Below are 72,089 nucleotides of genomic sequence, written 5' to 3' on the forward strand. Positions count from 1 at the left end.
GCGTTGGCATTTCTTTACGTCCTTGATAAAACTAAAACATTACGTCTGAATTTATACATGCAAATACATTTAAAATTATGAAATCTTACTTACAGGTTGTGGCCCAGCAACTGCTGCCTCTGGTTTTAAAGTTGGAACTGCTCCATGTTTTAGTAATAGTTTCTGTGTGAATCCGGCATTGAACTCTGAACTCTCTTGATTCTGGAAGCTGTCTTCCGTAAAATGCGCAGCACAGAGAGCTGAATTACGATTGTAATTGTCAGCAACATAATCAAACATAAATTTTAACCATTGTTGATGAACTACAGCGTCCGTAGGAAGCCCGAACACAGAAGACCTGACAGCTGGGTGAAAATAACACCATTTCGACGGCATGGCTACAACTCTCCACTATAACTCTTCCTCTTCGACAAAGCCGCAGAACATGGCCTTGCCCCCTTCCGGAGGGAGGGGTTGATGCAAATTTATGGGTTTTTTACGTATGCAACCCGGGAAGTATCTCGTTGTAGTCCCATATGAGTCGTTTTTGTAGGCATTAAACTTCCTGATTTTTAAAATATCTCCGCTTATGTTGAACTTTCAGCGCAGCAACTTTGCAGATACTGTTCATGCACCAACAGCAACATTACACACTATTTAAAATGAAAAAAGTGAAATCGCAGTAAACCACCCCTTTAAATTCTATTTAAGAGTGAATGTTATACAGAACAAGTATGTTGATATCCCTGTATTGTCTACACAAGACATTTACATTTAACTGATCAAAAGTAACAGTGCATTCAACCTATTTTTTTTATCAGCATGCATATTCCCTGGGAATCAAGCCCATGACCTTTTAGCAACATTTGAACTACTAGAACATGCCTACTTTCCTTTCTCCTAGGACTTTTTTCTCCTCAACTCAACAAATATTTTCACGAGCATAAAAGTGACACCAGGTTCACATTGGGTGCTGGATCTGTGTGGTGAGGATGGTTGGGGACTGTAGGTGTGAAAGAGCCATATCTCTGTGTCACAAAAAAACAAATAGACAGCGAGCGAGTAAGCCAGCGAATGATGCTATTGACTTGAGCGTGAGTGGAAGGCTGCTTCCATATGTGTGGAGTGCGCTTTGTCTCCTGTAGATAGACACAGTGCTTTGAAGTGCGGATTGGCCCAGTGGGGTGCTAGCTTCTGTTGAGAGGAGATGCTAAACACAGAGAATGTGAGGGACACGCGACTACGTGCTACACTATTACCCATACAGGAGCAAAGAGGCGAAAACGCAAATCCAAAGATAATGTACATCTGTTCCAGAGTATTTAGAGGCTTTGAACGTTTTTTTTTTATTTTTTATGCGGGATAAGTGGAGCCCTTTTTCTTACAGTATCTCACAACTTCAAAGCAGATTCTCTGGATAATGCAAATGATTGGAATATAGCGCTTTCTGCAGGCTTGAAAGCATGAAAAGAAAAGAGAGAAGAGAAAAAAAGCGAATTAAAGCTAATTGGTGTGGCAAGCTTTTATGTATGAGAAGATGGGCGAAAATAAAGCACTTTATTAACTGTCAAGTTCATTGAATTAGGCGAGACGCTGGCAGAGTGCTAAAGTTCACATTCCCTCTATCTGTCTTTGAGGTTTGTATGTAGCACTCAAGGTCTTGGTGCCCTGTTGACTTTTGCTCCACAGCGACTTCTGTTAAGGGTATGATGAGATAACAGTCATTGAGATTAAGAGTATCCCTTTGTAATCACAAGGGCATGTTTGATGGCTGAGAGGGAAGTGGTAATGGAGGTATGAATATGACTGGCTGCATAGGTCTACGAGTATACAATGCAATAGAAGTCTTGGATTGTCTGTGAATACATTTTATTTGATCAGTTTAAATTGATTTCAGTATTTTAACATTTTCAAAGAAATGGTATTAACATGAATGAAAATAAAGTAGTGATGAATGAAAATTAAAAATAGCTGATGATTAGTGTTATTGATTTTACAACCCGAATTCCGGAAATGTTGGGATGTTTTTTAAATTTGAATAAAATGAAAACTAAAAGACTTTCAAATCACATGAGCCAATATTTTATTCACAACAGAACATAGTGAACATAAATATTTAAACTGAGAAATTTTACACTTTTATCCACTAAATGAGCTCATTTCAAATTTGATGCTTGCTACAGGTCTCAAAAAAGTTGGCACAGGGGCAACAAAGGGCTGAAAAAGCAAGAAATTTTGAAAAGATTCAGCTGGGAGAACATCTAGCAACTAATTAAGTTAATTGACATCAGGTCTAGCTATAAAAATCTCTCAGAAGTAAAGATGGGCAGAGACTCTCCAATCTGTGAAAGAGTGCGTAAAAAGATTGTGGAATACTTTAAAAACAATGTTCCTCTATGTCAAATTGCAAAGGCTTTGCAAATCTCATCATCTACAGTGCATAACATCATCAAAAGATTCAGAGAAACTGGAGAAATCTCTGTGCGTAAGGGACAAGGCCGAAGACCCTCAGACGACACTGCATCACTCATCGGCATGATTCTGGAATACTTCCAGAAACCACTGTCGGTAAACACAATCCACTGTGCCAACATACCAACTAAAGCTCTATCATGCAAAAAGGAAACGATATATGAACATGGTCCAGAAGCGCCGTCGTGTCCTGTGGGCCAAGGCTCATTTAAAATGTACTGTTTCAAAGTGGAAAAGTGTTCTATGGTCAGACGAGTCCAAATTTGACTTTTTTGTTGGAAATCATGGACGCCGTGTCCTCCAGGCTAAAGAGGAGGGAGACGTTCCAGCGTGTTATCAGCGTTCAGTTCAAAAGCCAGCATCTCTGATGGTATGGGGGTGCATAAGTGCATACGGTATGGGCAGCTTGCATGTTTTGGAAGGCACTATGAATGCTGAAAGGTATATAAAGGTTTTAGAGCAACATATGCTCCCCTCCAGACGACGTCTATTTCAGTAGGACAATGCAAAACCACATACTGCAGCTATTACAACAGCATGACCTCGTAGTAGAAGAGTTCGGGTGCTGAATTGGCCTGCCTGCAGTCCAGATCTTTCACCTATAGAGAACATTTGGCGCATCATTAAACGAAAAATACGTCAAAGACGACCACGAACTCTTCAGCAGCTGGAAACCTATATCAGGCAAGAATGGGACCAAATTCCAACACCAAAACTCCAGAAACTCGATGCCAGACGTCTTCAAACTGTTTTGAAAAGAAGAGGAGATGCTACACCATGGTAAACATGCCCCCGTCACAACTATTTTGAGACCTGTAGCAAGCATCAAATCTGAAATTAGCTCATTTTGTGCTTAAAATTTTAAAATTTCTCAGTTTAAACATTTATGTTATATGCTCTATTGTGAATAAAATATTGGCTCATGTGATTTGAAAGTCTTTTAGTTTTCATTTTATTCAAATTTAAAAAACATCCCAACATTTCCGGAATTCGGGTTGTATTATTTTATTGTTATTACAATACCAGTTTTGTTGGTGAGACCAGTGTTGTGTGTTAAAAATGGCTGCTTAAACAAAAACTGAAATCAAAGCTGAAATAAAGTAAAATATATTACATATGAGATGAAGAACTTAAACTTAAAAAAAACAAACAAACAAAAACAACAACCATGGCCTTGTGTGGCAACCAAGTGCTGTAGAAACACTTTGATACAACTGAAGAATGTACTACAGTTAACAAATCATAAGAATTGAATAAAAAATCATGCATGTTTAATGCTGATTTCTAACTCTCCAGAAATACATCAGGAAAATTATTCAGATAATGACCTCCAACTATTTGTAATATTGTTTTCAGATGGATTGCTCCATCATAACTATCTCCACATCAGCCCTAACTGGAATGTGAGGGTGTGGAAACATAGAGACATGTTTAAAGCCAGGAACCCAAGGGCTAATGAACTGTAGTGAATTATTCAGAAGGAGAGAGAGGGGGAAAAGAAAGAGAAAATGCTTGAGGGCAATTTTTTACAAGAACCCTGTAATTATAGCATTTAAATGGTAAATTAAGACTGATAAGAGAAACAAAATATGACATGATGTCGTTAATAGATTAGTTACTTTGCTGAGACCAGGCTCTAGTCTTCATAAGAATTAAACTCCACTGTCACAGCATAACCACGCCTTTATGTATATTAAAGCCTATTTTCGTTTGACTTGAACCAATGAGTTACAAATACTGGACAAGAGCAAGTGCCCCAGTAGATCAGATCTGGACTCAATGTACAAACCTTAACTCTCAGCTCAGTTTATTGGATTTAAATGAACCCCTGCTTCAGATAATGTTTCATCTGCCCTTTTGTTTCTTCTGTTATTTCCATGCCACTTACTTTCTCAAAAGTCTGCAGGATCTTTTATGAGTCACTTGCATATCCTAGTCTTGAGTGTTTCCTCCTGTGATCCCTCTATAGAGCCACATCCTTCACTTGTAACTTCAGTGTTTCCTCCTGAGTCACCTGCTCTTCTGGAGACTTTTCATGGTGAATCAGTCTGAGATAAGCAAGAAAGTGTTGACTTGCACCTTTTCAGCCTTAACTGATCCAAAAACTGCATGAGTCCACCTGAATTGGTTGTCCCCGATGTGTATATTTTTACATGACACTATATGCAAGTCTTTTTAGAGTGTTTTTTTTTTGTTTGTTTTTGAAGTGTGTTGAATTTCTGTGGTTATAGGCTCTAGAGAAGTAAATAAGAAATACAGAATGTTTCCACTGGCATTCATTCTGTTGGACATTTTGAATGCTTGCTATGAATATTTTGAACAACCATGATTCTCCACAGTAAACCAATGATTCATTGAATTAAATCTGCTGTGGTTGCTTATTTCCTCTTTGGGGTATTTGGGTATTATAACATGCTCACACTGCACTGGGCAGGGGAGGCTTTCATTTAACAAATTCCAAAAATGTTGGTGTGTATTTTCTTATTTTGAGGTGCAAAGGCTTTTTGAAACCACGCATGAGAAATGCATTCACCTTACTTACAATGTAAGAGCAGGTGCAGCCATTTTTAGCTTGAATGTGCTGTCTGCGTCCATTTATTTGAACTGTTCAAAAACAGTCCGTTATGATGTTGCAAACTTATTTATAATATTATTTTATAATGTAATCATAAACATAAATAGTTTAACAGTTTACAGCATTTTGTTCTTCCATTCTTACTGTATAGCGGCTAACAAATCAGCTGTAGTTGGGATGGGCGCATGGCATTTTCACAGTGTGAGTCTAATTTAATTACATTCCAATTATTCTGCTTATCTGCATCTGACATTACATATAGCCCTTGATATGTTAATTCCATGCATACACGCTGTTCACACTTTTTCAAAGGAGTAAACGGGCCGTTGCTATCATAGTTGGCCCTGGTTATCTTCCTCAAACTCCGATGCAAAATGAGAAAGAGAGAGAGATAGTGCGCGAGAGTGTATGGGAGAGAGAGGCACCAAAAAGTTCCATTGGTTTTGAGTAGATCATTGGGGCTCTTTATTTTTGCAACATCAAAGGGCTTGTGTCTGCTTTGATGTGGCAGCATGCTGTTTAAGGTACAGAGTGAATGGAAAGATGTCAAGCTGCAAGGTGCCTCTGTAGTTTGCGAGGAGGGCTCTGCAGAGCAGCAGATGAAAGGACCAAACAGGGTTTGATAATGAATGTCCAACAAGTAGCCCATCTCAGGCAGTGCTCACGCAGCGGGAGCCAGAGCTAACCTTCAACGACGCACACAACGCCCCACACTCCTCCTCTAACTACTATCGCTCACTCCCTCGCTCTCTCTTTTTAGCCGTCCGCTGAAAACTCCCGAGAAGTGAGCTTTAATCTTCGTGTCAATTAAAACTCAATACAAAGCAACCGCACAAACACACAGATAAAGGCGCGTGCCTGCGACTGCGGTCGCAGATGCGCTGCAACACGCGCTGGCACTTCTTCTGTTCCATTCTCTATATCTGAAAGACATTTGATCTCTTTCTTTTTGACAGAGCATGTCTCTCTACGCTCCGCACTAATTGGCTTCCAATTTCACCAAGACTCGACTCAATTAGGACATCGCTTACCGGCTTGCCTCCCAGGTCTGTTTGAAGCCATTGTCCACCGCGCTGCTGACAGAGTTTTACATCAGACTCTCAAACAGTGTCAACTCACCTATTTCTTTGATGTGCTATTTCAGAAAAAAAGTGCGAACTGACAATGTCCTGCGATGCATGTGTGATGAAGTGTTGTTAGGCTGAACGCAGCTGAAGTCTGATCAAACGGAAGAACAAACTTGTTTGAATGAGACTACGTTTCTTAATTGATGGTTTTTATAAAACCAGATGATGTATAAATTGTGTTGTCATGAAGGCGTGCCGGACAGAAATACGAATTTATGGCTGTTTTTATGGGATGAAAGAGATGTGCAGCAGACCTCTTCTTTAATAATGTAAATATTTCAAGCAGGAGAACACAGTCCAACACTTAGTGCAGACCAGGCTCTAGCTTTAAAGATCCTCTATACAGAGAGTATGAGGGCTATTTTAGACTTGTGAAGAGTGGATATTCATTTCATGTTCTCTGGGGTAAATGTGGTATGAACCCCCTGGTGTGCTGCCCTTCCAAGCAGCCGTGACCACTCTGTGACAAGTGAAGCTCACCTGTGGTAAAATGAGAACCTTAATGAAAATTAAGCTAGAATACGGAACCTTCAAATTAAGTATTAACTAAATTATTTGTAATTAGAGTACTATAAACCTGCCAGAGACATTACATGCAGCCTACCACTAGTTCTTTTAATGAATCCAAAACATAGTGTGACCAGTGTAGTCTGATACCAGAACAAATTACTCTTATCAACCAGTTCTTTTCAGTGAATCAAAAACATAAAGCAAGACTAGTGTTGTCTGATTCCCGAACAAATGATTTCTACGAACTGGTTCTTTTTAGTGAATCAAAAACATTGAGCATGACCAGTGTATTCTGATTCCCAAGCAATTTGCTATTTTGAGCCAGTTCAAAAAGATACGATTGGGCCGAGAAAATCACTCTCATGTTGTTCCAAACCTGTCAGCATTTCTTTCTTCTGCGGAACACAAAAGAAGATGTTTTGAAGTTTCAGTTCCAACTTCCATGTAATTTTTTGTTCATACAATGGATGCCAATGGGAAAAAAAGTGTTTGGTTACCAATATTATTCAAAATGTCTTGTATTATATTCCACCGTAGAGAGGAAGTCATACAAGTTTGGAATGACATGAGGGGGAGTAAATGATGACAAAACTATAGACACATTTTAGGTTGCTGTACAATAAATGAAGGACAAATCTTGTTAGCTATGTATAGTTGTATTTGTGACTATACACATGTCTGCGTCCACTCCACATGTATAGTCTACTAACGTTAGCCTATCATATGGTCACACCATCATGCTGAGGGGACAGTAAAATCCTGCATCTCTTCCTGCATCTCTTATTTACAATTAGTGTCACAGTTTTACAAAATGTGAAATGACAAGAAATGACAAAAACAATTGTGCTAAGGGAGTTCAATTCACGGTACTGCTCTGATTAGGATATTAGCATTTCTGTCAGAACTCTCCTCTCTGTACCCCAACAGTCTTTGTGGAAAATCAACGTGACAACCCACACCTCACTGTTTGTCATTATATCTGTCATTGTCGGACTCATCAGAGCTTTTTATTCTACACAGATAAGATGACAAACTAATCATGGCACATGAGGAAATATGAGATAAAGCAATCATGACAAAACAACAGGCAATAAAGGAACAAAACAACTCTATTTCCCACGTTTTTATTGTGTAGATCAAAGACAAAGACAGACTGGAGAGGCCACATATCTCTGACACACACACTTTAGGTATAAAGAATATTTTTGCATTTCTTTCAACTGTTTGAGTATTATGCCAATAAGCCTGATTTGACCAGGGTGTCTAATTTCGTTTTCATGGCTCTATAAAATCCTTAATATGTTTTCTAGTTCTGAAGAATTTCTTTCTTTTTTTTTTTTAACAAGAGTTTTGGGTGTACAATAGTGCAACTTCTAAAAAAAAAAAAAAAAAACCAGATAAAAACTAAAGTAAGAAAGCTGTAGCACACTGAAAGTAATCTGTTTATAACATCTGTCTGCACACTACTGCTCTGTTTCTGAGTCACTGGCTAATTGTGTTGTCACTGTCAGCACATGTCAGCTGGTCACTGCAAGACTGTTCTTCTGTGTCCAATGCAATGCCAGAAATGCACAACATTCAGCATGATAGACAAGTTCATTGAGAGATAATAAAGAGAGTGAGTTAGTTAATTTGGTTGTCTCTCCTTAATGGAAGAAAATGACCATTGCTGTTGTGCAGAATTGTTTATCATGGTCTCCATGCTGCCAACCAGGGTTGTGTACCTTTCAGAATTGAATTGAAAATATTCCTGAACTTGAATTAAATTGAAAACATAAATTGAGGAAGCAAACAGGATGTAAAGTTGCATTTAAAATTAGAATGTATGGAGATAAATAAACTGAAATTCATGTAACTGTATTTCTTTTAACTACAAACAAAGTTTGTGTAAATGTCTTTTACACTGTGGATGACAGAGCTACAGAGAGATGAAGACATCATGCTGATCAGCTCTGGTCTCATCAAAGCCAAACAGCCCCCACACAGGATCAACACCAAACCCTCACAGCACCTTCCACTGCCCACTCTGCCATAAATGCCATATATTCCTCAGCATCAGAAGATATCACAATATATTGCTTTATTTCAGCAATTAAAACTCCAGAACTGACAATTTAGGATTGTAGACTAAAACAAATAAATGCAATAACTGCTCAATATTTGCTTATGGTATGAGTCTACAGAACAGTATAGGCCTACAGAACAGAATCATTTCCTTGAGTGTTTTAAGGCCCTAAACAGTCAAGGCCACTAAGTAATCAAACAAACAAACAAATAAATAAAATTAAATAATTTGTTGAAATTGGCTGACAATATTTCTTTAACATTAATAAATGATAGAAAATGTGCACAGACAGTAGTATTAGCAAGAACTAAAAAATACATAGGCTGAACACAAGAATTTAACATAAGACTATGAACTATAAATATTAAATATTTATTTAATCTCATTACTTTATTTTTTCTCATGAGTTACTAGTGTTACTACTTGTGTTTCTTATTTAAGTTAATATTTATTGTAATTCATGGGCTTATTATGCAAAAATTCCAAGAGTTACTTTCCAGACATCTTCTCTATTCATTAAAATCTAAGTGAAATCATCTTCTGTTAAAATATGTGAATTTAAATATTTGTATATTCATACACCTGTACACAGAATAAATTTACCTTTCAAATGAATCTCTTTTACTGGAATTCTGCCTTGTCTGTTATTGGTTATTCAATTGTTCATCTAATCTAAACTGTCAAAACTCAATTTAAATAGACTAGTTGATTTTGTGTTTTTCATTAATATAAATTATATCAAAAGATTTATACATTATATGTAGCCTAATAGTTTACCCATGGTAAACATCTTGTTTTACCCTCCAGGTAGAAATGGCCTCTTTGAATAATTGTACATTTTGTGAGGCCTGTTTTCTATTTAATTTATATTAATAACACATTGGCTGATGCACCATCAACCTCTAAATTCAAAAATTGCTTCTAAATATTTTGCAATTTAACAGCAAATGCACATTGTTCTTGTGGGCATCTTCCCCAATGTTTCACATGATGTTAGACTTCCCTCTGGTGTTTGAAGGGTGGTTCTGCACGCTTCTTTAAAACTGTGAAAGTGACGGATCTTGTTCACAGCCGAGAGACGCCTAAAAGGTCGCTGTCGTTTATTATTTTGTCAGTCATCAAGAGAGAACTCGTTTAACTACAGTATTCACTTCCGCATTTAAACTCTCCCGAAATTTTGCCTGCAAGACCAGTGTAGGGGAGTCTCGGGAAGCACCTCCTGATGTGACAGAAGTTGTATAGCTTTATTTTGGTTAAAAACTAGGGTTTACAGGACGAGAAGTAATTAATAACAAAACTCTTTGACACTAACTTTACGCAGTATCAGTGATAAGAAGCCTGTTTTCAAAACCGTGGCAGATAGTTGTGTGAATATTAAATCAAAGTTTTTGACACATTGTGCAAAACAACAATCACTTACTGACGTGTAAACAAAGCGTCACAACACCCCGTCTTCTGTGTAACAACTTTAAACAAAGTCTGGTTTATGTGCAACCGACTTAACAGTAAGGACTTCCTGAAGACTCGGACAGCAGCGCGTCCTCTTTCTCTTTCAGTTCGGACGATCATTACCATAAAGTGGATAAACGGTCTGTACGGACAGATAAGCATGCGCTTGTGGTGTTTTCATATTTTGGGGGTATGTATCACAGTTATGGCATATCTAGTAAATTTACGTTTGTAATCGTGTTTCGTTCGCGAAATATTTTGGAAAATTTCAAATAGCACGCTTTTGTTCTTGATAGCCTTCAGGTACGACCATGAATGAAACATTTACTTTACCTTCATAGTGGGGAGCAATGACGTTCAGGAGATATTTTAGTGCTTGTCTGGTAAGTGTTTCTTAAAATTACGTTTCCTGATGTCTGCGAAGTATATTTATCAAAAGCCATTTTGATAATGTGCCATTTAACTACAAGTACAATCATCTCGCCCTAATCTAGACATAGGCTAAGTTTAGGAAAAATAAACAAAGTGAACACAGTTAGGGTCCGCTTTTGGGAAAAATGAGGAAATGAGTGCCCAAATGTAAATGTAGCTGTTTAGATAATGCAGTGTATGCCATCTCTTTGATATCTAATAAATGCCACAATATACATTTACAAAAGAAGTCGTGATGTTATTGATCTTCACTATCTCATCTCTTTAGCAGGGTTCTGATTGTGGCTGTTGGCTTTGAGACAAGGCTGAGCTCCACAATGACTGCTCACCAGTTGATCCTAAAACAACGTGCAGAGCTTCTGGCAGTCCTGTGTGGTGGAGGCAGCGTCGAACCTCTGGACTGTGTTCTGGACCTGCTCCTGGCTTGGGAGATTCTTGTCTGGGAGGATTACCTAAGCATACGAGTGGCGGAGAAACCTCTATGTTCCAACGTCAGGCAACTTTTAGATGTGGTGTATGATAAAGGAGAAGTTGCATGCAGCCTATTCTTGGCTGCGATGAACCAGGTCTTACCTGAGGAGCAGAAGGCTGGGCTGTGTTTTGGGAAAGAATGTGCTGTGGTGGGCAAGAACAGGCCAGACACTGCAACTTTAACGTTACTGACTGACAGGCCAGTGTTAGTGAGACAGCTCAGAGATAATATTGACGGAGCATTGAATGCTTTACTGACAACTGGCTGCTTCACCATTAAAGATTGTGATGCGGTGCAACTACCTGTATACACACCCTCACAACAGGTAACTTGTTTGAATACTACTTTAATCCCTTATGAAATCCCTGAAATTTAGTGTGCCCCATGACTAACCGTGATGTAATTTTCCCCATGACTATTCCTTGGTACTGACTGTTGAATTGCTGAACAATTTTCAAACAAATGCCAAATGAAATTTGTCACATTGTGATATATATATCATACAAATATATCTCTGAATATGTAATTGTTTTCCTCTAGTAAGTGCAATTCAGTTTGGCATGTAATTATTTTAAGCTTGGAAATAGTGCTGGGCGGTATACCGGTTCATACCGAATGTTTATTTTTCTTATGATATGAATTTTTAAAATACCGCAATACCGGTGTTATTTAAATAACGTTCGGAACGCGACACTGTTTGAGAGGGGTCTCTTTTCACTATTGCATTGTGGCAAGAACACAGCTGTATGTGTTACTAAGCGTGTTCTGAAGCTGTAGAACGTGATGATACAGAAGAACTCATCCATAATATCCACCGCGCGCCGCCACCAGCTCCCGCGTCTCACACACACGAGTGTGACTTTAGCACTATATTTAGCAACTTTCAGACCCTTTTAGCGGCTTTTTTCCCATAGAATATACAAACTGACAAACCTAGAATGTTTTGGATAAACCTTAGCTATGGTTCAGTTTGGAAGATGTTGCCAGTGCTGCCCCGCGAGCGCGAGACATGACTCCCAGCGCAGCGTCGCGTCTGTTCTGTGCAGCGAGCGGCAGAGAAGCACCGCATTCATTTGGCCGTACCGCGACTGTTTGGAATTATAAATATGAGCATAGTTCGTCTGTTAATATTATGCACTTTTTTTTTAGTTTACTCAGACGCAGGCAGTGCGCTGCATGAGACAAAAAAGTAATATAGCCAAAACCACCGCATAGCCGCGCTTTAGTATAACGTTAGATGCATGTTGATTTTATCAGACGATGTCACGATTATAAATGAGAATGACTCCTGGTTAACATGTATTAATGGGTCGTGTTTAGTCACTATTTAGTGTGGAACTTTTCTACAATATTCGCTCATCATGACAGTAAAATAGGGCATTCTAAGTCAATCTACTGCAGTTTTTCCTCTCTCAATCAGTAGAAAATGTGGTTAACACCCGATCATGCATGAAAAAAATAAATACCGTCAAATACCGTGAAACCGGAATAATTGTGAAAAATACCGTGATATACATTTTTGGTCATACCGCCCAGCACTACTTGGAAATGTCCATTACTTGTGGACAGACAGTGATCTTGTTGGATTGTGACAGGTTCGGAGGCTGTTAGACCAAGCAAGGTTTAAAGGGGAAACTGCTGCAAAGACCTTACTACAATATCTAGAGCAAACTGAGACAACCAGACCAAACCCTGAAGATGAAGAAAATCACTTTTCTGCCAGTATGAGACATTTTTCAGTTGTGTGGACAGGGTATCTTTTCATGTCTTTGTCTTCGTTGTCTGTCAACTGCACAAAGATGGGCATAGTTATGTTGCCACTCATAATTATGTCATCACTGTATTAAATATAATTATGAAATAAGTAATATAATAAATACACTTTTTAAATAATTTTTACATTGTTATTTTCTTTATTTCTCATAGTTACATACTCAAAAGCATAAACGTAAACGTACTGAATACAAACTATATACTTGTCAATACAATTTGTCTTTTACTTACATTGTTTCTCCAGATTGTCTGCTCTATCAGAAGAAGCTGCGAAGCTCTGTTGCTGCCCAGTCCCATTCCCTTAGCACCTATGGTGGGACAGGACGTTTCTCCTTGGATGACATTTACACCGACGGACTTCTTGAAGTGACGGATGGCTCTAGTGAAACTCTTACGCTAGGGCTGGAGGATGTGGTGGGTCCCTTGGGGACTCTTAATGAAGATGCTGACACCGTTCTTGTGTCTGGGGAGGCAGGAAGTGGCAAAAGCACACTGCTTCAGCGACTGCACTTGCTCTGGGCAAGAGAAGCTTTGCTCACAAACACTTTCCTGCTGTTCCCCTTCAGTTGCCGCAAGCTGAATGCAGAGCACAGAGAACTGTCTCTGAAAGAGCTCCTCTTCCTGCATTGCTGCTGGCCTGATCGAGGTCAGGATGAGGTTTTCCAGTTCATCCTAGACCATCCTAATTTGGTCCTCTTTACCTTTGATGGGCTCGATGAGTTTAAACAGGGTTTCACAGATGAAGAACGCCACTGCTGCCCCACAAAGCAAGTGCCTATACCTATTTTGCTTTTCAATCTGTTGCAGGGTACGCTAATGAAGGGCGTTACGAAGGTGGTCACTAGCAGGCCACAGGCTGTGGGCCCATCGCTGAAGCGCTATCTCCACAAAGAAGTGCTCCTGAAGGGTTTTTCTCCTGGAGGCATTGACTGCTTTGTTAAGAAACATCACAGCGACCCTGCTATGGCTAGACGTGTCATAGAGTCCCTCCAGGCTAACATGGTGTTATTAAGTCTTTGCCACATCCCAGTCTTCTGCTGGATTGTGACCAAGTGCCACCAGGAGCTTTTGGGTGGTCAAGATGGTATTCCCCAGACTATCACTGATGTCTACCTCCTGGTCTTACAGCACTTCTTCCTGCGAAAGTCACCTCAGCCCCAAGGAGTCCTGGGAAAGGCCTGGTTGGAGGAACATTTGGACACAGTGTTAAAACTTGGACAGCTGGCGCTGGAAGGTCTGGAAGCCTCTTGTTATGTGTTCTCAGGATATGAGCTGCAAAGAAATGGGCTGACAGAACAGGATGTCAGCCTGGGTTTCCTCATTTACTGCAATGACCTATCTGTTACAGATTGTAAACGCTATGAATTTCTGCACATCACCTTACAATGCCTCTTCGCTGCTTTCTATGTCGTTCTGAATCGTAACAGTGACCGTTCTGCTGTCTCCAGACTCTTTCAGCCCCAGTACAGGCAGTTGTCGGGCCTGTCTCAAAGATGTCTGGGACACTGTATTGACAGTTCTGTAGAGGAGGTGGAGTCCCGTGTGATAGAGACACTGAACCTCCAGATTACAGCTCAGTTTGTGTCAGGACTTTTATCCCAGCGGCACCATAATCTCTTGCTGGAATGCTGTCCTACTGCTGTGCGGGAACGCAAGGTAAAGCAGGTAGTGAAGTCTTTGTCTAAAGGTATGCAGAGACATTTCAAGTCCATTCCTCGTCCTGTAGAGGGTGAAAAGAAGAGCATGCATGCCATGCCAAGTTTTGTTTGGCTAATTAAGTGCATCTATGAAATGCAAGACAACAGTATTGCTCAAGATACCATGGCTAAGTTGGACGTTGAGCACCTGAAGCTCACCTACTGTAACATTGGTCCTGTGGAATGTACTGCGCTGGCGTATGTGCTGAAGTACCTGCGGAATCCTGTTGGGCTCCAGTTGGACAACAATTCAGTGGGAGATGTGGGCGCGGAGCAGCTTCTTCCATGTCTACATATTTGTCACTCCCTTTAGTAAGATGAGAGGTTAACTCGTTGTGGTTTTGTTTGAAATGTTGCTTAAAGGAATAGTTCACCCAAAAATGTAAATGTCATCATCTACTTGTTTTCAATTACTCTGCCTCTTGTCATTCCAAATCTGTATGCATTTCTGTGGAACATGATAGAAGATATTTTGATATATAGAGATATATTTTTTTTGTCCATACAATGCAAGTCAATGAAGTACAATGTTGTCTGGAGCCCAACAATTTAATTTTAAATATCTTACAGTATGTTCTGCAGAAGAAGGAGGTAATATAGGTTTGGAGTGATGTGCGGAAAAGTACATAGTGACAGAATTTTCATTTATGGGTATTTTTTTTCCTGAAAACTGTTTTGCAAATTGATTTATAAGAATATAAATCTTTCAGTTTAAGGAACAATAACATATCAGATGAAGGAATCCGGAAACTTCTGGAAAAGGGAATGAAGTGTGAAAGCTTCCAAAAAATAGCGTGAGAATATTGAACATCTTAACTCTAAATTTTATGAATAACTTATATTTTATTGTTGTACTTAGAATAATCGAGTTTCATTATTACCTCAATATTTCTGCAGGCTTTTCAACAACAACCTCACAGATGCTTGCACCCAACACTTTGCTTTGCTGTTAAAATCTAAGCAGAACTTCCTGTCTTTGAGGTCAGTGCTTTTTTCAGGTCAGGTTATTATGTGCTTTTTCTGGCCTGTGGGATGCTAATGATTCCAATAAGATTTTTTCAGGTTGTACTGCACATGTAGAAACACATTTATCATGCAAAATATATAATTGCTTTGTAGGCTTGGAAATAATAACATCACGTCGCAGGGAGCAGAACAGCTGGCAGAAGGACTAAGCTACAACCAGTCTTTGCAGTTTCTTGGGTGAGATCAATAATGTGAGGAATTCATTTTTGTATTTTCTAATACTGTGCCTGTATTGAATTGTATTCTGACTTTTCATTTCCAGATTATGGGGTAATAAAATTGGGGACAGGGGAGCTGAGGCATTGGCAGCTGCGCTGAAAAACAGCACACCGCTAATATGGCTGAGGTAATCTTGTGTAGCCCCATATTACCGTAATTCTGCATTCCATATAGAAATATGAAAAACAAAAAAATCCTGTTCAGAAACTTTCAGCTAGTTTATTCTAAATAGTGAAAAAATGTTGCCCAATCAGATCAAAGTAAATTTTAGCGCTGAGCTACGCTATGCAGCATGTGTTCATTTTTGCGGGTAATAATAATGATAATGTTGGTTTGTTTCAGTCTGGTGGATAATGCTGTGGGCAGTGCAGGTGCTTGCGCTCTGGCTGAACTCATCAGTCAGAGCAAAACTCTGGAGGAGTTATGGTGAGTAATCCACTTTGTTTCTTTTTTTATTTTTATTTGTTTATTCATTTAGAGATTTACATGCCTGTATATGCCTGAGATTTACATGCCCTCTCTCTCTTTCACTTACAGGCTAAACAAAAACTGTATCAGCAGAGATGGGGTTGAGTGTCTAATAGAGGCACTAAAAATGAACTCTAGTGTTAAGGAAGTCTGGTAAGGTCATTTTTTTAGTATTTTAGCTGACTCTGTGTGCTTGGTTTTACTCAATAAATTAATTAATTTCACTCAAGCATTCAATTGAGTCAAAAGTCCAATCAGAAAAATTTGTGTTTTCTCTAAGAGTGGTATTGTATGTTGGTTTTACATACCCAGTTCAAACCCTCTTAAGTTATAATAATATTTATAAATTCTGTCTGCCAAACTAAATTCACAATCTTATATTTTTTTCTCATCACTGTATAAACAGGTGAACACAATAAAAGCACAACAGCATACATTCAGTCAAAACTCAACAGGAGTGTTAACAGACAAGTTAAACTGTGTACTCAAGTTGTTACATGTGAAAGTTACACATTTGTATAATATATATATTCATTACAATATTTCTGGCCAAAACTTTAGTTAGACATTTTGACATTTTTGTATGTATTTTGCTTTTTAAAGAATTATTCATAGTTGTTTAACTATTTACATTTTGCTGAAAGGACTATAGCCGGGTGTTTAACAGCGGGTTCCATTGTGACAACTTACCCCATTCAATTTCAATAGAAATTAAATGCTTTATTACATTAATACCCATGCCCGATGAATGGTTTGTTTTGTGAATAATGCCCTTAATACAAAGGCTTTTTGCTTTGTGCTCTTAAAGGCTGAGAGGAAATAATCTGAGCCCAGAGGAAGAGGAGGAGCTGAGCAAGCAAGAAAGCAGATTGACCTTCTGAGAGCAAGACGGCTCTGTAATGTCTGCCATCCAAATCCAAAAAAAAAAGAAAATAAAAAAGACTGGACCTTAGCTGAGGCAGACACATGCAGGAATCCATAGCTAGTCAAAACTGCTTGTCTTGTAGCTAAAATGCTTATATGGAGTTGAGGTATAGCTTAAAAGCTAAATATCCACGATATCAGGGCAGCGTTTCCCAAAAGCATCATAAGCCTAAGTTGATCGTAGATCCATTGGTGGCAATGGGTCTATGATGTACTTAGGCTTAAGATGCTTTTGGGAAACGCAGCCCAGAACATCACATGGGGCTGGACAATGACTATCAGATCCTGTGTTAGCATTGTGTCTTGAATCTGTTCTATGTTGCTCCATTGAGATAAAAACACTGTAAAAGTTTTTTTGTAGAAGAAAACCTCACAAAATGAATAAGTAACATTCAAACTGTCAAGAAGCCATGGTACACAAACTGAACTTCTAAAGGTGGGACAAATAGCACACAATACCTTGCATGCATTCTCAGTTTACATTTATTGTACATAGATTTATTTTAATATGAGTTTTTTTTTTTTTCGTTTTCGTATTGTATTTGCATAATCTATTTAAGGTCTGTTACTTGCACCATTTCTTATGATGGTTGTGAATCCCTTTACTTTAATTTCCCTTTTCCTTTGCTTTACACATTCTATGGCTTAAATTAAGCTGCATAATACCCATAGATGAATTTGTTTTCACACAAAATTCATTAAACATTTGTTTACTTATACAGGAGCTTCCATCTAGGATCTATGTAAAACATGCTGTAAAAAGTACAAAATGAATAATAATAAAAAAAGGTTACATTTTAATTCTATATGCATTTATATTTGCCGTATGCATTTAGACTTAAATGCTTGGAAGAACTGAAAGGAAATAAACTGTAATGTACAACCTGTCACATTGCCAGTTCCTTAAACTCGTCGGCCAAATCACTGGAAAACCCCAAGAGGCGGGGCAAAATATAAGACATCCGAAATGACCAATGAAAGCTGTAGCTGTCACTCATTGGCCAATAGGAGAGCATGTTTCTCTCCACTAATGTAGCATGTTTGTTTGAACCGTCAGATACACGTTCACACACTGTAAATAATACTCACGCTGATTCCAAATGAAAACGGCCTCGGCTCTACCAATATTACCGGATTTTTTTCTTGCTTCCCTCAAAGTCTCGCCGATATTTTTTCCAGCGGTTTTAAAGTGCACGGAGGAGGCGGCTGTCCCTCCATTAACCGGTAGTAATGCGGAGTGTAGCCAGCGCTGGCTTCAGCTAAACCCACCCGACAATGTCACATAAACACCATCATCACTAGCAGCGCCACGAGAGCTTCTCTGGAATAATCTTTTTCCAAATGCCATCGAAGACAGACGGGTGAATACCGGGATATTTAAACGTCAGGTAAGCGGAGACTGATCGGCTCGTGCTGATGTCACCTGTTTACCTTTAGAGTCTGACTCTGATACATGATCAGCTTTAGATCTGTTACTGTAACAGGATCCACTGATTATACATGACAACACGGCGTTATCCAGCGATGACATTATAGCTAAACCGAGCTCTAGCACTAGGAATAACAGCTAAATAGGAAGCTGTGAGTTTGCATCCTGTACTTGATCATTGTCATTTAGTTAGGCCTGTCCATCTCTTCTGCATCGTCTTCACCCAGCAGCCACAGTCACTGTCTACAGAAAGTGCATAACGCTGATGTGATGTTTACATTGCTGTATTACATAATGCATTCAGTAATTGCACTTCTAAAAGCCTGTTCGTATTCCTAATGTATTGGTATTACAGGTGGGTGTTCCCAGCTCTGCATGGTTTTTATTTGATTTTTTATGTTGATATGGCATCAACTTCTCAGATCACTGTCTGTTTAATATTAAATGATGGATGATGCAGATGGAAAACAGTCAACATCAACATTTTCACAGTGATGTAGTAGTTGTTAACACTGTTTTCTTAGGGGGCCCTGTTTTACATGTCATGCGCTTCACTGCTCAGATGATTGACTTTAAAAACAGGCGAACAAGTGCCATTGAGATGTATGGCTTGACTTGACTTGAAACCCCTTGATACGTTTGCCCAGATCCCTTATATTTACCAGCATGGATAGGATGAAGAGTTATGTTTTTCAAAACCGTGTTGGCCTTTTTAGGATGGCACAAATCACTGCCAGACGACCTGAACTGCTGGGTTTTTCTTACATTTCAGACAGAAGATAACGTGCAATATCAGTAAAAGGTCATGCAGTAAAGCATTCTTTGTCTCCTCTTGTATTCTCGATATTAGTCATTATGCAGTAGTGGTATTTGTGCACCATTATTGTGCATACAGGAAGCTCTGAGTGAGATTTAATTTGCTGCATGAATTCCCCTGCTGCTGGGGAAAAACCAAACAGTCACACAGTCTGTGTGTTCATACTAGTGTGTTTGGCTGGTTATTGTAGTGTCGTGGTCATTGATGAAGTATGCCATTTAGCCTAGTCGGTGGCTGTCATGTGATGTTGCTTAAAGGAATAGTTCACCAATAGGTTCTTTCATCATGTACTAACCCCCATGTCGTGCCAAAACTGCACGACTTACTTTCTTCCATCGCATACAAAAGAAAAAATTTAAAAGATGCTGAACAGCTGTTCTTTATCAATACCTTTCATTGTGCAAAAACACTGAGACATCTTCAAAATACTTTTTTTAGTGTTTTCCAAATATTTTTGTTACAGTTTGGAATTATTTGAGGGTGAATAAATAATGACAGAATTAAAATTTTGCGTAAACCTATAAAACACTGTTTTAAAATATGATGTGTCGAATTCTTCTTAAAAAGTTTAATGGGGGGGAAAAAAACAGCAGAGGTAGAGTGATAATGCTTAAGTCTTGCGGTGTATAAGAGGGTGAAACAGACAGCTCTCAGTGTCCTGTAGCAGAATGTCTGACGCCATGGTGTTTCCATTCAGATCACTTCACTCATGCATTGCTGTTTAGTACAACTTTGTGTTGGTTAAGAACAGAACCGCATTCAACATGCTCTGAATGTGCATTTTACACGGTTCATTTAATTCATTTGCATAAATTATATTGAAAATAGTTATCATAAGTCACAGTCTGTTTTTATTTGCTTTATTTTATTAAAAAAATTGATGACACAGTATTTAACAGTACTATTCTGATAGGTGTTGACAGCACTAAAATACTGAAACATTCTTACAGTATATTTATTAACTTCGTGTCATGTTTAGGCATATCTGCAGCAGTTGAGTCTGTATGCATCCTTGCACAATGTTCCCAGCCATGGCCCTGCAGTTTCTAATTATGGTAATAATATGGCAAATGCTAGTGGGTCACTGCTAGCTCCCTGGAGGAGAGCAGGAAGGATTGGTCAGAGCTAGTAATTTTAGGTGGCAACACACTGGGTACCAAATTCCCTTTAAGGCTAATCAGTTCACTCGGCAGCCATAATTGTAACACCCCCAGACAGCTATTTCCAGCCATGCAAGTACAGCTCCTATTTATCCCCCTTGAATGGAAAGGTATAAAATCTACGTAACTGTTTGTCGTCATTGTATATAAATTACTTATTTGAAACCAGGAATACACTCCGACAATAATTATGTAAATTGTATTTCTTTATCAGATTTTTCAAAAAAAAAAAAAAAAGAAAAAAAAGCGAATGCACATGCATGTTCTAGAATAAACAAAGGGCCTATTAAAATTTTTCGCATTTTCTCTAATAGTGTAAGGCCAGGTGTAAATGCCCTTCCGAAACAGTTGCTTTTGGTAACGTGAATAAGTATATAGCACAGGAATTTACGATTTAATTAGCATGTATGTGGCCAATTGTAAACGGTTTTAACATATCGCATAACTGTCTGATTGGTTAAAACTGCATGAAGTGGCCAAGTGTAAATAAGCCCAAACAGGTGACTGGCTCGGTAAAGCAGGACTTTCATTCCTACATTTATGATTTCCCCTAGGGCTGACACAATTTCAGATTTTCACGAAACGATTATCACAAGAATTCATGAATATGATACTATTTTTCAAAACACTATCAGTCAAATTGGCCAATGAATCGCAATCAAAATTGCTCACAAAAAGATCTTACTGATGATCGGCACATCCTGTAGACTGGGGTGTCTATAAAGGCCCCGATATACTCACTGTGAAGTTCTTTTTTCCTTTTTCGCTTTGGGGTAAAAAGAAGTTTGAAAAATTCTGCTGGAAGCACTTTACACAATAGATTGCTTTAAAGCAAGCAGCTTTACAGTATTAAACATGAAATAACAGTGTCATTATAGCCCTCAGTTAGAATTACAATGTTAGATATAAAGCATCTCTTCGATGTGTTCATGTTTTTACACGCTTCTGACCTTGACGGACTGAACAGAAAAAATGGAGAAGATTTCTACGTCAAAGAAAGCAGAGCCCCAAAGAACACCTACCCACTGCATAATCGCCACAGACCAGTTGTAGTTTGAAGATGTGTACCAGCTGGAGTAAACTTTTTCGGAATGTTTCCTTTGGCAAGCTGTTTCGAATTCCCGAATGGAACTCAAAACAAACTTCGTTTTGGCCTGAATTTGTAAGAAATGACATCACACCAGTTAGTTCTTCAGTTTCGCTTGAAATATATTGGATCCTTGACACCCTGTCTTTTAAAAAATTTTTTTATCAGAATCCAAAGAATCTCCCACACTGGCAAGCTAACTTTTTTGGGGTACGGGTTAGAGTGTCTCGCTTTTGTCTGTCATGTACTTTGACATGATTTTATGCAGCAGTAGGAGTCTTTTTCTTCTTTTTTATGTAATGATGGGTGTCAACCAAAACATATGTGCAGTGCAGCCACCTATTATGTTGGAGTGTGAACCGGATAGTTTCTGGCACTGGATTACTACAATATGTAGAATTCTGTTAAATTTTTTAAATATCACAGTTTGCCTCAATACAGGTATATTGCGACCCCTACGATTTTCACCATATTATGTAGGAGTGGCTCAGGTTTTCTCTGTTGCCGACTGTTTGACAAAATCATGAGCTAAAAGACACTAGACAAACAAAAACTAGACTAACTTTGTTCTTAAATCTTTATACTCTCTCTGTTTTTTAATTATTTCCTGTCTCTCTTTTTCCAGCTCTTTTTGTCCAATCAGTCCATCCATCCCATTGAAAAGGTCATGAAAGCTCCCTCTTCCTAGTCCCACTGACCTTTGACGTGTGTTCCTGCCATCTTCAACCCTCTCATGCTATGCAGCCATGAGCTCTGCGCTATGGAGCCAGGAAAAGCCAGCAGGCAGTTTCCGGGACGACTGGCGCTTCTACATTGTGGTGAAGGAGTGCACTGTGGAAAAACCGGGCCAGAAGACTCTGCGCATCCCACGCGGCAGCCTCGGCCAGGCCTGCCAGGAACGCAACAGCCTGGGTCGCACAATCCCACCCAGCAAGGGTAAGCGCAGCCTGCGCATCCTGGACCAGACCAATGTGGTGGTGAGCGTGGATGAACGGGATGTTATGGAGCTTGAGGAGAAGCTGGCGGAGCTGCTGTTCCCAATCACCAACTGCGAAGAGCGTTACAGCCTGCTGTGCAACAGAGCGCGTCTGGACAGGGCCCGTGACATCAACTGTGGATCAAAAGTTCGAGTGCAGCTGAGGTCTGGCGACGAGCCCCTTCCAGGTGTGGTCCGCTTTAAAGGAGCATTGCTGCCCGACCGAGCACTGAGCGGTATCTGGTTTGGTGTTGAATTGCTGGTGAGCAACACTGTTTGTCTTGTTTGACGTTGTTTGTCTGGTTTTGGGTTAACCTGGTCCTTGAGCATGTGATCATTACAGAACAAAGCTGTATTTGTCTCCAGGGCTGAGCTGGGAGATTTGGACAAACATAATTTAAGCCTGTAGGCTGCTCGTGTGGGTGAAGACCAGTCCCAAACCTACCATCACACATCAACAATGTCTTTTGTTTATATGACACATACAGTCATGGCCAAAAATATCGGCACCCTTGGTAAATATGATCAAAGAAGGCAGTGAAAATTAATCTGCATTGTTAATTATTTTGATCTTTTATTAAAAAAATGCACAAAAATCTAACCTTTCATTGGATAATAAGAATTTAAAATGGGGGGAAATATCATTATGAAATAAATGTTTTTTTCTCTAATACACATTGGCCACAATTATCGGCACCCTTTTATTCAATACTTTTTGAAACCTCCATTTGCCAGTTTAACAGCTCAAAATTTTCTCCTATAATGCCTGATGAGGTAAGAGAACACCTGACAAGAGATCAGAGACCATTCCTTCATCCAGAATCACTACAGACCCTTTAGATTCCCAATTTAACAATGCAGATTAATTTTCACAGCCGCCTTTGATCATATTTACCAAGGGTGCCGATATTTTTGGCCATGACTGTACGTGATGTTATTTATGTGAGTTCTGATGTCTGTGTTGGTGTATGTAATGTCCTTTTCTCCTCTGTCTTGCAGGAGGAGGGCCGGGGTCAAGGTTTCACCGAGGGCTCTTATCAGGGTCAGCAGCTGTTTCGCTGTGAAGAAGAATGCGGTGTCTTTGTTGCACTAGATAAACTTGAGCTCTGGGAAGACGAGGTGGAACGTGTGACGCTAGAGGATAATGACCCGGAAGTGGAAGGCGAAGGACCGCCACTGGAGATCAACTCTCGAGTGCTGGTGCAGACACGGGACGGCCCAGAACGGGGCACTGTTATTTTCTGTGACTTACTGCCTGGCAATGAGAGTCTTGGATACTACGTTGGTGTTGATATGGTAAATGAATTAGATGGTGGTGGTGAATAGCTGTAAGTTATAGTTGCATGCTCTGTATGTTTAATATTACAGTTTTCATTAAGAAATTATCCAGGATGCACCAATATATAAATTCTGGCTGATGCGATGAAACTGTAATCATGTTTCATGTTTTGGCTGCTAATTCATTAAAATGTTAGTTCACCCAAAAATGAAAATTCTTTCATTAATTACTCACCCTCATGTTGTGCCAAACCCATAATACCTTCGTTCAACTTCAGCAAGGCAACTACCACATTCAAGGCCCAGAAAGGTAGTAAGGACATTGTTAAAATAGCCCATGTGACATCAGTGGTTCAACCTTAATTTTATGAAGGTACAAGAATACTTTTTGCATGCAAAGAAAACGAAAATAACGACTTTATTCAATGATTTCTTCTCTTCTGGGTCAGTCTCCGCTGCCATTCATGATGCATGCTACTATCGTAGCTTCATAAAATTAAGGTTGAACCGCTGATGTTACATGGACTATTTTAAGGATGTCCTTAGTATGTTTCTGGGCCTTGAACGTGTCCGTTTTGTTGCTGTCTATGCAGGGTCAGAAAGCTCTCGGATTTCATCAAAAAATATCTTAATTTGTGTTCCAAAGATGAATGAAGGTCTTACAGGTTTGGAATGACATGAGTATGAGTAATTAATGACAGAATTTCCATTTTTGTGTGAACCAACCCTTTAATTCTATGTTATTTTGTCTAAATAACATATTTTTGAGACTTGATAAAGATTAAATTTAACAGTGTTATTAAATTTATGAGTGTTTTTAAGGATTAACTTTAAGTGATGGGACCAATATATTGTACATCTCTTTAAAATACACTACCATTCAAATGTTTAGGGTCATTAAGATTTTTAAAGATATATTACTTCTATTTAGAATAGGCATATTAACTTTATAATGACATTTATAATGTTATGAAAGATTTAAAAAAAAAAATGCTGTTCTAAGAATCCCGGGAAAAAAGAAAAAAGCACCAAATCAGTATACTAGAATGATTTCTGTAGGATCATGTGACACTGAAGAGTGTAAAGGAGAGTAATGGCTGCTGAAAATTCAGCTGTCATCACAGGAATAAATTACATTTTAAAATGTATTGCAATAGAAAATGATTAAATCGTAATAATATTTCACAATATTACTTTTGCAGACTTATGCAAGCTTAACTTCATAACATTAAAAACATTAGTCGGCGCCAATGGCCTCGTGGGCAGCCTGCCAACATGTAGCAACGTTTCGCTTCGGGTATCCCGGGTTCGAGTCCTGGCTTGAGGACCTTTCCCAATCCCACCCTCCTCTCTCTCATCCACTTGGCTTCCTGTCGACCTACTGTCCTATCTAAATAAAAAGGCATAAAATGGCAAAAATAACTCTTAAAAAAAAAAAACATAAAGTCTTTCCAACTCTCTTTCCGAAACTTTTGAATGGTAGTGTATGTCAAAATAGTTTGGATGTTCTCCTCCAGTGAGACAGATGTCAGCGTGGAGGGATGGACTGAAGGAGAGATGTAGAGACAGCTCAGTTTTCTCTGTGTGACCACCATAATGGCATGCTGCCAAATGCTCACACAAGACACAACCAACACACGCCATTCCACTGTTCTCGTCTTTTCACCCTTTGTTTCTGTCTCTTCTGTCACTGCTCTCTCAGCAGAGCTCAGCTGGACTTGCTATCACTGACATCTAAATAGTGTAGATGTGAATAGGTTTAGGTTTTGAAGAGTTTTACTTTTTTTCAGGACATTATTTTGCTCTTGGTGTTTTGAGTAATGGATTGTATAGATTAGACTTAAATATATATTTGGGTCTACGTTAATGCATGAATTATTGTTTTAACTGTAATTTATTATACACTAAGAATATTTGATGAGTTGTGTTTTTTTTGTTTGAACAGATAACATAAAATAGTACCTAGGAAAAGGCTATACATTTGAACAGTAGAGATCTGGTATGTAAAGGGTGTGGGTTTAGAGTCCAGAGACATCAGTCGTTCTGATGATAGTGTAGGTTGTGTAGTGTAGTCATTAGAGAATTACAGCCCTCAGTTAGTGAGACGGGTCCTGTCTGGGTCAGAACAAGAACGCAGATGAAGATTTCCATTAGGAGATCCAACCTTTGTTTGGCACGTGTTTATTTTGAGATGGAAATTACAGTGTTGTAGATGCGAAGGTTTATGAGATGATCTAGGTCAGGTGCAGTAATAGGGTGCTGTACCTCTCTCCCTCAGGACAATCCCATTGGAGACTGGGATGGGATCATCGACGGCAAACAGCTGTGCAATTTTGCTAGTCTTGAACACACCCGTCTCGTCCCCATCTGTGATGTGATGCCAGGTAAGGGCTCTCACTTCTTACTTCTGTAGTTTTTCAGATGAGAGTATTAGATTTTATTCTGGCTCTGAGTTTGTTTACTGCTAGAAACCTGGTGTTATTTGCACCGTTTGTTTCTTAATTGAGTTTGAGCACCTCAGATTCAAAGTACAACAAGTAACTTGGTTGTTACAAAAGTAAAAAAAAAAAATATTAGGAAACATGAGGTTTTATAAAATATGAATGAATTTAAATTTTGAATTTACTAAATTAAATACATTCATTGCAGTTATTAAAATGCATATGCAGTTTATTTAAAAAAAATTGTAAATACATTTCTTTTCTATGGATTGTTTATAGATTGTTGATATTTCTTTGTGTGTTTTAAATTTCAAGTCAGGGTGTAGGATAAATATTTGCTGTCTGAAAGCAAAGGGCTCTAGTGTGTGTGTGTGTGTGTGTGTGTGTGTGTGTGTGTGTGAGTCATGTTAACATGCAGGAAACAGAAGCTCTTTTGTCTAAAGGCCTTGTTTTTTGTGAGTCTGTGGAGCTCTCTTTGTTCCCTCCATTTATTGATTTGTTTGTTTGTGTGCATGTGTATGTGTGTGGGCAAAACTTCTTGTCTTGGTTAATGTCTTAAAGCTACCACTCTTCCTTAATTTATCTGTGAAACTATAGGGGATCTGTAAATGCAGTCATCAGGGTGTAACCTGCTGCTTTTTGCGTGATGCTGTATGTGACATTACCAAAATCTTATGTCAAAGTATTAGTATTTTGTATAACAGTAAATATATGTATTGTGATATATTTGTTGAAAGTTTTACCCAAAAATGTTTGAGATATTTCATAATTATGAAGTATTACCTTTTTTTTTTTTTTTTTGGTGGGGGAGGGGTGGATTACATTTTGTTATTTTTATTTGGAACTCACACCAAAAGTTCAGATTAATAAATTGTTAATGTTGTTGGACAAATCCATACAATACAATAACCTTGAAAATCTAAATTTAAGTTTAAAAGAAAAATAAATCTCCTTTGCCCCATGTAAGGAAGAGAATCTTATGGATGTTGAAGAACATGAGAAAATAGTGTTTTTTTATTTTTTTAGGCGAGCTATTTGCTTGTATTGAAACTTGTTTGTCTTTGTTTGCAGAATACTCAATGCAGGATCAGAGGCTGCCCAAAGTCTTTGCCTGCAGGGCTGGCAGTGACAAACCTGGCAGCCAGAGCAAACCAAAGAGCAAAGGTATTATTCCTGTTATATCTTTAAACAGTTAATAGTGTTTGGCGATATGAGCAAACTCTTATATATGACTAATTTCATTTCATTATATAGTTATTTTTTGCTGTAAATAATTTTACAAAACCAACATTTAGATACCAATGAAATTTCATTATTTCAATACCAGTGCAAATACTACTCTAACCAATGTGAGTAAAAAGTAATTATTGAAAAAAGTATACAGTCCATGTTTTTTCAATCAAGAGAAATGAGTGATTTTTCTCCTTTTGTTTGATAACAGCATAGACAGCATCAGGTATATTAATCTGATGTTGCTTTCAAACCTAATACAATTTGCTTTACTTTCAGAAAGTTTGTGGTAACTGCATTTTTTTTTTTTTGATTTAAAAAATGAAAGAAAGAAAGAAAACCTTATAAAAATAATTTTTGAGTACTGATATAAATCCTTTAAGGATGAAGCACTCTCTTACAATCTGTCTCTTGCTTTTACTAGCTCTAATGTCATTTTCTGCTCTTTTGCGTAAATTTGTAAATTAGTCCTAAATTCTGTCCTGATGGATCATGTGAAATCTTCACCAGACGTGATTTCGGCTAGAATGCACACACAAATAAGTTGTTGAACATTAAATCCCACATGTATTCCCTCTTTCTATACCTCTCCCTATCTCTCTCTCTCTCTCGCTCACACACACACACACACACACACACACACACACACACACTGTTTACTGTCTTCCTGTTTTCCTATCTTCCTATCGTGATTGTTATTCAGGGTTAGGCCTGCAGCCTGGCAGCAGGAGCAAGTCTGAGTTTTATTATACGCTAAATGGCAGCTCGGTTGATCACCCTGCTCAGTCCAAAGCCAAAAGCACATGGTACATAGATGAAGGTAATCAATAATCAATACAGATGGACAGACTGGGAAACTCTAATAATAAAGATCTTAACGGCAAGGTGCCTTCCTGCTAATATTCAGCCTAAAATTAGAGCACACTCAACTTTAGTTACCTTTAATAGTGTTGGGAAGAAAAAGTCACATGTTAATCAATGCCTTCGAATGCATCAGTGGTGATTTGAAAAGGCAACTTGCTGCTGAGATCTTTTATTGGGAATCCGGTTCACTGTGACGTGAATGGCGCGTGACCTCATAGCATGACATCATTGATCAGAAAATCTCAGGTGATGTTCTGTATTGCAGTCATTTGTGTTTGTATTTCAAATTCAGTTTTCAATTGAATGTAGTTATGAGGCAATAAGAAATTTGAAATTTATCTACTCGTCAGTTAAGTATTTATTTATTTTCTATTTTAATTTTATTTATCTTTTTTTAGAAAACTGCATTAATTTGTATCACACATATAATGTTTAGTATTTATTTCCAGTTTTATGTATGATTTGTGAAAGCCTTTATAGTTGCTATCAGGTGTATTCGATATTTCTCCACTCATCCATTGTGTAATTGTGTGTGTTTGAATGCTTGTATTTGGCAATGAACGCACTGGGAGACTGTATTCCTTAAACATTGCTTTCATCTGTGTAATTATTTCATATTTTATGTCACTCTTTACTAACGAGCACTATTGGAGGATGTTTCAGGGCCGGTCTGTGATTGGTAAAGGGGTTTACATTGTGTTTGTGGCCTGTGCTGCTTTCATTCTCATTCACCAGACTGTCATTCTTCCAGTGGTGACTTTTTTTCTGTAGCTCAGTGTTTCTCCAATATCTTCATATTTCATGTGTTGGTGTGTGCTTCAGTGAGGAGAAAATAGCCTGCACTAATCAGTTTTTTTAGCATACCCTACCGTTCAAAAGTTTGAGTCAGCGAGATTATTTTTTTTTCAATCAGCAGGGATGCATTAAATTGATCAAAAGTGACGGTACATGCATGCACGCACGCACACACACATTTTGAACTTTCTATTCATCAAATAATACTGGAATTGGATAAATTTCATTTAAAATGGATATTTTACCCGTTTTCAACGTATATTAAGAAATGTTGTTTGATCACCACTTCAGCATTAGAATTATTTCTGAAGGATCATGTGACACTAGAAAACTTTTCTTAAATTGCAATATTTTAACAATATTGCAGTTTTACTGTATTTTTGATCAAATAAATGCAGCCTAAACATTTAAAAAGAACCCCAAACTTTTGAACAGCAGTTTAGCAGTATATAAATGTAAATCTTCTTAATGACAGATGAATCTTTAATTCAAGATGCTATTGTCAATCATTTAGTATCTGTGAATCCATTAAATTTATTATGTCATCTGATCAGTTTATATCGACTGAGCAATTCCTGGTCCTCCACACTGATGCATCATCTTCTTATTATGACCTCTTGGTACAGCCTCTTATTTCTTTGGCTTTGTTTCTTGATAGTTGGCGAGGACCCGGCCAAATCCCTGACGGACACGCCCCCAGACTTCAACCCAAGCTCGTCCCCTTCTCGAGCTCCGCCCACAACCTCATCGTTGTCCAATGATAACAAGTTCCACTCCCTGCCCTTTAGCTTGAGCCACAAAGTTGGCTCCAGTGGGAGCATGAGCCATGGCCCTCTCTCCCTGTCCGCGGGCTCAGTGATGGGGGAGCAGCAAGAGGTCCTGCCACCTGCTACCACTCCTGTCCAGAGGCCTCCCTCACCTCCACAAGGCCAGCCAGGGTTAGAGGTCGGGTCATTGGTGGAGGTCAAAGAGAACCCACCACTTTGCGGGGTCATCCGCTGGGTTGGTCTACCTCCAGGACTACAAGAGCCACTCGCTGGGCTGGAGCTGGTCAGTAGATTTGTGTGTGTTTGTTTGCTGTAGCTACTTCAACTACATAAGTTACAAGCACCAAATCAGCATATCAGTATGATTTCTGCTGAAAATTCAGCTTTGCCATCACAGAAATAAATCACATTTTATATATATATATATATATATATATATATATATATATATATATATATATATATATATATATATATATATATATATATATATATATATAATATATGGCAGGACCTCTTGCTACTGTTTACTATATTTTTGATGATAAATGGATCTTTGATGAGCATTAAGAGACGTCTTTCAAAAACACTGAAAAAAAATAAAATTGCCCTGTTATGTTTCTTTTGTGTGTGTTTAGGAGGAGGAGTGTGTGGGCTGCACTGATGGAACGTTTAAAGGGATTCGTTATTTTACGTGTCCACCAAAGAAAGCTCTGTTTGTCAAACTGAAGTGCTGCAGGCCTGACTCACGATTCCCATCCTTACATCATTCACCCAACCCCATAGAACGATGCAACTCCATAGGTAAGAAATACACTTTAATTGTCAGAGTCCATATTCCTATGCTGATGATTACGATGGCTTACATACAGTAGTTAACCAGATTCAGGGATATGCAATGTTAATGTCCAGTGCTATACAAGCTTTATAAACCGCATTTGCAGCATAATTTTGATTTTATCTAAAAAGTTTTTTCGGAGCAAAAATTGCAGGTACATTAACACACTAAAGCCCTTGGTATACTTCATTTTCTGTGTTCTGCTCTGTCTAGTGCATAACTGAAAGCACAAGCCTGTAAAAGTATACTCTGTTGACCCTGAACGTGGATAGATGTGTTCTGCTTGTGCAAAGTGCTTTGAGCGCTCAGATCACTAGTACATACTGATGATGTGATTTGAGCTCCACGCAAAAAAAAAAAAAAGGAAAATCGGGCTGCACATGGACAGTGTGTGCAGACAACAGCAGATTATTCTGACAACATTTACATCACATAAACTGTCTGTGAGCTGGAGTGAAACGTGGACAAGGGAAAAATACTGTTGGCATAACTGTGGAAGTAAATGACCCACAGTCCAGTATTTGTTGTTGTTAAAGTGTTTAGTTTTGTTTTTTAAATTCCTTTGTATGTATACGTTTTGTATGTAAGTGGATGAACTACTTTGCATTACAGACATGTAGGGGTAGTTAGCTCCATGTAAACTGCTTTACTGATGCCATGTCTTTTCTGGTATCTTTGCATGTCACCGTGACAAAGCAGTTTGACTTAAATTTTGCAGAGATGAGAATAGGAATACTGTCATACTAGTATTGTTAACTTGTACAATAAACAAATCTTGTGGCTATACGTTGAAAATAGCATGCGTTTTCATCATTTTTTTTTTTTATAAACTGAAAGTCAAAGTTTATTTTGTGTAGTAATTAACATTTGCACTGTAGATCCTCCAGTAGATCTTAACATGTTGATGTCAGAACACGATTTATAAAATCTCTGAGCACTGACGCTCACATTGTACTTAATCGATATGACTGATCAGTGGGGTTTTATTCCGCAGCTTTTGGGGGTTACCTAAGTGAAGTAGTTAATGAGAACACTCCTCCTCGGACAGAAAATGACTGTTTAGAGGTGATGGTGGGGAAAAAGAAAGGAATACAAGGACATTACAACTCCTGCTATTTGGACTCTACTCTGTTCTGGTGAGCATACACACCCAAACACACACATGTCTGGTTTGCTATCCTTGTGGGGACTCTCCATGGGCGTAATGGTTTTTATACTGTACAAACTGTATGTGTTATTGCCCTACACCTAAACCTACCCCTTACAGGAAACTTGTAGGAAACCTTACAGTAACCATTTAGTATGTTTTTTTTAAGCCTTTTGAATTACGGGGACATAGGCAGTGTCTATGTCTTTGTCTTCAAATTGTAATACCTCTGTCATACCCTTGTCATTATACAAATTTTGTCCCCGTAAACTACAAAAACAAGTACACACACACACACACATACACACACACACACACACACACACACAGTGTTTAATTTCTCTGTATCTCGATGATATCTACTCTATGAGAGTTAAAAGTATGAATTACTTTACACATTACACTTTACATTAGTTTGCCACTAGTGCAATGAATTTGCTTAAAAAGATAATTTGTTAATGTTAAATTTGTAAATATGTATTCTACTGTCTCTTTCTGCATGTCAGTCTTTTCTCCTTTAGTTCTGTGTTGGATACGGTGCTCCTGAGGCCAAGATCTAAAACTGATGTAGAATATTACAAAGAGACACAAGACTTACTGCGCACAGAAATAGTCAACCCACTACGAATGTGAGTGCCATACAGTTTATTACTGCATATTATTTGGCTCAAAGTACTTGTAAACATTCTACATTTAAGTATTGATCCAAATATTCCCTTTTACTCATTCTTGTGACAGACCTGGTTGTGACCTTTTATTAATCTCTGTGTGTGAATTTGTTAGACATGGCTACGTGTGCGCCACTAAAATCATGAAACTTAGGAGGATATTGGAGAAAGTGGAGGCAGCGTCAGGATTCACTTCAGAAGAGAAAGGTCAGATAAGTCTCAAAGAAATGCATTGATGAAGAAATACTGCCCTCTAGAGATGCAAACAGAAGCTCTTAGGCACTTGTTTTATTCAGCTTTTGAGATATTTTCATGTTGAGTGGTTGTAATATTGAGGAAGAACATTTTTTACCGGAAATGTTTATACTGCATTGTATTGGTTGGAAAACACTACTCTCCTTTCAAAATATTAAGAAATAATATTTTCAGCTACACAGTATGACAGTAATAATTATGGCAGACCTGTTGTAATGTTGTGTTTTTTTTTTCTTCTTTCAATTACTTCATAGAAGCTTTTAAAGATCTTATCTTACATCCTTGCTGTTTTAGGGAACATTGTGCAAACATACTGAAACACAGGTGGCACCTATTATGTCCACTTCGTGCTTTTATAAAGTTATCACACATGGCCCTGATATGACACAGAACATTACATTCTTAATAAAAGAATACATAGTTAAAGTTATACACTTTTATAATAAGGATGCTAATTTATTGCACTCCAAATTGAATTGCTCCAAAAAAAAAAAAAAAAATCTCTACACTGATCTAGAGTGCCAAAAATGTATTAAATACAAAATATTTACTATATGTTTATATTATAGTAGTTAAAGTTATCATGGTTACACTTTATTTTAAGGTGTCCTTGTTACACGTTACATGTACTTACTATTATAATAACAATAAATTATGAATAATTATTAATCCAAACCCTAATCCTAAGCCTAACCATATAGTAAGTACATGTAGTTTATTAATATTACTCAGTACTTAAATGTAAAATTACACTGTAACAAGGACACCTTAAAATAAAGTGAAACTGTTATCATATGGCCCCACTTTATTTATTGTATTGTACTTATTTATAAACACATTATTTATAGTTTCTTTAACTTCTGTGTGCTAACTTTTAAATTAATAATTTGATAAGATGCACTTATGTACATACATGTTTTTACTTTGTACTTGTATAAAAAGGATTTATTACGCTGTTAATTACACTGTAATTACACTGTTAACCCACCTTTAACACATGCAATGAAATATGTCCCTAACCTTACATGTATCAAAAATAAATGTTACAGAAACTAAGTACATACTAGTTAAAGACACCTAATATAAAGTGGGACCTCTTGAGTAGGTACTGTATGTTCAACACCAAAAATCTTTATTGTATAAAAAACACTTTCAAGATGATCTACATTTACTACATAACTACAAAGAACTGTGAGATGAATTGTATTAAATTGATTGATTGCCATAGTTCAAATATCTAAGTGTGTTACAGTATATCAAAGCTTCTGTGTGGAGTGACAGTAAGGCGCTCTCTTTCTGTTTAGATCCTGAGGAGTTCCTCAACATCCTTTTTCATCACATCCTGAGAGTCGATCCTCTTCTCAAACTTCGGTGCATCTCTGACACCCTTCAAATCCATGCTAATCACCACAAAGGTGTTATTAAAAAGTGGTGTTTTTGTCTTTGTAAAAACATGATTGTATTATTTGCAGGTCTGCAGGACAGAAGGTTCAGGACTGTTACTTCTATCAAATCTTTATGGATAAGAAAGATAAAGTGTTGGTGCCAACCAGCCAGCAACTTCTGGAGTGGTCCTTCATCAACAGTGATCTCAAATTTGCAGAGGTATGTACACAAGATATGCTCTGAATCTTTCCTTTGTTGAACAGCATAATTAGAGGAGAGGCCACTTTCACTTTCATTGTTCTTTACAACATATTCTTTTATTTTATAAAAAAAAAAAAAAGCCCAAACAAAAATATATATCTATTTTTTTTTTTTGTAAATGTATTTATTTGGGGTCCGTAAGATTTGTTTAAACTTTTTTTTTGAAAGACATCTTTTGTTCACCAAGGTTGCATTTATTTGATTCAGAATACAGTAAAAAGAGTAATACTGTGAAATTGTAATTTAGATTCTTTGAATAGGAAGTTTAAAATAACTGCATTTATTTGAAATAGAAACCTTTTGAAACATCTTAAATGTCTTTTCTACTGTCAGTTCTGATTAATTTAATGTATACTTGCTGAAGCACATAGAAAAAAAAAAAAATGAAAAGAGAATTAAGATGCATTTAGATGAGAATTTCCACATCCAAATGAAGGGCACTGTCATGTTCTTGTCTGTTTGTTTCTGTCCAGGCCCCTTCTTGCCTTATAATTCAGATGCCTCGTTTTGGGAAGGACTTTAAGATGTTTAATAAGATCTTCCCTTCTCTGGAGCTTGACATCACAGATCTATTAGATGACAGTGAGTCAGTTCAATAACTGATTTCATTTGTGCTGTTATTAGAATACCATTCCACGTATCAAAGTAATATATCTGTTTGAGATAAAGAACTAATATTATTCTAATATGCATCATTCTGGCTGTGCTCTATGTTTTCTGTGTTTAAAGGAAAATGATATAGCAAATGTTTTTGTCAGCTCCTAGAGAATGTCGAATTTGCGGTGGCTTGGCTCTTTATGAGTGCAGAGAGTGCTATGAAGATTGTGACATCACACCAGGAAAGATCAAGCAGTTCTGCGAAAAGTGCAATACACAGGTAGGACACAAGACGCAAACATGTTCTTCTAGCTCTAAGAAAATTCAGTTATCTTTGTCCGCAGTACCTGTCATATCCACTAGATGGAGACTTTTCCAAATGAATAATGCTCAAGCTCGCTTGTCTACAGTAATTCCTTTCAGTGGTTAAATATCCATATTTATGTTTACATGTTTTTTTCCTGTATATCTGTCCTCGCATATGTGTTCATTTCCTGGACCTTTAGGTACATCTGCACCCACGGCGTAAGTCTCATCGGTATGTTAAGCTATCTATACCTAAAGAGCTGCAGGAGTCTGTTTGGAGACAGGGATCTTACCCTCACCAGCAGATGGAGCTGTTTGCCGTGCTCTGCATTGAGACGAGCCACTATGTCGCCTTTGTCAAATACGGATCTGCAGACTCGGCCTGGCTATTCTTCGATAGTATGGCTGACCGTGACGGTACATAGGACTTTCTATATATTATATCTAATATAATTTCAATATAATCGATCTAATATCATTTTAATAAAGCTCCCACTTCTTGAGTTTTATTGAATAAATTGACTCGCTATACTTTTACTGAATTGTCATCTTTTTTTCTCTGTTTTTGGTGGTAGGCGGTCAGAACGGGTTTAACATCCCACAGGTGTCCCCATGCCCTGAAGTAGGAGCCTACCTGAAGATGACCCCAGAGGAACTCCACGCACTGGACCCCAAGAACATCCAGGGCTATGCACGCAGACTTCTCTGTGACGCCTATATGTGCATGTACCAGAGTCCCACCATGAGCCTCTATAAATAGAGAGGGAGAAATAAAGAAGGATGCAAAGGTAGGAAAGGGAATGGCCAAGAAGGAGAGAGATGAGGGAACGAGGGAACAGAGGAAAGGGGCTGTGGTGAAGAGAAAACGAGGAGGAAAAAATGTGCCCAGGAAGATGCACTCCCACATCCGGTTGCCTCATCCTCTGATCTGCATCTCTCTGTACATACTGCAGGGTAAATACAGTCATGAGAGCGAAGGCAAGATCAAGAGAACGAACGAAAAAGCCTATTTGCACTGTGTGAGAGCATATGTGTTTGTGTGTGTATGTTGAAGTGTCGTTGTTGTTTTCTCTGATTTGTGCCGTCTTTGGCTCAGCTCAAACTCTTGAGTGTTCGGAGCGGTGTTTTGCACGGAGAGAATTCGCAATCTTTCCAGCCCTCAGGTGTTTCGCAGATGCTCACTCACCTGATGGCTTCACATTTGCCACCGACCCCTCCAAACAACAACACATTCTACCCCTGTAAATGAAGCCTTGGATGAATGACCAAAACAGGATGTTTCCCCTCTGTCTGAATTCTTCCATTCGTCATCAACCCATCTTAATGCACTGCAGCGTCCAGCATTAATTATAGTTCAGACGCACTGTGTGTAGTCCCTGTTTTTGCCTTTATATTTTGCTGTGAAGTCTTTGTCAGGTGTGTTCACATACAGCAGAGCCCTTGACTGCCATGCACTGGTCCCAGATCAAGACAGAAGAATGAGATGATTAAGCACACTTTTTTTTTTTTTTTTTTTTGACATGAAGAATAATATAATTGAGCTTTTTCTTGTTAAAAGAGTAATTATTTCATTTTATTATGATTTGGTTTTTATAAATGTGGAAATGATATTATTTTAAATATTGCAAAAAAAAAAATAAAATAATAATAATACTAGCAGCTTCCCAGGCCATGCTCTCAAAATTGTAAATTAGTGGTAAATTACTTCTTACAGATACGAGTCAATTTTTGCAAGTATTATGATGATATGAAATTCCAGAAGTTACTGTTTTGCAGTCAAGGACATGTTCCTGTAATAAAAAACTGATTCCTGTTTGTATATGACATGCTCTGGTTTGAGTGTTCACGGTGGAGGCTGAAAATGGGCAGAAGCTGTTTCATGCTAAACTGCAGTGCTGTTGGCTAATTTGAGGTAACACTTTTCGAGATACTGGATTGATGTACTGTGCACATTTTTACTGTGGGTTATCGGATTGTTTACATGGCCTGGTTTAAACTGAAGGGTTATGGAAAGACACATGCATTGGGGTTGTTTTTTAATCTCTGCTGATGTAACCGTACACTATGGGAGAGATTCTCCGTGAGCGGCTGTAATGGGAGAAAGGATGACGACTAGTGTACTTGTGTAAAATGAAGCCAGGTGGACTTTATCATCTCTGTGCTGTTCTCTTAAATGTTAACTAAATTAAAACTCCATTTTGAAAACAGCTTTTGTGGTAATGGCTGTACTGCTTTTGATTTGCTTATTTGGGATTGTTTGTTAAAATGTGTGTGTGTGTGTTTTTAAATAGAAGTGAAGACAAGCAAGAGGAAGGAGTGCAGTTTGTATGTGTGTGTGTGTGAAGTGAATATTTACCTTGAAAAGTTGACAGATGTGCCACCAAGCTGTGAGAATCTGTGTCTTCGCATGTCACTGAGATGTGTGCAGCATTTGTGCTTTGATGCCAGCAGTGTTTTCATCTGCCACGTGTCTGAGTGTGTGTGTTTGTAGATGGGCGAGGTGTGTTTGGATGTCCGTTGCCTTCAGTGTTGTCATAAGTCTGTGAGTGTTTGTGTGGGGATTTGTCAACTGCCAGCGGTGCTGCTTTCACCTGTCACCTGTGTGGATCTCATTAACATGGTGTCACGACCAGGGCATGATGTGGTCTCGGACGCAAACACACCAAAGCTGGACAGATGGGGCTGATCTGTAGTGAAGGCTTAGCAGGTGGACACACACACACACACACACACACACACACCCACCCCACATCAAGTCTCCACCCCTGATGACCTCATATGGTCACAGCCATTACATGTTCAGTTGTGCCAGTAGATGTAGCGATATAAGTCACACTATATTTTAATGTTTCATTGTTAAGGTCTTTGCACACTGAGTTTGAAATTCTTGTCAGAAATTTTCGCACGTTAAAAAAATAAATACAACCTCATGGTGTGTCAGTCACGTTTACACACTTCCTCCTGTCATAAAAAGATGCGGACCGGGTTCGATTTTCTGCGTTTTCGCATCTGTAGCAAGCATTTTGATAGGAAAGGACGACATATAGGGGGAAAAAAAAAAAAACGTATACGAAAATTTAATAGTAATATTGTAGCTTTAGGTTTCGGATTTGTTTTAATAATAAATAATTAACTTTTTTATTACTGTAATAAATACAAGAAATGTTTAAGGAGGACACATTAAAATAAAGTGCTAACAAATTTCACATTTGGGTACTCTAATAGGTCTGTTTAGTGCTTCATAAATCATAGGTGACACTTTACAATAGGGTCTCATTTGCTAACATTAATTAATGCGTTATCTAACGTTAACTAACAATGAGCAACATATGCTTGCACCTTTGTTAATGTTAGTTATGTAGTTAATGTTATGAAAAGTCTTAAAAAATACATTAGTAAATAAGATTAATAAATGTTGTGTAAGTATTGTCTACTGTTACTCCATGCACTGTAAGTAAACTTTTTTCGAAGTTCTAAATAAAGCTGATTATTGGAATACATTTGTAAGAAAATACTATTTCAATGTTTCTAATTAAAAATTTCACTTATGTGTTTCTTTGTAATTATTTGTGAAATTTACTATCTATTTCTTAGTGAAGATTGTTTTTACACCATCTTTTTAGTTTAATTAATATTAACAAATAAAACCTTTTTGTAAAGTGTTACCAAATCATGTTTCTCCCAAATAAAAATATATTTTAGTAAAAAGCACCACTGCCTCTTAGCCTTGTCGTCTTGTACACTTCAAGCCTGTGAAATGCACAATTGTCGTGCTAGTATTTGTCATCACAACAGCTGGCACACAATGCTCTCATGTAGCTTTATGCTGTGGCATATGCCTGCTGTGTGCCATGTGCTAATTTAGCCTACGTTGGCGCTACCTGACCAGATGGAGAACAGTATTGCCATTCTCACCATTATAGTATAGCCTTGGGGGGTGAATGTCAAATAAAATCAAAGCATATGGATTATCCTTCTCTGTCGACTTTGATTCTGATAAACAGAAGATCTGCTGTTGTCAGAGGTTTACCTCAGAGTCTCCTGATGAGAGTTCAGGAATGTAAGGATTAGTTTTGTGTGTGCTTTCTCTATGTGGACGGATAGTCCATGTACTGTACACTCAAAATATGAGTTTTGCTTCTTGTTCAATTTACTTAATAAGCTAATGGAACACAGTTCTTGAACATTTTATCAGCTGAATTTCACGGTGTGCAGTCCACCTAAATTTTTAAAATAGAAGTTTACTTAATCTGTTTATGTTTGGATGGCCCGAAGATTTATGGTTCCCAGCATGCTTTGCATGAGACCGGATGGGCAGAGTAAATGTTGAAGTGAAGTGCTATTTTATGTGTTTTTGAGCAAGATGAAAAAGGGTGAAGCTCTTATCTTGAGTTTTGGTGGTTGCCATAATGCTGAAAAGTGGCACTTGTGCTTGGGTTGAGAATGCTAGCTCGTGACTGTGGTATACATTGCTTTGCTCAATGAGAAATTGGACTCTATAAACAAGCGCTTCCACATATCCACTGCCACTTTTGGTGCAGTTCAGTATGTGGAAAATGTGAGAAAATTAAGCACAAAATGAGATCTTGAGTAAGTGTCCCACAACAGGACAAAGCAAGTATTTAAAACCTCTGGAATTCATTACTAAGAAGTTATGTCAAATTTCATATCCAAAAAAAATAATTAATGAGGCTTCACTTCACTTGGGTGTTTATTATTTTTAATTATTCCACTTATTTCACCATAATTACGACAACTTAAAACACTGTTCAAATGTTTTATTTCAAGACATTTGTCAGATTTTCTCATACCAAGACTTGGTCAGTGTCTTTGGTCATGTTTAGTTCTTGTACATTGTAAGGACCTTTGAAATAAATTAAATGGTTTGGCAAAGTGATATAAAACTGTAATGCAGTTGACAGACCTGAAACTGCTTCATAGCTGTGGATTTACTGCACACTTTAGAACCAATCAACAAATCAGAATCAAGCATTCAACGACTGTGACAGTTAATAGAAACATGAGAGTTTACTACTACTATAATTTGCTATGGGAGAATGCTATACCACAAACTCACATAACACTGAGATATTAGTGGAAAAATGTTGACATGAATAGAGTCAATAACTGTGAAGATAACATTTTTAGCATGTTTGCTAGTGTGCATTATTGCTAGCTTATTGCTATTGATAGCTAGTTTTTTTTGAGCTGCTTTGACACAATTTAAAAGCTGAGGGTCCTGAGACCTTGTTTCATACCAGAAGTATCCAGCTCTGTCTTCTCTGTCGGTGTGTTGTCAGTTTCCGCTTTGCTCTGCCATGTATTTTTCACTGCGTGAGAACATGGCATAGTGTGAGAGCGGCATTGTTTGTCGGTCATGGCAACAGTTACTAAAGAGGGCGGGTCTTTGCGAACGGTCAATTCAGCTTGATACAAAATATTTGAGTTGAGTTGATTATAATTCCATGTGAAGAAATCTCATTTCCAACATTGTGGAATGTCCACATTTAAATTTAAGTTAAGACAAAAATAGTTTTGAGTGTATAGCAATAGTGATTTGAAGCATCTGAGCTTCTGGCTTCTTGACACTAAGATAAAGTGGAGTCTTATGTTGAAAATGAATGAAAAGAGACTCAAGAGCACTGTGTGTAATTACGCATCTCTCACAGCTTGACAAAACTCATTGCATTAGGTCAGGCCTTCAATTTTGCCTATGTCTTGTTTTCCATAGTGATTGCACATGTCTATAATATGTGCACTCAGAATGGAAATATACAAACACTGACTGTGATTTGACAGTTGTTTTCTGATTCATCCTGTCTAATTCTTTACCTACACTGCTAGTTAGTTGAAATTCACTCCTTGAGCTGTTTTCTTCTCACGTTCCCAAGGGAAAACATCCACGGTGAGAGAGAGAGAGAGAGTAAATGTTTAAACCTACTCAGACAACAGGAAAACAGTGATTTCCAGCAGTAAAGATGAAAGGGAATCTCAAGACAGAGCAATTTAAAGCCAATCAGTACTAACCCAATATAAACCCAGAGAATCACTTTAACTTCATCCTAACAGCAGCTTTTATTGGCCGTCTTCAAAGCTCAAAAACTGGAGCAGGTAATGCAGGAATGATGACTGATGATAGCATTACCTCTTCTTATTCACCCTTCTTTAAACGATCTCTTTGATTAAGTTTCATCTTGAGCTCTTAATGATCATCTTGATGCCTGTGATCAAACTTAGATCAAACTTTATCTGTATGTCATTTTAGTTGTAAAACACAGTCTTCACTAATCAAAGGGGAATTTATAAAGGTTTATGAACACCGAAAGGTGTAAAAGACAGGAGAAAAATACACATTGTGTGCTTTTCGTTTAATACATTTTGGTGTGTATCTGTGTAGTCTTTAATGAGCTGTGTAGCAGATGCTGCTGTTGGCTCTGAAGAACAGGTGTTGCGGAGCTACATATGCAGCATGCCTGTGTAAAATATTTAACCTCATAACAGGCAGCACACACGCATACACACACGGTGGCATGTGTAAGGTGCTAAAAGCAGTTAGCATCGGTGTGTGACTTGTGGCAGGACTGGTGTGTCTGACTGCACACCTGCACACCCTTCATTCTCTCTTCTCTCCTTTCGTCTGTCTCTAACACTGCATTATTTACAGGTGCGTACTAGGACACAAGGAAGTCTTATGTGATTTTTTTTTTTTTGGAACAAAATTAATACCTTTATTCAGGAAGGATGCATTAAATTGACAAAAAGAACATTTTCTATTAATCAAAGAACCCTGAAAAATTTATTGTTGTTTCCACAAATATATTAAGTAGCATTAATAAAAAATATTTTCAACATTGATAATAATAAGAAATTATTCTTGAGCACCAATTTTGCATATTAGAATGATTTTTTAGAGATAATGTGGCACTAAATACTTAGAGTGTGATATATATATATATATATATATACATATATTCAAAAATCTTATTTTGAATTTCAATAATATTTCACAATGTCACAAATCAATGCCGCCATGGGTAAGCATAAGACATCTTAAAACCTCTTTCAAAATATATATATATATATATAAAAAAACAAAAAAACAATTGAATTGCAAAAATACCCAAAGGCAATGTGGTAGATGTCTCTCATGGTAAAACATCAAGGCCCCCTGTCTACAACTTTAACACAGACTAATTCATAACTTAAGGAAACGCATTCCTCCTTATGTTATGAATTAGTGTGAATCCTCTATATATGAACCCTATGACACGTATGAGACCTCTATATGTGTGAATTTACATGTATTAATTTAGTAGATGAATGCAGTGCAGTATCTCGCATGCAGAAGCGGAGGACCACACAGGGCCTGCAGAGGAAGACAGAATGCGAGAGAAGGAGCCTCATCGCCATGCAGATGACACGAGTCTATCCCCTCGACTCAGAGGTAAAACTCATAAAGAGTGCTTGTACACACACAATAGCATCTTCTTCCTGTGCTGGCAGTTCTATTGTGCTATATGGCAAGAGGCCATGCAGAGTGCAATTATTCGTTTGTGATACATCCTTTTTTCCTGTCATTCCCGTTGTGGCGCAGAATGCTGGTTTTGTTCCGACACTCGGCGTTCCGGCTGGCAGCTGTCAGCTCCGATACCGTCTACTGCTCTCAGTGTTCCCAGCCGCTCCAGTCAGAATTCCTAATTAGATTTGCCATTTTCACGCGTCTGATTGCCATACATAACAGCACAAAGAGGCCGACATCGCCACACACACACCTCTAACTGTAACAATTCATAACAATGCTCATTAACATGTATGGTGTGTCGGCATTGATTATGACATTACCATCTGAATGGATGACCTGCCCACGCAATTTCATTACCGGCTTGTAGATATGGATTAATAAACTTCTTATTCTGGTCCAGGGCTGGTTATTAATTACACAAATTAGTGAGGGCAGGGTAATCAACTTAGGGTCTGTTTGCCTTATAATAATTGATCTAATTTTTAGAGAACATTGCTGTTGGGCAAGGCTGAGAGATCACCTCGTTAGCAAAAGTTTAATTCTGATCATAGTTCATGAGTCGTTTGCCTTAAGGTCAGATCTGAATGTCAGAAGCGTTTGAAATTGATTGGTGTTAAATTGAATCAATGTCATGTTCAGGAAAAACAATAACAGTTAATGGATGAGGCTGAAACGCCATCTGCAGAGGGAGGGAGAGATAGAGCAGGAGAGAAATAAGAGAGAGAGAAAGAAAGAAAGAAGTATGGACAGTAAGGGTGGAAGAAAGGAAACAGAAGCATGGATAGGAGAAGGAAAGAAAGTCAAGAGGAAAGGAAGTTGGATAAGGAAGAAAGAGAAAAGGTATAGAATGGAAAGGGAAAAAAGAAGAGAATGAAATAAAAGAATGGAAGGAACAAAGAGTGTTTCATTTTTGTCTATGAGCAGAAAAAAACAAAGCAGACAGAATACTCATTGAGGCTTCAATAGAAACAAAAACTAAAGAGTTTAGTCAACTTAAGTTCACAGCACTTCACCCCTTTATTTCTCCAAGAGTGGCTGTAGCTAATAACTACTATCAAAGTTTGCAGAATGCAAGCGTCTGTCGTTCTCGCCATCAATTCACTATTTTCCTCTGTCTCTCTCTTTCTCACTCACTCTTTGTTTCAAGTGACTGGAAGAATGCCAGCTGTTACAAATCCTCCTGATCCTTTACAAAGCTAGCGCACACCGATGGAAAAAAAGAGAGAGGAAAAAGATCGAGACAGAGATTTACTAGTTCTATGAGGTCTTCACAAACACCTGGCTTCTCTCTCTCCACCTGGAAGAACAGCAGTCGTTTTCAGAATTGTGTGAAATTTCACACTCGTTTTTCACAACACATTTTAATATGCACTGTGCTTTTTCTCGTTCTTCCTTCCATCCGTCCCTCGCTCGCTCATTTGCTCTCGGCTCCGAGTATGAAATCCTTTCATTCTCCTTTATTCGTTGTTGCCAAACTCGGCCTCCCTGCCAATCATGGCTGAGCGACAGCACATACAATTTTCCGCCAGCAATTTGCCCCCTTAAGAGGAAAATTGCTTTGGATAGAACCTCTCCCAGCAAGACAACCACAATAAACAGCTACAACTGTAATGGCATTGGTGCTGTCAGCCCCAGGCCGGGACGGGCGTTCTCACATACCGAGAAGAGATGCTTTAAACCCACCCTGCCCTGTAATATCCACACCTGCGCAGAGCCAAGCGTTCCGCCAATCCTCCCTTAAACATAACTCACTGCCATCGTGCCAGAATGACTGCTATGAAAGGCTTTTGTCAGATATGCCACGGGACGGCCTGTGTGCGTGCGTGCGCGGATTGTCATTTATTATATGTTGTGTGGTTTTCTGTCAGTGTGCGTATTGATTTGTGCGCCGGCGGAGAGGCAGAGGTCACTTTGATCGGCGTGAGATGAGGAGAGGGAATAGCAGAGAGCTGACATTCCATTAGCTGAGAAAAAAGGACTCCAAATAAAGAGGAATATGTTAAGGACAGGCGGCGGCGGAGGGGTGATATGACTGTAATTAAGAGAAGAGAGAGAACAGCGGAGTGTCTGCTGCGGGAGGCTATTGTCTGACGGAGACGGCCGAGATCCTGCTCTAATATTACATGCTTGACCTTTCGGCAACCGCACCCCCACCCATCCACTCATCCGTTCTCCCTTAGGTTCTTTCGCAGGTCTTGCTCAAAAACAAACTTTTGCCTCTCCTCATGTGCCCTTTTACTTCGGAAGGCCTCGACCCAGATGAAACCCAGCCATTTTATTATGGCCAGATATGAAAGATTGGTCATCTGGACCATGTGTTGTCTTTTTCAGCAGTCAGCTCAGATGTCAAAACGGTTCATGTTTGAGGGCGAGTATTAGGGTGCATTCTGGACACTTCATCTCAGTGACAAAAAGTGGCCTGATTTACTCGATTTCACCTTACGCTGACCTTTTCCAATGGCACTGGGGAAAACGTGTGATACCTTAATAAACAATATTCTTCGAGAAACACACTGAGGCATCACTAACATTACATTTGATATCTGTGTACATGGGGTATGTGGCAGTCAGACAGCGTTTATTAGTTAGGCGTTTTGAGGTCTGCATCTCCTCAGAGTGTCAAAGACATAAGAGCACTACTTTATCATTGTTTGTCTGACTGGGGATCCCACAGGGGCTGAGTGTGTGTGTGTGCATGTGCGAGAGAGAGAGACAAAGAGCAGGCCCTCTGGATGGGTTTGTATTTTGTTCTGAGCTTTCTATTTCAGGCTTTGCAACAAACTGGATATTAATTTAACGTTTAGCATATTTGTTATGAATGTGTGCGGTTCAATGCTTTTAACCCTGCTGGAGAGGGTGAGTGAGAAATTGAATGAGCAAGTCAGCAAGTAAACAGAAAAAAAGGAAGCATACTGACACTGTGCTCTTATGCCACTCCCTGAATTCTGATATGAATGAATCATGATGGAAACTTAATCCAGAGAGTGAGTCATACCCGTCTTTTTGTTTCTTTAAAGGTTCCTGAGTGCAGCAGAGTTTGGAATAAAACAGGAAGAAAAAAGTGTGGATTCACGGTTTGTATGCGCTAACATTATATAATGCCAACCTATAGGTTGGCCATCTGTCCAGTTTTGTCCGAGTTTGAAATACCATGTCCTCCTTCTGACACAGCCTTAAGTCAGACATATTTGTCCTTCATTTAATATCACAATATGGAAATTATTTTTTAAAGGCTATTTAATTCATATTAAGTGAGGTTTTAGACACAATGTTTTAAAGATTGACTGTTGCTCTATTCCATCAGTGAAAACAGTTCCAAACAGAATCACAGCAGAACATTTGCATCTCTGCAAATACAGTGGTGTTTCTTTCCTTGATGATTCAGTGTTTTAGAACGAATCAAGTGAGTTAGTTATTCAATGATCCATTCATAAAGACAATTACTTGCTTTGTTCCAGAATGAATGAATGAATGAACGAACCATTAAGACAGCGACTTGCTGCCACTTATTGGTGGTAGTTTCATACATGAAGTATAAATATATATATATATTTTTTTAACATTTCATATTTCAATTTTTTTGTATATTTTATGTTTAAAACATTTATCTTATAACATTATTTCAGCCATTGCCACTGCAGTGTACATGCATTCATGGCATCTCTGAGCAGCATTAAACTGGCTGTAAATACATCTAAATTCCACTTCAAATGTAGCTTCTGTGGTACCTCTGCAGTGCAAAGATTTGATTGTAATAGCTCTATATATTGGTAATGATGTCTTCCTATTCTAGTTGCATTCATTGAATAGATTTACGAATTTACATAAAGAGGGATGCACATATTTAAAAAGGTTAGAAAAGTTGCCCTCGCAAAGGTAAAAAAATGTTCATGCTGTAGGTTTGGGATTGTTTTCAATGGTTCAGGTTTTTTACCTTGGCTTCACCAAATGCTGTGAAGTGTCCTCCGTTTTGGCCACCATGCCGCATGTAAACCACACCACTGTGAAACAGAACCCAAGAACCTCCCCAGCTCCTGGAATATTTGTTAAAATGTCAAAGAGAGCCTTTGTGATGATATTGGACATAACTCAATTTAATTACATTTATAAGTAATTCACACAGATGAATCAATTTCATCATGTCACCATTTCTGTTCAAGGACCAGACACAACAATAGCTGGGTCACGCACAAAGACCTTTCTTAAATTGTAAAGCAAGTGAATGCTAAAAAAAGCGAACGTTACAGTCAAACAAAGAAACAGGGATTGCTGGGGGAAGGGTTACATCACGCAAAATTGATTAATATTTGCTTTCAGAATGACACTGGCATGATGCATGGGTGCTTCAGTCATGCAAATGAATATCTTAAAGAGACGAATCACAGCAGCCCCAGTAAAGTTCAACAGGCAGATTTGCATATTTATATTAGCTGTAACAGATAGTAAGTGCATCAGGGAGGAGGAAATATAATGCATTTGTCAAAGTACGCCTCTAACATGGCCGAACGCTGAGCTTATTAACTTCTAAAATTCTGATATCTTCAATTATTTACACAAAGCATGCCTCGCTAGATGTATTGTAGGACATTTTGACAAAAGGAACAGGCATTAGAGAGAACATAATGACCAAAATGGAGCCTGTACTTATTATAAAAGCACAGATATCAAACGCAATATACCGCTGATCCAAAACAATACAGCTATACCATAACTTTACCATTGTGATGTAATCATAAAACAGCCCAAGACAGTGGGCTTGTGTCAGAGTTATGGTTAAGGCTACACTCCCTGCATTAAAAGCAAACTAAAATCATTTATTGCTTCCTCTTTTAACATGTATTAATCTGAGCAAACCATTCAAACAGAATCTCTTAAAAAGGGATGTAAATGGAAATCACTCAGCTTCTGCTGTCCCTTTAAAAACAATCCAAGCATTATCACTACACAGCTTCTGCTGTTAGGAAATAACAAAAACACATTTTGAATGTCCCGCTTTGAACTTTAAAATATATACACACTACTGAGTTGGTAAGGTTTTAAATGTTTTTGAAAGAAGTGAAATGCTCACCAAGGTTGCATTTATTTGATCAAAATGCAATAAAAACAGTAATATTATGAAATATTATTATGAAAAATAATGGTTCCAAAAGGGGGTTTTCACAGCAATGCCATAGAAGAGCCAGTTTTGGTTCCTCAAAGAACCTTTCAGTGAACAGTTCTTAAAAGAACCATTTTTTTTCTGAGTGTGAAGAACATTTTAATAATCTGAAGAACCTTTTTCCACTGTAAAGAACCTTGGATGGTGAAGGTTCTTTGATGCCAATAAAGAACCTTTATTTTTAAGAGTGTAATAACTCACAATTTAGTCATTATTACAATGTGATTTATTTTTGTGATGGCAAAGCTGAATTTTCACAAGCAATTACTCCAGTCTAATATACTAACATCTAATATATTCTAATATACTGATTTCCACCTCATGAAACATGATTATGAGCTCATACAGTGATTATTTATTTACAGAAACTGTGATAAAGTTTATTTCTGGATTATTTGATGAATTGACTGTTCAAAGGAACAGCATTGATTTGCAATCTACATCTTTTGTAACACAATAAATGTCTTCACTGTCACTTTTGATCAATTTAATGCATCCTCACTGATATTTCCTGCTAAAATAAAATAAAATAAATAAAAAGACCTTACTGACCCTTTTGAACAGTAGCGTATATAATGTCCAACATAATCAGAAATGCTCTATTTGAACCTCTTTTTAACCGAAATTTCCATATATATTACAGAGATCGTTTTCAATCTAAATATGGTGTGTATTGTATAGATTTCACATGCTCTCTAGCAAAATGTGATATGCGATGAGTTAATCTACTCATCTTCATCCTCCCACACTAATGGCCAACTGCCTCCCTATTCATGATTACAACTGATAATATCATGTGACGCTACATGTAATTTATGGACGGAATAACATATGCAATATGTGAGCGGTTGTATGCTGCCTTGACGAAAGGTGATACACAAAATGAGAGACGGAATATTCAATTAGTAATCTGCTGAGCCATATGTTAAGCACTCAAGCCGTTCCTTATTCTAAAGAATATTTTGAAAAACAGCTCCATTTTGAACCATATCAATGAACGCCATTAGTTTAATGCAGTCCAGAGGAGTGAATTGTAACTTTATCTGTGTGCAGTTTGAATGGTTGGGTTTAGTGTTGGCAGACACTCAATCTCTTGGGTTTGCTCATTGTTTTCATCAGGTGCACTGTTCCTATTCATAGTGTTAAACAGGCCATTATACAACTGCAATTACAACACACTCCACCGCTCTGCAGGTGCTAGGAACCTTGGCAAAAACGGGAGTTTTAGCTTTGCTCACACTCGAGGTGAATGGCAACCCAGACTTTGTGATTGCCAGTTTTGTAGTGTTGGTTCACTGCATTAGTGTTGCCAGATTAGGATAGTTTTACACCACTGCTTGCTTTACGCTTTGCCATGATGGTAATGTAACCCTGAGGAAAAGGATTTAGCATTGTAAATGTTGTGCGAGTCTCTCGTGTTAGTTTGACTTCACTTGCAGGATTTTGGCTCTGAAATTTGGCAGCCCTAAAATACTGCCAAAATGTCATGCTGTTTTTAAATAATGTACACTGCTGGTCTATAAGTGTGCATTTATTTGATCAAAATAGAGTAAAACCAGCACTATTGTGAACTATTGTTACAATTTAAAACATTTGTTTTTATTATTTGTGTTGAAAACAGTTGTGCTATGTAATATTTTGTGGAAACGATTTAATTTGTGGAATCTTTCTATCTATCTGTTTTTTTTTTCAGGAGTTTTTGACGAATAGATGAAAATTAATTTGAAATAGATTTATTCTGTAATGGATGGATGGGGGAAAGATGAGGGGAAAGAAATGAAACAGAGAGATTCCAGGCACAGCGTGGAAGAAAGTCGTAAGTGACTTGTGGTTTTTGTGGCAATATTTCTTCATCAGCCTTAACTGGAGCAGACAGGTCCCAATTAGCTGGATTTATGCTTTTCTTCAGAAATATGAACAAGCTACAGTCATTTCAGCACTGCAGTGATGATAACACCAAATCTAATCAGAGAGAGCAAAATGGATTTTAAAAGCCTGTTGCTGTAATGCTTCCACTCATAACCAACCATTTCAACCACATGCTTAACTCAATTCCCCTCAGAGAGACAGGCTGCCCATAGAGGCAGTCTGAAATATAACCGGGCCATATAAAGAGACTCTTTCTCTGCATTTAACAGGCAGAAGGACACTTCAACTTAGTTGTATGATGGGATGAATTACAGACTACGAGAGCATAACAAACAATGCAGAAATTTCATTATGGTTTCCCACAATAACTGAATTATGGAGGACAAAACTCCAACAGATAAAAAGATGGCGCGATGGATTGATGGGAAGCAGTATGTTGGTTATTGACAGTTCTTGGGATTCTTAGACACACTGATGTTATTCAGCTGTTGAACATGTAGACGCCATTTTGTGCGCCAGTGAGAAGCATGCATGAGCAAATATGATGGATTTACATTCAGCAAAGTAACTTTCAGTTCAAATGGAAGACACGTTCACACATTTGCATGTTGTCAAGCAACCAAAACCGAACGAACATCTCTCGCTGATTCACACTTTTGTTGTGCTGTAGATCTGCACACCTTTAGCTTATATTCTCTGATGGAAAGGTTGCCAAACTGTGGGTAATTACTGTATTGAGCTGATATGAAATATCAAATGGCTGGTTCAATAGCTCCCATGGTGGGTGAAAATTCACTGTACACTTTATGAGCTCATAAATCAATACAAGAAAAAACAGCAGTTAAGCATCCAACAGAAGCTATTAAATCACTTAGCTGGATATTAAGTCAGGCTATGTCAGCTGCCAATACTTTTTAACACCTCCTGCTAAGCAAGCAGTATAGACCGGTGCTGATTGCTTCAACTTTTACACATACTGAAATATTCACCAAGGCACAGTGTGCTGTCACAACACTGGCAACGAAGATATGATTATGTGCTATATCACCGGGTGAAAAGGAAAAGAAAGAGAGAGAGAGGTGGAATTTATTAAGTGGGATTTTAAACATGTGAGTGTTTCATTCCACGTTGTAGGAAAACAGGATAAATTGGTTAAATATTGTATAGATAACAAATACATAAAAGTTTGACCTCAGCAAAGCAATATTTCAGCTTTTTAAAATATTTTGTTGTCTGACTGAAATCGTACCAGAACTTACAGCGCTGATAATGCGATTGTAGCATGTTTACATGCTAGTCTTACTACAACTAGCATTGTGCGCTTGCTCCAAAACACAGAGGTGATGTGCAAGGTGTATTTAATACTTCAATATTTTATTATGTATTGTGTCATATATTCTTTGGCAGTTGAAGACTGTAGTTTGAATATGGGTTAAATGCCATTTTGAATTTAACAAGGATGGACATGCCCTGTATAAATGGTCCTAGGTCACATCATTTTCACAACTCACATCTTTTGTTTATTATTTATTATTATCTTCTTTTCAGAAAGACATTTCATAAGCTGAACATGTTGTTAAACTACAGTACAATCCATTGAACGCACTGTGCTCTACTTCTTCCCTCTCAGCCTAATTTTCATTCCGGTCAATATTTAAATATGCCACTACTTCCTGTCTATTAAGTCTATTTTAGCTTGGTTATAAACGTAAACACGCGATGTGTTCAGCGACTGAATCATATCAATCATAATTGCGCTAGATGTAATCAATCTTACCCACAGTGCACTGGGGTCAGGTAGGAAACACATTCTCATTTACAATCAATTACACCTCATCAGAGAGAGAGAGAAAGAATAAAAGAGGGAGGACGAGAGAGCGAGAGAAAGATAAAGAAGGATGGGGTAAGGATGTTTCTTGCTCTACCTCTATAAATACCAGCAGGAGGGCCTTGGCCTGCAGATCAATGCAGTGCAGTTCTTCTGTCAGGACTGTAATGGTGTAATGGCAGCTGGCTCTCTCATTGCTAGCAATCAATAGCCCGTCTCTCCTGGCCTCAGACCGGGGGACACTGTGTATGTGTGTGAGACGCTGGATTGGGGTTAAATGACAACCACAGGGCTCCTGACTAGATTTTAGCCTTGTTTTACCTGGTGACCCCTACTGGCTTTACCTCGTCTCTGTCTGGAGACCCCAAAAGCACAGAGGTGAGGAGAAGAGCACCTGCATCTCCACATCCACATCCACAGCATGAATGACCAAGCGAGCTACTTAAATGCTATAAATTTCATGCTGATCTAATATTTTTTATTATTATTATTTAATATTATATACATTCATATTAAATAATTTTATACTTTACTTTAGAGCATCCACGAAATCCACTCTGCATTCAAGGCATTCCTCGCTAATTTGGCCAATTATTGTCCACAGTGAGTCAGTTCACGTCTTTTTGTTCAAGAACGAATTTAAGGACTACCTTCTGTCTCTCTCACATTTGCAATCTCTCTCCGTTCCACCGTCTTTGCTTTCCTCTTATCTATTTACCTATTACCACTAATATGGAGAACATCTCTAAACTTGAGCTAGAATTTTAATGAAGACAGCCATGGTAATGCATTCAATAAGATAGGGAGACAGAGAGAAAGAGAGAGAGAACACTGAAAAAAGCATCAAACAAACATAGAGATGGACAGATGAACACACTCTTTGAGAGACTGATACACAAACTGACACAGGCCTTCGCTGATAGACAGAAAGGTACACACACTCGTACTCACACACAGACACAGATGACAGTAGAGGGAACTTTCTGAATTCCTGAAAGAATAGTATTTTACAATAATGCCTATAAAACAATGTCCAAGTTTGAACGAATGAATGAATAAATGTGTATTGTCTAAAGTTTGGACTTAATGAAAACCTTTAGCAAGGATGCATTAAATTGACCAAAAGTGACGGTAAAGACATTTATAATGTTACAAAAAGATTTTTATTTCAAATAAATGCATTTCGAACTTCTTATTTGAAAAAAAAAACATTTATTAATTAATTTCCTTTGTGTGTGTGTGTGTGTGTGTGTGTGTAAACAATTGTCAAATTTTCCACAAAAATATTAAGTATAACTTTTTTTCAACATTAATAAGAATAAATAAGAAAAAGAAATAAGAATAACAAATCAGCTGAAGGATCATATGACACTGAAGACTGGCTGCTGAAAATTCAGCTTTGCCATCCCAGGAATAAATTACATTATAAGATATATTAACATATTACACAGAAATAAATGAAACTGTTGTTTTAAATTGTAATAATATTTCGCAATATGATTATTTTCACTGTATTTTCATGAAATAAATGCAGCCTCTATGGCATAAGAGACTTCTCTCCAAAAAAAATCTTACGTCCCCAAATTTGTAAGCTTTTTAAGTGTGTATGTGTGTGTTTCTATAACATTTTCAGTTATAATTAACATATTTGGACATCTAAGAAATCTCTTTTTTCAGTTTTAGTAGCTTTGTAGGCTAGACGGGTGTCTGTATATGAGATGAGCCATGTTAAAAAAAGATGTGTGTGTTGTTGCCTATTCTGAACTTTAAGAGCAGTTTTCCCTCTCATTTGTGCAGAATGCTGTACTCCAATGCTGCACTCCTGTAATCCAGTGACAAATATATACCTGCGTACAGGTTAGTTGAATCATGACAAATTATTGCTTTAGTTTGATTTAACCTGAACCTTTAAAGTGCATGCAATCTTACTTGGACTGAAAAAAAAAAAAAACACAGACACAATTGAGACTAAATTTGCTCTGATAGCCCGAGGTCTAAGAGGGATAATAAGACATTCAGATTACACCAAACAATATAAAAAAGGTAATTTCTTTTTTTGGTGCCATTGTGATCACATTTAGTAAGAACATTTAGTATTTTTAGTGGATTGCACTCCCAAATAACTGGCACATTCCTACGGGCAAAAATTGTTTCCAAGTGCATATGTGTGCTTTTGTACTGTCCAGCACCCTGTGTTCCTGGTCTAAACCGCTCTGCTAATGAAGTTTATTCCTCACTGCTGTCACACACCCAGAATAACACACTCACCCTTCTTTATATAATGATGTACAGCTCACTGAGTTCCCCACCATATCCTTTTAATCCACACACACATATCGTCTTTGCTACTACCATCACTCTCATGTTCTTACAGCCTTACTAACACCCACTGTGCTATAAGAGAGCAAAAGAGGGAGTGTGTGTGTGTCGGGAGTGTTTCTGCAGTGCTCTCTCCACAGCATGTAGACCACCGCAGTGAGTGGGATGACACTTTAGTGTGTGTGTCTATGTTTTGAGCAAGTAGGGGTTAAAGTGACACACTTCCAGTCAACAGGTCCTAGTACAGTGTTCAAAAAAACGTATCTAGCTAACAAGTGTGTGAAACAGACAGTGTGAATGCGTGTGTATGCATGTGTAACTATGTGTGTGTGAAAGACTTAAAAGTGTGAGTGTGTCTGAGAAAGATGGGGGGTGGGGGGGAAAGAAAAAGTAATAAAGAGGAACGGCAAACAGTGTGTGTCCCTCTTTTTGATGTTCAGTGTCATTAGTCAATAACAAGTGCCGTCCTTTTTATGTTTCACCTTAATGACTTAAATAAGCTTTTTGGGAATGATAAACATGTGATTTCATACCAGGAATAATATATATATATATATATATATATATAAAATATAATGAATTGAATAATTAATAATTTTATCTGAGGTATTAGACATAAACTGAAAATGGTTTTGATGTGTACAGTTGAGTATGTATTCGAAGCAGGATCTGTTCTCTGGTAGTAACCAGGTCTGTCTGACTCTACGGCAAGGCAGCATTTGCTGACTCTGTACATTGTCAAGGCTTTTCTTTATCTTTCCAGGTATTCTGACAGTTTTAATTCTCTATTCAGAGGCATTCAGCATCTAATTTACTGTTTAGTTGTAGCTTTTGTGAAATGTTTTTTATTTTTGTGTTTAATAATTAGACTTCCCAGTTGAGTTTTTATCATGAAGATGTTTTAGTTCTGTCTCACACAAATATACTGAATGCATTGAGAGGGATGTGTGTTTGTTGTCGCTAATTCTTGATAAAAGCTCAACAACGAGCCTTTTGTTAAGTTGTATCTGTATCTGACATAGGGATCGTAAATGCATTTACAAAGGAAATTACAAGTGTAGAAATAATGATATAAAATAGTTTTAAAATATGTATTTATGAAAATAAACGATTCAATTAGGAATGAAACAATTAATGAGAACATGGAATTATCAGTAAAAACTTTTTATTTTTGAAAATTGTAATCATAAATCTATACAGTGGTAAAGTTTCTGTGATGCTGCATTATATTTACACAGAACGAAAGCAGAATTAGAGCTGCATTTGATAATAGAGGCTGTATGATAATTCTTTCAACTTCAGTGATCATTATTCACGAACATCCAAAATCAATGAAAATTAACTGGAATTGCAATTAAAATAGCTGCAGTGCACACATGAAAGACCCAGCTTTTTGTTTACAAAACAAAAATAAATAAATAAATTAACAACAATATTAATCATTTCAAAAAATAAATAAAAATGAGACTCAAGACTAAAACACAGTATAGCTCAATAGCCAGGACAGAGCCTGCTCACCTTATGCATGGCTTTTCTTTTCTTTTCTTTCTTTCTTTTAATTATCTTATTTATAATCTTACTTAAAAGCAATGAGACTAAAGCGAGAAAAGAGACTAAAGCTTGCCATTTTTTTGCTCCAGTCTAAGATTCCCTGGATGTGATGTGGTGGTGTGTGTGATTGGCTACTTCTAGCTCTAAGATCAGGTTGTATTTTAAAAGTTAATACTAGCATAGTATCATAGTATCTGTAGCTCATCTGCCCTTTTGTGTCTTCATCTGCATTACACCTCTCGCTCCCTGACACCGGAGTATCGCGAAAGCATTCATCAAATCTCATTCCAGCAAACGTACAGTGAATTTTCTGTCAATTTACCTCTGGCCCTACTATTTATATCGTACTGGATATTCTATGTTAAAATCAAAACCAAAAAAAAAAAAAAAAACAACAACACGAGACGTTTTTATTATGTATGATGTGTGTATTTGCACTCAAATGAGAACTCTTATCTACTAATTACCTGCTATTCCTCTCACATCTGCATTCCAGCATCTCTCCTTCACACACACAAACACACACGCACATTAATGAAGCTCCCGCCGCAGAACGTTAGATTTGAATTAACCGAGCGAGCATCAGTCATAGCTGATCAAAAGATAAACGGCACCGGCGATCTCTCGTGCTTTTATGGAAATTCGCTCTTGATCTCGGTCTTTACGAACGCGCAAGTTAAAGACTGGAGAAACGAGGCGCGCTCCCATTAGAAGCCACTAGGAGGCGTTGCACTCCAGTCCACAGCATAACTTGGCACAAATTGAACTGTGTGTTTTCTTGGTTTTTACACACGTGAACGCTCAAGTGTCGAGCGAGACTTGCTTTAGACGTAGATTTTTTCATTTATTTAATTAATTTGATCTATTTTTATTTATTTGTTTTCAAATTTCATGCCAGGGGTGGGTTCTGTTGAGTTGGTCTTTTTGTCGTGTGTCCAGTTTCACATAGTTAAGAGCATACAGCTAATGTAATTTAAATCTGCAGACAGATGTCATTGTCACATGGGAATGTGCTTAACTTGGAGAAAAGACAAATAGCATATCACTTGAAAACAAATAAAGGGTTATTCTGCACAATGAAATATCTAGGTTTGTCTACAGGACATTAAGCTAAATTAAGTAATTTAGTTCACCTGTGCTGATTTTCATTCTGATTTTATTCAGCTTCAGTTTTGTGGGTGACAATGAAGATTAGGATTACCTATTTGTTTATTAAATACAATAGGCCTACATGAATCATGTATCATGTACATGTAATTGTGTTTGTTTAAATAAATGTTTTAATATAAACAATTTAGCAAAAAGCTTAAAGATGATTATCACTTAAAGTAATTTAAAAAAATACATTTAATAAGAAAGGGGAAAAAAAAAAAATTGTTAGTAAGTGTAGATATTTAAAGCTTATAGCCTAAACTGCATATTAAGATGCAAAAGACATGATGAAAATTGCATGGTTCCCAATAAAAATAAATAAAAATAACATAAAAACAGTAAATTTATATAGTTTGTAATTGTTTTTTTTTTTTTTTTTCTTTACTGTTTTCCTTAACCTAGGTTTGTGGGAGTTTTTTATTTTAGAGGTAGTGAATGGAGTAATGGCAGAGGAATGGCAGAGCGGATACATGGCCAATTTCAGCACAATTACACTTAGTTGACCTCCCTTCTAGGGCAATTTACACGACTCCCAAAGTGTATGCATGTTTATGCAAGACTGGCATGATGGGTACAAAACCCCAAGAGTCCATTTGTGTGCCTGTTTGTGTATATGTGTGTGTGTGTTGTGCAGGTTTCCTGCTTAAATGTCGTCAAAAACAGGAGGGGCTTTACCGTAAATCTCTCTCTCTGTTTCCAAACCAAAACGCTATGAAATTATTCTCATTACAAAGGGTAAAATCAGGAAGAAATGCAAGTATTATAAAAGCCGTAAACTTTAACTTATTTTTAAAATTAAAACAGTGCAGCACTTTTAACCCTTTCTCGGTAATAAATCCATGACGGTTTAAAAATCAGTCTTTGCATTCATTTTACACTTATTTGATCACAATCAAGCCATGAGTCTTGGTCTCTGATGCTTCTACTAGCCTACCAAGGGTTTACATTTTGTGTAATGAAATGCATTTGAGCTAAAAACACAAAAAAATTTATCAATGTTATGATTTGTTACCCAGCATACTTGTTTTATATTGGATCTAGATTTAACTCTTCACCTTAGAGGACATATGAATTTAAACACTTTAAAATCTAGAATTTACCCATTTTGCTTTGTTTCATATTTCTAAAATCCTGCTCTCGCTCACTCATTCTCTTTCTTTGCAGGATGAGGTTGGGAAACAAAGGCGTGTTAATGATTTTCGGAGGCCACGGTCGAGCTGGAGAGCACTTCAAACTCAAGAGCAGGAAACACGCTGGGCTCCGCAGGGTTCCCACAGGTATGAGGGTCTACAAACACACACCCTCCCTCCCTCACAAACACTAACTCTCACATATACGCTCACAAACAAAAAAAGAACAACAAGAGGATTTTGTTACACAAAAATTACAATAACATCAGCACATTAGAATCAATTACATATTTACCCAGATTTTTCTTCCTGGTTTAAAGAAATTTCATAGCATGTATGATGAGCATATATATATATATATATATATATATATATATATATATATATATATATATATATATTTATTTATTTATATATATATTAATTACATGATTTACATGTATTGTAATTGTTTCGAGGATGATATTTTTATTGTCGGAGCGGGGCACATTATCAAATGTAATTTGACTCATGTATTGTTCGGTCATCGCATTATACATTATATATTTGAATGAGTGTGTCTCTTCACACAGAGTGGATTAAAGAGCCCGACCCTCTTTCTTAAGAATAGGATGGTAATAACAGCTGGCTGGTGTGTGAACTTAAACTAAAGAGTGTTAACAGCTCTGTTAATTGACCCGACCTCATTTGTAATGAAAAAGATCCATGCCGTAGCATATGGTAGCGCAAAGAATTATGGGAATCATTGTGCAATAGGGTAAGGGTGGAAATGAAACAGAGTATATACCCGATGTCATTTTATTAGCATTGATTTTGTTTTATGTATTTTGTTGCAGCTAATGATATTGATTTGTGCCATGCATATTTAAGGTCCCTGTAAAGGTTAAAGGATTATTTAATAATTTGTGCTGTGCTTCATGGTCACCATTGCTTATAAAATGTGATTTGAGAGTGACAAATAGCTTTGAACTCTTGTTCACTCAGAAAACAAAATGAACAGCCATATTACTGAATTTAGCATTATAAAAACAGGCCAAATTAATTGAATAAAAATGAAGTAATGCCTGTTACAAAAAAGTAATCCAGTTAACATCCAACAACATAAACAGTAGTATGCATTTAAAAATCCCTCAGTGTATGTGTGTGTTTGAGCTATTCTGTATCGTGTGTATGCAATGTCAGGTCCTGTTCTCCGTCGTATCGCCATGCTCTGACAGCAGGGCAGGGAACAGAGTGTTTGTTCTTATAGGATCGAACACTGGTTCACTCTCCCACATCCTGAACAGCCTCCCACCGCGCTGCAGAATACCAATTAGCATGTTGACGCTAAGCGCTAACCACTCACGCTAACTTAGGCCAAAGTACTGGGGTGTATCAGGCTGGAAGCATCTTAATGGGTCCCACAGATGAGCAGTGGGCAGTACGGACGCGTTATGTTAAGGAAAACAGTGAGGATGTAGGCTGTGAAATTTTGGGGGGAAGCGCAAACACAGTGGCTGATTGAATTAAATACATTTGTGCGGTGTGTATGTGCGCTCAAGAACAGCTCAAGACTCCAGAGATCCTCTGAGAGGGACAGCTGACAAATACTGCCACGGTCTACATGTCACCTGACACCTATCAATAGTCCGGGTGGAGCATGGTATTCACCTGATAATCATCAAATTATACACACAGCATGCTTCTTTCTCTTTCCTTTCCTCTCTTGCCCTCTCTTTCTTTTCCTTAATTTTCTCTCTAGCTTTCTATTACACACACACACACACACACACACACACAGTCTGGCATTTGTGGTTTATGGGGACTCTCCATAGGCGTAATGGTTTTTATACTGTACAAACTTCATGTGCTATTGCCCTACACTATTGCACTACTGGCAATTTTTGAATTTCATAAAACACTGTTTTGTATGTTTTTTAAGCCTTTTGTTTTACAGGGACACATAAACCATGTTTACGTTCTAGTACCCATGTTATTATACACATTTGTGTCCTCATAAACCATATATACCAGTACACTCTCTCTCTCACACACACACATTAAAATGTGAGGTTCCTACAGAGCAGCTGGGCCACAGGGTATCAGAGGTTATTGAATGTGTGTGTGTGTGTGTGTGTGTGCGTGTGTGTTTACTGGACGAAAGAAGAAGCCCTCACCATCACGGCTCACTGGCTCCCAATACTACCAGCATTTTCTTTAACAGAGCCAAAGTGAATAGATACAATTTCAGCTGGTGTAGAGAGTGGCACAGCCAAGACAAAAGAGACAAGATCCAGCAATCTGGAGGTCGCTGACACTGTCCGAACAGTAATTACTACACTTCCCAAAACACTAGCACCAGCAGCTCTACCCGTACACTCACTCTCCAAATGCCAACCTAGGCATATTAGCAAGAACAAGTGTCCACAATGTGGCTATACTGAATATATGGTTCAGTCTACACGCGTGGAGATTGCTTTGTAAAGGACATGTGTACTCATCAACTGGGCCCTAGGTGACTGGGAGAAAGAAAGAAAAAGAAGAAAGCGAGAGCGAGAGGAAGATGTCCATTTCAGTTGTATACATTGAATGAAAGAGGGGACTAAAGTAAAATTGGCACTCTCGATTCTCTGGGTTGAGCTGCGGGTCTATGAATATGTCAGAGGCATTTTGAAAAGCCATAAGTTATTGTCTGGACTGAGCAGAATTGAAGAAAATGAATGACCAAAAGTGCGCCCTTCTCTTTTCCTCTTTCTCTCTCTCTCTCTCTTATACACACACACACACACGCTTTTTGCACAAAATATGTATGGCTGTTTTAAAATTCACTATGTGGCTACCCACAAAATTGTCAGGTATTTAGATGGTGTGCAATAGTGTGGAGTAAATATGCACTAAATGTTGATCAGTTCACCATAAATACATATGAAGCATAGCATAGAAATGCTTGTTTTTAAATGTAGTCATCCAGTATAATGTATACCTATGTAAATATATATAACATTTATATTACTTATTTAATCAAATTTATTGTGTTTATTTGAATATAGACTTCTATTCTATTCTATTATTATATTATATTAAAATAATTCACAGTAAAGATGTATGCAGCAGGAAAGTGATTATATTTAAATATATTAATATATTTAAATTTTGTTTTGTGTGTGCATTATTTGTTGATTTTCAAATTCAAATATATTGCATTTATGGTTTATTACAGACATCTTTTTTATTATTATCTTCACGTTTTACTGGATGCCTATATTGAAATAAATCCACTTCCAAGTTTTTATTGTGAAATATTTAGTTAATATTTACTCCACACTACAGTATACCTGACTGTTACATATGTTGACATCATGGCTGGTGAAATTATTAATAATTACTACTTCAGACTAAGACGAAGAAACCCCCGCAACTGCAGGGAAGCTTTCATTTAGTTGTTGTTGCGATCCATTTGTGTGGGCTGTTTTCTCAGAAGTTCCACTTTGGTGAAAAACACAAAGAGCTTGTGTTTCCACCAAACCAGTGACATCCTTCAACACCAGGGCGAGCACTTAAGAAAACTTTGAAGATGAATCAATTTCTATATTATAGCAAGTCCGTAAGGGTGCTGAGCGGGAATCGAACCTTCTGCCTGCACTTCATAGCAGTCAGGCAGCATTGATGAGGTGATTGATCTTGGGATGGAAACGACGGGGAAGAGGAGAAGGATTACGCTTGTCAAACGGAGTCAATACAGTGGGTTGGATGCTCAAATGTTTGCAGTAAATCTTAAATAGTGTCTGTGAAAGCTAAAAAGGCTGAAAACGGCAGCAGAAAAATGGAAGAGCCTCTTTAGGGTTTGCTTTCTCCGCTGTCTGCCTAATAAAAAAAACTGACAAAACTGTGAAAGTCGGAGATCCCTGAGTCGTCAGAAGGGTTGTGAGATGCTTACATACTGATGGTGCATTAGGACGATGCTCTGAGGAGAAGTGAGACAGAAACACAGTGAAATGTAGGAATTCTTTTGGATAATCTTCTGTAAGAAACCCCAGCAGCACATTGGTGTCTTCCAGCCTCCAGAAAAGAGCCGGTGGAGGAACATCAGCGACGGCAGCGTTGTGATAAGCCCACAGCGGAGTGCTGAGTGGCAGCCACAGCAGCCGGCCACACGCCACACCGCGCATTCATCCTCGCGCCGCGTCCACCCAGTTATTTACAGCTGGCTTTTCTTTTATGGAAAAATCAAGACGTGATTGATTCAGGTTAATGTGACGGCCAGGCAGTAGCAAGCTGCATTTGAGAGCTCAGGTTAACAGAAAACACTAACTTCCATAAAGCACTACGGGGATAAATCATGCTTATTCAGACCGGCCTGACAGCCGTTTAAGCTGTGGCAATCATCGAAAGCACCTCTGCCGCCCCTCCGCTCCGCTCCGCAAAATGTCGAGGGGGGAGTGTGGGATTTGATGGGGGACGAGGGAGGGGGCAGATGAAGGGAGATGGAGAGCGTGAGAGAGAGAGAGAGAGTCAGATAGAGGTAAATGAGACCGAGGGAGACGGTCATATCAACGAGCCATCAGCGAGCAGGTGCTTTACATAAGCATCTCGGTAAGCAGTAAGCAAATTCTGTTGACAAAGAAACGCAATAAAACAAAGAGGGTTTGGAAGGAAGAGACGTCCCCAGTGCATTCCTACAGCGCCGCCTCGCTCTCTCCTTCTCTCGCTTTCTCTCTCTCAGGAGCAAGATTATAGTGTTTGCTTTTATCTGTCAGAGATCAATATTTCAAACGTCCGATAAAAGAGGAAATTGAACTGGGAATAGACTGGAGTGCTGTAAAAGTACAAAGCACAATTATCAAAAAGCACTTAAAGAGCTTAATAGGATACACATATTAAAAATGCCCAAATGGATGTCTCGGAACCATAATGAGGACTCTTCCTCATCCCTCCTCTGCCTCTCTCCACCTTCGGCTGCAAGGTGAAGCTTTTGATCATAATGCCGGCTGAGGGCAGGGGGTTTGATGGTCTGAGGGTGCGACGCTATATGAACCCCTAGAGGCCTCATGTTTTAACATTGCACCATTAGGTCTGACAAGCCGCACACTCTGTTTATGCGCCTGCCATTACAGCCGCGTGCGCCCGAGATCGGGGAGGGAGATTTGGCAGACAAGGACGTGGCAGACAGAATAGACAACCGAGCCAAAGCCGAGACAGGTGATGCAGTCCAGCACACACGGGGGTCAGGAGCTGTTCGGGATCACGGAATGGACATTTTCAAAATTAATCTTTCCGTTCCTTTCATTACTCGTTCCAGATCAAGCGTATGACAAATCTCAGTCTATGCTTCGGATGTTCGACCTCCATCATAGCAGTCAGATCAGTCTCACAGAGTTGGATTTACACTCATCTGAACGCCTCTTCCCAGTCTGTAGATGTCTCATGACATGCAGTAGTGTGTTCTGGGTACCGGCTGTTTGACACCTGGTCTGCAGTGCGTCTGGTATCATGTTTGTAGTGGTCTTCATTCATCGGCTTCATGCACACCCACTCACACCATGTGGAAACTGTCAGAGACCCCCTCAATACTGAAGGTTACACACATGCCCCTGGGATGTCTGTCAGGCTTCCCTTCTGGCCCGGGATGTAGCTGAACCCCGTCCTCAAGCTATTGAATGTTCACCGTTAAACAAAACTTACACCACTTATGGCCTTTGTGTGTTGTGAAACCCAACACCACTCTGGAGGGCCAGCGATCTGCGCAAACACACACAAACACACCAGTGCAGATGTCAGCAAAGTCTTGCCAACAGTCTGAAGCATATCTGATGATTATATCTATCTTATATACAATGTTATATATATGCTATATTTTAAAAGTTTGGAATTGATAAGATTTAATGTTTTTGATGCTCACTAAGGCTGCAACACCATAAAATTTTTGTAAAATATTATTAATACAATTTTTTAAATATATTTTAAAATATAATTTATTCCTGTGATGTCTAAGCTGAATTTTCAGTAGCCATTACAGTTTAGACAGTTTTCTGTGTCACATGATTTTTCAGAAAATGATTTTAATATATTTTCAAGAAAGTCAGTATTGAAAACGCCTGTGCTGCTTTATATTTTATAATACATATAATATATATGATACAGTTTTTTTGTTTTTTTTCACAGGTTTTTATGCTGAATGCCCTACCTACTTATCTTTGCTGAATAAATATTTATTTATTTATTTGTTTAACAATATTAAAAACCTGCATTCTTAAATTGAACTTAGAATGCGCTTCTCAGTCAACTTGGAGATCATGTGATGCTTACAAAAGAAAACTAGTCATCTTTGGAACAGAAACAAAGTGCAACTGAGACTTTTCTTTTTCTTCTTAATATTCTTTTCTAATTTTACTGCCTGATTTTCTTTGACCTGTATTTTACTTAGCTGTGCTTGTTTAAATGAAATTTCATTTCTCACTGAAATGATTCCCGATCAACACAAGTAAATAAAAAGTAAATGGAAAAGCCAGTGTTAAATATAAGAAAGACAGTCAGTCATTTAGCACACCTGTCCACTGCTTTCCCCCCCTCCAGAGCGTATCATACTTTTATATGCAGAGGAAAAGAGATGAAATAGTGTTGTAATACCCAAGCAGTGGCAAATCAATAGCATTCTAGACATAACAAGAACATTAACTTATCTTAAAGAACAGATAAAATTAGAGAGCGGTTGTAACAGAAGCGATATCATGAACATCTCTTGATTGAAACATCCTATTAGCTGAGAGCTCAGTATGATACGACAGACCATTCATTTCAGCCATATCTTAATGGCCCATCATTAGTCACATAATCAATAAGCTTCTTGATTAAGAGAACTCAAGAATGCACGTTTCATCTACAGGCATTTTTTGCAGATCGATGACAAGGTTATCTCGCAAATGACGAGGATGCAAAAGGAGGATTATGTGCGTGCCTGCGCACACTCAAACACACAAATGCTGCAGAGTAAATCATGAAACACTTTGATCAGTAGGCCAGTATAACTGGAGGCAGAGCTTTTAATCGCCAGCGGTAAGTCATTAACTAAATTAGTTTTTAAAGATTTAGGATGCTCTGCAGATTTCATTCTCAGATAGGCCTGAAGTTTTGTGGCTTTGAAATATCTGTAGGTTCACGTTGATAGATGAAATACTGCTGAACGATTCCTCTATAAGTCAAGGCATTTTTCAAAGTTCCAAACAATCTTCATGCCACCTGCTAATGTCTCGGTTCCTGTCCAATCCCCTGAAGGAAATGCACTGATTTTTCAAATTTCATTAGCTCATTAGCTGAGTAATGTAAGACTGGTGTTCAGATTTATCTAGTGCACTAACTCAATAACCTGTCCAAAGTCCTTTCCAAGGACATTAGCCATGCAAAAAAAGATCACAAGATCCATTTTTCTATAGCTAAGCAGAAATCAAACATTTAAACATTTATAGGTCGTCCTGTTAAAGATAGGCCACCAAAGTCACTCTCCCAGACTTCAATTAACCTTCTGGGCTGTTAGCCTACTGTCTGGAGAAGCGAGGGCTTTCTCTCCCTCCCTTGCTCTTTCTCTTCATCTCTCTCCCTCTCTTAGACATGAGGTCTTTACATAAGGGAATACTGGAAAGAGAGAGGGAGACAGCTCGTTTGATTCCAATAAAAGAAAACTGAATGTGCTGTTGAACGAGTTTGTCATTTTGTACCTTCTTCCTTTGTCCTTCAGGGATAATTTTCCCTGACATTCAAATCACATTTTTGATATTTGCTCTGTATGATGGGAGATAAGATGAAAACAGCCTGTGAAGTGTACTGGGAGCTGTCTGTACCCTTGTGAGGGCGCTTGGGGAGTTTGGTCTTGATGCGTTGAAAGAAAGGTCTGTCTGGTGTTAGAACGATTTGTGCTGGTGCATTTTTACACATAATGGCTGAGTTTAGCGAGTCATCATCAGTGGAGACATATGAGGTGTGCAGCATATGGGACTCCAGAAGTGAAATGCTTTAAATGCTACCTCGAGGGTCCTTCTTACACCACTTTACCTCAGCCACCAATGTAATTGTGCATGCTTAAAGACAAATTAGTTTTAGGATTTTAGAAAAGGATTTTAATATATTTTTAAGATATGCTGATGCTCCGTGTTTCTTAAAACAGTTTAATTTACTGTAAGCTGTACATTTTAAATACTACTGCCAAAATTAATATGCACATATGTTCTTACGACACATATGGCCCATTTTCTCAAATTTTCTAGTGTAAATTATGTACATTAAGATCTGAAGCCATTAGTTTACATATAGGTAACCTTCTACAGTGTGATTTGCATAGTTATGCTCTCTTGTGTATACATTTACAGTGTATTATTAATAGGGCCGTCAGTTTAACACTTTAATTTACTGTGAATAATTTTATATATATATATATATATATATATAAAAAAGAACACGCAAGTAATCATGCCCCCTGAACCGTATGTAAACCCCTACCATTACCACACTGCTATTAAAGGCAACATGCCACACTTACTAAAAACAGGCAAAGTTGCAACTGGATGGAGTGCAACAGAATGCAAAGATCTGGACATGTACATCTGGACATGTACATCTGGACAACTACTTTTAACTATAGACATCTGAAAAGTGTTTGTCTTCATTTGCATCTGTGTGATACACCTGCATATGGACAAACAGTTAAAAATAGTGTAGCTGGAATGCACTTTTTAACTTTTACTTATCAAAGTTATAGAATATTAATGAAGTTCATTGTGTGAAAACTTAAAAGTAAGTTCAGAGAACATTCATAGCTTGATCCATTCTCAGAACAAGAGAGTCTGTATGTAGTGTGCATGCCTGTCTGTTTTAATGAGCAGGGAAATACATTTTGAACACAGCTTATGCAGTTGGGAGGGATGAGAACGGCTCAATAAAATACACACCAGAGGTTGAAACGATGGGGGGAGTAAAAAAAGCTTTTTGACAATGTTAAGCCAGGCAGCTGCTCTGAGGCAACCAGGGGGTTTTTATCATCTCTTCAGATGTTGGATCATAGGGAGAGAGAAGCTTTCCAAGGGTAAGCAAAGTCAGGCAAGCCCTTACAGTAACATCAACATACTACAGCTACAGACAGATTGCTGAAGCGCATTCTCACTGGGGTCTTGTTAAAGCTGAATGGTACTACAACACATTGAAAGAGACCTCTGCAGATTTTCAGGAGACTGATTCTCATAGTTCTACTGTTCTTTGCTAAACTTCCCATAGACTATGGAAAACGTTGAGGTCAACTGACAGCACAACTGGCAGATCGAAACTGTCAGCACAGCTGACTACCACAAAAAATTACTTTGACCTGTCCCTCCTTTGCTTTAAAAAAGCAAATATCTGAGTGACAGAAAGGCACTTACAAAGGGCCAATCCACTGTTTCAATAGTGTAGCCGCAGAGCCCGGTCTCATGAAAATGCGTATAAATAGTACGCCAAATAAAAACAAAAACTTGTGGTATTGATAAGCAAAAATCGACTTTGGCGTGTATATAATATGCAGTTTTCGCGTGCATATGATATGAAATTTGTTTTGCATATGATACGCATTTACCCCACAACCCTAATCCTAGCCATTGCGTAGCATATACACGCCAAAGTCAATTTTTGTGTATCAATAGCCACAAGACGTAAACAATGCAAATTAACATGATTTAAGTGTGAGTTATATTCAATATAACATATAAAACCTTGCCATAACTAAACAATTTACCATTAAAATAATACACAAGTTAAACAGCTGAATGAATACGGTAACACTTTATTTTAGGGTCTCTTAACTACTTGCTTATTAGCATGCATATTTCTAGAATATTAGCCATTTATTAGTAGTAATTAAGCACATATTATTCTACATGACCTTCTTCTACAATCCCTAATCCTACCCAATACCTAAACTTAACAACTACCTTACTGACTATTAATAAGCAGCAAATTAGGAATTTATTGAGGGAAAAGTCGTAGTTAATAGTGAATTAGTGTTCCCTATTCTAAAGTGTTACCATTAATGCAAGTGTTTCTATAAAATTATAAGCTTAAAAATGGTAACTGTAACTGTAAAAACACTACATTATGACTGTAAAAACAATAATATTGTGAAATAATGATATTATATAAAATTTAATTTATTCCTGTGATGGCACAGCTGAATTTTCAGCAGTCATGTCTCCAGTCTTCAGTGTCACATGATCCTTCAGAAATCATTCAAATATGTTGATCAATGTTGAAAACAGTTGTGCTGCTTTGTACTTTTGTGGAAACGAACAGCATTTATTTGAAATAAACCTTTTGTAGCATTACAAAGTTTGTAATGTCACTTTTGATCAATTTGATGCATCCTTGCTGAATATAAATAAGCATTTCTTTCTGACCCCAAACTTTTATAATAATTGGACACATTTACTCCATTGAAAGTGCTTCTCTGTAACATCACTGTTAGCCTTTTTTACTTTTAAGAATTTTTTCTTTGTAATAATTCGCATTGTCAATTGATCTTAACTTGCATTGAACCCAGAATATTCCTTTAGTCATTATTTCTGAGATTTCCTCACATTAGAGGATAGAATTGCACCATACACAAGTCCTACACAACAGCTCACATTCCTTAGTTCAGCATCTGCCTATGAGAGCAGGAAGTCAGTGAATTGATGCATGCCGGTGTCTAAGAAGTGTGTATTAAAGGACAGCTCAAGTCACAAAAGCTTCTCTCTCTCTCTCTCTCTCTGTATGGGCATCGCCTCTATCCTATAATAGCCCCTTGCTCTCGCTACGACAGAGGTTAATGATTCTACACCTGGCCTCGGATGAGCGAGTGATATTTTACCTCTTGCAGGAAGAGGGTGATATATGGAGACTGCAGTTGTTTTGGGGGTGTATAAATTAAAGGAATAGCCTGTATTGGCGGGCAGAATGATGAAATAACAGGCACTTTAGGTAATTCCTCTGATAAAGCAGTCTGACCCCCGAGCAGGGCGGAGGATGATAGAATCAAATGTTCTGGTAGAGGTCAGCCGTTGGAGCATCAGTCTAGTCAAGCCATTACAACAGAATACAAAGACCCAGCACCTGTCAAGAGAACAGGCCAGGTGGGCGAGAGAGAAAAAGTCTAAAGTATCCTTCTCTTTTCCAAACCAAATGAGATTCATTTTACCTTTGCAAAGAGCCAGGGCAGGGTTGAGGGGCTATAGAAATATTTCTATAGGCACTGCACATGTGCTGAGCCATTGCTGTGTAGAAAACTGCACATTAGTTCAAATAGATTTGATTTGTATTTCTGGATAAATTCACTGATTGTAGATGCGTGCTAAATCCAGAAGAAAATCACTTCAAACATCACTTAGTTGGTCAGTCTGATAACATTTTTTGTATTATAAATATGTTTGCATTGTTAAATTTAACTTTTTTTTTTTATAGCTCCTCCTAACCCTAAGTACTTTTAAAATAAACTAATAGACATGTACAGTGACAATTTTAATTACACCATTATATTGTAACTATTTTATATATTGCTAGAAGCACACTTTACATATAGGGATACCTACAGTATGATTGTTAAAAACATCACGTTGGGCTGGTTGTTGGTTTCTACAATTACAAATCATTCTTAATTCATAATGAAACAAATAATCTTGAAAAGAGTATATCACGATGAAATGAATCATCTTCTATAAACAACATTAAACATCAAATTAAAAATCAAATCCAAAATATAAGGAAACTTAAAGGTCCAATCCTTATAGATTTGATAGGATTTCATTATTTGGAGAAAAGCAGTGTGATAATTCGGTCCCACTTTATATTAGGTGGCCTAATATGTACTTACATTTAAATATACTTACATTTAAATTATTTGATGCAGTGCACTTATTGTGTACATGCATGTTTTTACTTTGTACTTATGTTTTAAAAAATGCATGCATGTAATTACATCTGTAACTGACTTCTATAATTCCATTTATAATTACACTGTTGACCCATCACTTAGACCATAACCCTCCATTAAACCTAGCCATACCACCAAACCTGTCCCTAACCTTACCCGTATCCCACCTCAATATCAGCAGAAGTGTTTTGTAGAAGTAACACTTTATTTTAAGGTGTCCTTGTTACGTTACATGTACTTACTATTATAATAACAATAAATTATGCATAATTACATTCAAGTAACTCTAAGCCAAACCCTAATCAACCATATATTAAGTTTTTTTTTTTTTTAAATGTATAATTAATCTGTAACAAGGACACCTTAAAATAAAGTGTAACCATTTTGCAGTAAGTACATAGTAGTTAAGGCCACCTAATATAAAGTGGGACTGATAATTCTTCACAACATCTCATTTTGTGTTCCACCACAAAAAGAAAGAAAGAAACGTAAAGATGAGAAAATGCTGACAGAGTTTTCCATTTTGGCAATACTCTGATTTTCACAATGTAAGAGAAGGGATCTATTTCTCTCAATAGACTGTTGTATCAGAGCTGTGTTCTTAAATACGCTTACAATGTTATGCACACAGCACTTACAGTAACACATATAAATAATGCAAATAACAGTTAATCTCAACAACATATAAATAATTGTTTCACTTATGACTGTAATTTTCCTACAGAGCTTAGCAGGAGCTGCAGAGCACTGTATGTGTGTGTGCGATGGCAGGATGTTAAACACTGAAAATGATGATTCTGCATCAGAGTACTAAATAAATGAATAAATATGTGGACGGAAGGCAGATGATAAACACCGGTACTTTTGCTAACCCATTAGCAGTTGACAGCTCTGGTGCGGGCGCAGGGTTCTGGTGGGTATGGAGCCTGTATATCAGCCTTATTACACCCCCCACTTCCTGACCTGCCCTTCTAATTCATCCATTATAGTTTGTCCTGTCAGGGGCTCTTGTTTTATCGCTAACTAACCCAGGCATTACGGTCTTGATTTACGGTGCCGATTGAGTGCTAGCAAATCATGGAATATTTTCATTGATTACCACAAATTGTCTAATCTGCGCTATGTTCGTAGGCCTTGATTGGGTGGTGCTTACCGATTGCTTCCCGCTAACTTAAAAATCAATCAAGGGACACAATGGGCAGAAGGCTGGATGGATCCGGTTCCAAGCCGGTGAATCATCCTCAATCAAATTTGTTGCAAATTTAAATCCATAAGTCATCAAATGAATTCTAATTTGTATGATGCCTACATATGCACTTTCTCAAGAAGGAGCCGAGAGAGCATAATCTATGGCCTCTCTGCTGCGCGCTTAAATGCAAGCGAATACGGCACATTATCATTATACTGTTTGTTTTATGTAACACAACCAAAGCAAGACTCTGTAGTTAAGGACACAAATATTTTTAAAAGCACTTAGGGTGGTCTGTTTGATACGTGGGGTTTGACTGGAGGTCATTTTTTGCTCTGTACACTTTTAAACTTTGCCTTGCGTGTTTACCCGTTGACAGCAGGTGTCATGGACACTAATTATAGATCACAAACAGGTAGAATAGAGGTTCAGACAAACAGCATGCAGTCCCATCTCATCTGTATCAATGCCCCAGAGAGTGAGACGTGTCTGGAGGCGGAATCTAAAAAGCGTCAGATGCATCTTCTTGAGAAGTTAGCAGGGTTAGGGCATGTTAGCACCTCTGAGATGCTTCGGCAGCTAAAACATACGTGAGTGCTTGTGTGTATTTGATATGAGGGGCGGATGACAGGTGGTGAAAGGTGACCAACTCCAGGAGGCAGCTCACCTAGCCACATATTACCATCACTGTCACACTCCCAAACATTGTATTTGTTTACTGAGCCTACTGAGCCTTGGGCTTTATGAAGAAATATCCAGTGATAGTGAATCAGAGCTTTTTATTGATAGCAGAACAGAGAGACAGACTGATGGATCTTCAGCTCTTGGATCACTTCTAACAACTCAGCCTTCACAGTTGCATCATCTGAAAGCTTAGCAATGACAGTCACCAACAATATCAAGCAGCTGGAATCATTCTGAATTTCAAAGAGCAAGACGACAGAATGGCATGTTACATCCCAGGGTACAATTGACTGTG

At 37.9% G+C, this 72,089-nt stretch overlaps 2 protein-coding genes across 10 annotated transcripts; both read left to right on the plus strand.

The window, feature by feature from the left end:
* Positions 1-9,784: 9,784 nt before the first annotated feature.
* Positions 9,785-17,989, plus strand: nod2 (nucleotide-binding oligomerization domain containing 2). Of its 8 annotated transcripts, none has more exons than XM_058783517.1 (12): positions 9,790-10,367; positions 10,474-10,560; positions 10,878-11,406; positions 12,677-12,803; positions 13,099-14,863; positions 15,262-15,345; positions 15,449-15,532; positions 15,671-15,754; positions 15,840-15,923; positions 16,139-16,222; positions 16,334-16,417; positions 17,073-17,989. In XM_058783517.1, the coding sequence occupies exons 3-12, from the start codon at positions 10,927-10,929 to the stop codon at positions 17,143-17,145; spliced, it is 2,949 nt and encodes a 982-aa protein (XP_058639500.1). In that variant the 5' UTR covers positions 9,790-10,367; positions 10,474-10,560; positions 10,878-10,926; the 3' UTR covers positions 17,146-17,989. The 8 variants fall into 8 exon arrangements, with proteins under 8 accessions (XP_058639507.1, XP_058639500.1, XP_058639501.1 ...); XM_058783518.1 differs by having other exon boundaries at positions 10,881-11,406; XM_058783519.1 differs by having other exon boundaries at positions 10,519-10,560.
* Positions 17,990-18,221: 232 nt separating this feature from the next.
* On the plus strand, positions 18,222-37,697 carry cylda (cylindromatosis (turban tumor syndrome), a). Of its 2 annotated transcripts, XM_058782366.1 has the most exons (17): positions 18,222-18,576; positions 22,307-22,919; positions 23,657-23,953; positions 26,214-26,319; positions 27,448-27,540; positions 28,310-28,426; positions 29,924-30,315; positions 30,671-30,836; positions 31,865-32,006; positions 32,524-32,646; positions 32,801-32,892; positions 34,245-34,311; positions 34,413-34,545; positions 35,061-35,169; positions 35,346-35,464; positions 35,691-35,907; positions 36,066-37,697. In XM_058782366.1, exons 2-17 carry the CDS (start codon positions 22,428-22,430, stop codon positions 36,248-36,250), a joined length of 2,850 nt encoding a protein of 949 aa, XP_058638349.1. In that variant the 5' UTR covers positions 18,222-18,576; positions 22,307-22,427; the 3' UTR covers positions 36,251-37,697. The 2 variants fall into 2 exon arrangements, with proteins under 2 accessions (XP_058638349.1, XP_058638350.1); XM_058782367.1 differs by lacking the exon at positions 28,310-28,426 and having other exon boundaries at positions 18,223-18,576.
* The last annotated feature ends 34,392 nt before the right edge of the window (positions 37,698-72,089 follow it).

The sequence above is a fragment of the Onychostoma macrolepis genome, chromosome 07 (assembly GCF_012432095.1).
Source record: "Onychostoma macrolepis isolate SWU-2019 chromosome 07, ASM1243209v1, whole genome shotgun sequence".
Classification (NCBI taxonomy): Eukaryota; Metazoa; Chordata; class Actinopteri; order Cypriniformes; family Cyprinidae; genus Onychostoma; species Onychostoma macrolepis.

Coding starts and splice junctions, on each gene's coding strand:
- nod2 (XM_058783517.1), top strand. CDS start 10,927: ATGACTGCTCACCAGTTGATCCTAAAACAACGTGCAGAGCTTCTGGCA. Junction 12,804..13,098: donor AGAAAATCACTTTTCTGCCA/GTATGAGACATT, acceptor TTGTTTCTCCAG/ATTGTCTGCTCTATCAGAAG. Junction 15,533..15,670: donor CAGAACTTCCTGTCTTTGAG/GTCAGTGCTTTT, acceptor ATTGCTTTGTAG/GCTTGGAAATAATAACATCA.
- cylda (XM_058782366.1), top strand. CDS start 22,428: ATGAGCTCTGCGCTATGGAGCCAGGAAAAGCCAGCAGGCAGTTTCCGG. Junction 27,541..28,309: donor GAGCAAACCAAAGAGCAAAG/GTATTATTCCTG, acceptor ATTGTTATTCAG/GGTTAGGCCTGCAGCCTGGC. Junction 34,546..35,060: donor GTGATCTCAAATTTGCAGAG/GTATGTACACAA, acceptor GTTTCTGTCCAG/GCCCCTTCTTGCCTTATAAT.